The sequence below is a fragment of the Chiloscyllium punctatum genome, chromosome 18 (assembly GCF_047496795.1).
Source record: "Chiloscyllium punctatum isolate Juve2018m chromosome 18, sChiPun1.3, whole genome shotgun sequence".
Classification (NCBI taxonomy): domain Eukaryota; kingdom Metazoa; phylum Chordata; class Chondrichthyes; order Orectolobiformes; family Hemiscylliidae; genus Chiloscyllium; species Chiloscyllium punctatum.
Window position 1 is genome coordinate 95562479 of NC_092756.1, and position 70286 is coordinate 95632764.

General features: G+C 43.3%; 6 protein-coding genes and 1 pseudogene across 6 annotated transcripts in view; 2 read left to right on the top strand and 5 right to left on the bottom strand.

Moving 5' to 3' along the window:
* Positions 1-5058, bottom strand: part of LOC140489108 (ferritin heavy chain A-like) — an 8992-nt gene extending 3934 nt beyond the window's left edge. Inside the window, exons 1-3 of the mRNA XM_072588345.1 lie at positions 4957-5058; positions 2248-2394; positions 1970-2095 (exon numbers count right to left, since the gene is read on the bottom strand). Coding sequence (XP_072444446.1) covers positions 1970-2095; positions 2248-2394; positions 4957-5058 — 375 coding nt within the window. The remainder of the gene's footprint in view (positions 1-1969; positions 2096-2247; positions 2395-4956) is intronic.
* An 8560-nt stretch (positions 5059-13618) lies between these two features.
* Positions 13619-21515, bottom strand: LOC140489109 (ferritin heavy chain A-like). The gene is made up of 6 exons (XM_072588346.1): positions 21414-21515; positions 20354-20500; positions 20061-20186; positions 14365-14511; positions 14052-14177; positions 13619-13780 (listed from the first exon to the last, which is right to left on the bottom strand). The coding sequence occupies exons 1-6, from the start codon at positions 21513-21515 to the stop codon at positions 13625-13627; spliced, it is 804 nt and encodes a 267-aa protein (XP_072444447.1). The 3' UTR covers positions 13619-13624.
* A 6435-nt stretch (positions 21516-27950) lies between these two features.
* Positions 27951-29708, bottom strand: LOC140489001 (ferritin, higher subunit-like). Its single transcript, XM_072588230.1, has 4 exons — positions 29604-29708; positions 28727-28873; positions 28418-28543; positions 27951-28106 (listed from the first exon to the last, which is right to left on the bottom strand). Exons 1-4 carry the CDS (start codon positions 29706-29708, stop codon positions 27951-27953), a joined length of 534 nt encoding a protein of 177 aa, XP_072444331.1.
* Positions 29709-33377: 3669 nt separating this feature from the next.
* Positions 33378-36248, bottom strand: LOC140489002 (ferritin heavy chain A-like). The gene is made up of 4 exons (XM_072588231.1): positions 36147-36248; positions 34122-34268; positions 33847-33972; positions 33378-33533 (listed from the first exon to the last, which is right to left on the bottom strand). The coding sequence occupies exons 1-4, from the start codon at positions 36246-36248 to the stop codon at positions 33378-33380; spliced, it is 531 nt and encodes a 176-aa protein (XP_072444332.1).
* Positions 36249-40068: 3820 nt separating this feature from the next.
* On the bottom strand, positions 40069-50075 carry LOC140489110 (ferritin heavy chain A-like; annotated as a pseudogene).
* A 3891-nt stretch (positions 50076-53966) lies between these two features.
* On the top strand, positions 53967-55922 carry LOC140489112 (ferritin heavy chain, oocyte isoform-like). Its single transcript, XM_072588347.1, has 4 exons — positions 53967-54068; positions 54713-54859; positions 54997-55122; positions 55770-55922. Exons 1-4 carry the CDS (start codon positions 53967-53969, stop codon positions 55920-55922), a joined length of 528 nt encoding a protein of 175 aa, XP_072444448.1.
* Positions 55923-63698: 7776 nt separating this feature from the next.
* Positions 63699-65988, top strand: LOC140489113 (ferritin, higher subunit-like). Its single transcript, XM_072588348.1, has 4 exons — positions 63699-63817; positions 64479-64623; positions 65403-65528; positions 65788-65988. The coding sequence occupies exons 1-4, from the start codon at positions 63699-63701 to the stop codon at positions 65986-65988; spliced, it is 591 nt and encodes a 196-aa protein (XP_072444449.1).
* The last annotated feature ends 4298 nt before the right edge of the window (positions 65989-70286 follow it).

Genomic DNA, 70286 nt, shown 5'->3' on the forward strand with positions numbered 1-70286 from the left:
GTTGGAGAATATTTTGGGGGCAGGAAGGGAATATTCAGCTGTGATCTGGATTATTTCCAGAAATATACAAGGAACCATTTTGGAATTCTTGGAGCAGAATTCCTCTTCCTAATATCTTTACTAGACAAGAACTGAAAGATGTTATTTGTTGAGCACTGTGGTCCTATATTAATTGGCCCCTTTACAAAAGACAAATTATAATCTGATTTGATTGAGTGGAGCATGTTTTGGTGCTTTGAATCCCGAGACATTACACTGAGCGACCAATGAATTCTCAGTAAGTATATTCCAGTCAAGTGAGTTCACACCCAGGTGAAAACAATGACTGCAGATGCTGAAAATCAAATACTGGATTTGTGGTGCTGGAAGAGCACAGCAGTTCAGGCAGCATCCAAGATTTCGCTGCTCGTTGGATGCTGCCTGAACTGCTGTGCTCTTCCAGCACCACTAATCCAGTATTAGTGTTTACACCCAGCCCAGTCTGGAACTGTAGTAGAGTAGAGGGTCCCTTTCCTACAAGTCCCTGATGAGTCAGCAATTGTTACTCGTACAAAGCAGCATTATCTGCTATAAAGACAGCCTCCTACTGAAGTGGCAGATCAGTGACATTATGACTATGTTGATGTACCTCAACAGGTATAGCATCTCAATTAATCTACTCCCATTTGGGATATATGTCACCATACTTATCCTAGCCATGTAGTTTAGAGTGTTTAAAATGTCAGTTATATTCCCCTCCACTACTATCTCTCAGCAGTTCATTCCGGAGACTGCACCCGCAGGCCTCTACATCTCTCCCTCTAACCTTATGCCCTGTCATTTTAGCCTCCCCTACTGAGGGGGCAAAAACTCCCTCCATTTCACTCCTACAGAACACTGGAGGGGTTGCTGGTGTTCTGCCAAATGCAGAAACTGCTAACAGGGTCAACACTGGAAAAGCAATAAACACATTTGAACTTTGCACATCAGTGCTCCAAAAGACAGACTGGACATAAAGCAAGCAGTTCTATGGAGGGCATGCCCAGTGAAATGGGAGCAGCAGTGGGATGGGTTGAAATGAGGACTTGCTGGGAAGCCAGTGTTGCCAAGCTCCCTCAAAAAGCCTACATGGAATAAATCTGATCACTTGTGCCATGACTAAGTTAAAGGTTAGTCCTCCTGTTTGGAGAGAAGATTTATAAACCAAGTGTTAGTGCTTTTCAATGTCTCATTGAATCGCTAATATGACACCCTCTCAAGAGAATTAACCCAAACTGGATTGAAGCCATCTGAATAGCAAGCTCTCAGGATAAACTGATCCTATTTATTGTGGTAATGGGTTTTCCACAACAGGTTACATCTCATCATACCTCTTCACAACTGAGACATTCATCCAAACAAGTCAACAAAAGAGTACAATATTGAGCAGTTTATTTACACTTGGCATATTTCACAATAGAGGACAGGTCACTTAAGATAAGTAACCTTACTCTGCACACATCTCCCATTAATACCAAAAGCTCCACAGCTTGTTCCCTGCAGTCAGTTCAGACACTCTCCCCCAGGGTGAGCCTGTCAAACAGGTACTCTCCCAGGCCATTCTCAGGGGCTCCCAGTCTCTTCAGGTTGGTGATGTGATCTCCCAGCTTCTTGATCATCTTCACTTGCTCATCCAAGTAGTGCCTCTCCAGGAAGTCACACAGCTGGAAGGGAAAGAGGGGAACTGAATAGGTCAAGATCACATGCACCTTCCCACCCCCCACCAAGAAAAATATTCCCATTAATACAGTAGTGTGGACAGTTACATGATGTCCCAAACTGCTGAAGAGCCTCTAAAGAGTTCAGATCTTGGCAACATCAGAAGCTTGGTCCACTCCCATACAACACCCTCCACGAGAAGGAGAGAGAGTGAGAGCAGAGTGGGATTGATTTTTGATTTGTCATTCCATTTATTCAGCTAGAAGCAAAAACGTTAATACCAAGAACTCACATGAGGGTCAGTGTGGCCAGAGGAGAGTTTGTGCAGATCCAGCAGACTCTGGTTCACATCCTTCTCCATCTGCAGAGCTCTCTGCATTGCCTCCAGACCATTGCCCCACTCATCCTGCTCTGGCTTCTGGAGAGGGAGAGAAATGTAGGGGCTTCACATTTCTACACTAAATTTAGAGAACTGTGGTATCAGAGTTACCATAAAAACCATTGATGCTGATATGGAGCATTTTTAATGTCAGAATTACTGTCCATCTGCAATAAACACCAAACCCTAACCTTGACATCCTGCAGGAGGACTCGGCCTCCACGTTTATTCTGGAATGCCATCAGTTTCTCAGCGTGTTCCCGTTCCTCATGGGACTGCTCCTTGAAGAACTCAGCAAAGTGACGCAGGGCAACATCATCCCGGTCAAAGTTAGAGGACTGGGGGAAAAGGAGAGAAAAAAAAAATCAAGTGTCATCAAGCTCTAAAAGCAATTCAAGATTTTCAAAAGAGTCAGTTTGTAACAGCCCTCTAGTTCTGGACTCCATGACCCCAGGGAAAAGACTTGGCCTGTTTACGTTATACATGCCCCTCAATCTTGTAAACCTCTGAGATCACCCCTCAGCCTCAGACACTCCAGGGAGGACAGCCCCAGCCTGTTCAGACTCTCCCTACAGCTCAAATCCGTCAACCCTGGCAATATCCTTGTAAATCTTTTCTGAACCCTTTCAAGTTTCACAACATCTTTCCGATAGGAAGGAGACCAGAATTGCACGCAATATTCCGAAAGCGGCCTAACCAATGTCCTGTACAGCTGATCCCATTGTACTTCACAGGATTGTAATCAGATAAGATTTAACACCAAGCAATCTGGGGAAATATTAGCAGAGCTGACCAAACACTTGGTGAAGAGTTAAAGTTGTAATCTGTCTTATAGGAGAAAATAGAGGGCCAGAAAGTATTAGGGAGGGAATTCCACAGCATAATGCCTCAGCAAATGGGGCAAAGGAGAGCAACTGTCCATGTTGCCAGTGCTTTAGGGAAAGCTTGAACTTTATTTGGCATCGTCCTATGAAGGCATTAGAGATTGGAAACTTGGCAATCTAGGGATGCTAGAGGGGTGATGCTACAAAACATTTTGTCACTATGTCACTGGATGTCACCTTTAATTGTGCTGATCCTTATCTTTTTAGGCCTCCTTCGGTTTGTTCTAGCAAATAATGATCCTATCATTTAGTTAAATTAAAATGGAATGTACTTTCCACTTTGCCAAAAAAATGTGTAACTTGAGTTATCCCACTCAGAAGATCCAATCGCCTTCTGAAAGTGTTGAAACATAATGGGCTAGATTTTGTAACGGAAATGTTGGAGAGTCTAAATTGGGCAGCAACTTCCAGCAGCTGTGCCCTATTAAACATAGAAATCAAAAGGTTGCTGTCTAATATAGATTGATTAACAGCTTTAAATTGAGGGGTGTTAGATATAGGACAATGTCAGAGGTGGTTTCTTTACTCAGAGTACTAGACTCACCAACTTTAAGGACATTTAAATGGTCATTGGATAAACATATGGATCCAAATGGAATAGTGTAGGTTAGATGGCCTTTAGATTGGTTTTAAAGGTCTGTTCTCTGGAGACCAGAATTGCACACGATATTCCAACAGTGGCCTAACCCATGTCCTGTACAGCCACAACGTGACCTTCCAACTCCTGTACTCTAACCAATAAATGAAAGGAGACCAAATGCCTTGTTCACTATCCTAGTTACTTGCAACTCCACTTTCAAGGAGCTATGAACCTGCACTCCAAGGTCTCTGTTCAGCAACACTCCACAGGACCTTACCATTAAAGTGTACAAGTCCTGCTAAGATTTGCTTTCCCAAAATGCAGCACCACATTGATCTGAATTAAACTCCATCTGCCACTTCTCAGCCCATTTGGTCCAGATCCTGTTGTAATCGGAGGTAACCCTTTTGAAGTCATCTGCAAACTTACTAACCATACCTCTTATGCTCTCATCCAAATCATTTATACAAGTGAAAAATAGTGGACCCAGCACCAATCCTTGTGGCACTCCACTGGTCACAGGCCTCCAGTTTGAAAAAACAACCCTCCACCACCCTCTGTCTTCTACCTGTGAGCCAGTTCTGTATCCAAATGGCTACTTGTCCCTGTACTCCACGAGATCTAAACTAGATTCAGCTCATTTTTCAGCTGAACTTCATTGAAGCCAAGCATTAGGTTTCATGCCAAGAATTTAGGTTTAGCTTGTGTCTGAGTATGTAGTACAGCATGCTTTCAATGGATTAAACCAAAGTGCCCTACTCTCCTTAGGAAAGGAGACTTTCCATAACAGGGTAGATCTCTCCAGTATCTGGCCTATCATTCAGAGAGACTGTCTGACGTGATAGGGTTTACTGCCAGATACTGGTAGTGTTTGAAAGAGTGACTGTTGCATCAGGGAAAGAAACAAAGGTACTCCAATTGATTCCAGAACAAGCAGTTGAGATACTGTCAAATACCATTGAGCAAGTTATTATACACATTTTCCATTCCACTAATGAAAACAGTGATCATTGCTGTGAATGAAGTCTCAACATCAGAAGGTTGAGAGCTTAACATTCCAAAGGGAGGGAACAATACTAAGGAGGATCTGCCAGACTACAGCAGTGACACTAGAGAGTGACCTTCTGGCAATAAGTAGGTCTATGGTTCAATAGAAAAAAACAAAGTATAATTCAGCAACATTCAGATACACTTCTGGAGTAGGTAGTACTAGAAACTAGGCCTCTTGGTTCAGAGGCAGGGACACTGCCACTGTACAACAAGATGCCCACACTACACCTTAAATAACCATAGAGAGCAGCTGCTGTAGGAGTCATTCACTCAAAGGTTATTCTATGTTTAAAAATACCAGAAACTTGCACAATCTATTTTACCAATACATTAAATCAACAGAAGTCCAACTCTTCAGGTTGAAGTGTCAAGACCACAAGCCTCACCATGGAGAGGTAAACATAGGAGGAATAGAGCTCCAGGTTGATCTGCTTGTTAACAGCATCCTCACAGTCCTTGTGGTAGTTCTGACACACTTGAGAAGCCATCTTCACTATTCCCTCTCCCTAACACTAAAACTAAATTTGTTTCCCCCCTAGTTGTTGTATTTATCCTCCGGGGACACCCTGCACTCAATCAGGGCGTGGCAGCTCCAATGAAGATTGACAATCCCTGACAGCCGCTCAGGAATTTCCAATCAATCCAGGCACCAATGAACACAACAGGGAGGACTGTGAGGGAGGAGCAGAGACCCAGAACCAATCAGAGATCTGGAAGATAGACAAGTTTTATAGATGAAACTTAATGATATCATTGCTCTTGGAGTCATAGATTCTGTGCAAACTCCAAATGAGCTGGATGTAATTGAATGACAAATGAAGTCTCTAGGCGTTGGAAACACGATATTAACCTTCTCTCCACCTTTACTAAACATTTGAATGTGTCCCAGAATTTTACCTGACAAATTAAATGCTACGGTTTCATTTTTGCTGGCTTCAAAATGGACCAGATTTCAAATGTTCATTCATTAAAGGGACATGGGCATTGCGAGCTTGTCCAACATTTATTACCTGTCCCTGGTTGCCCTTCTGAAGGTGATGGTGAACTGCCTTCTTGAACGGAAGCAGTCAATTGACTTAGCTACACCCACAGGACTGTGAGGGAGGGGGATCCAGGATTTTGACCCAGTGACACTGAAGAAACGCCAATGTATTTCCAAGTCAGGATGGTGAGTGACTTGGAGGGAACTTCCTTGTCCTTATATATGGTATCGGTCGTGTGTTTGGAAGGTGCAGACTCAGGTCCGGGAGAGAATTACTCTCGTACATCTCGTGGATAGTACACACAGCTGCCACTGAGTGTCAGTGGAAGGGGGAGTGAATATTTGTGGATGTGGTGCCAATCAAGTGGGCTGCTTTGTCCTGGATGGTGTTGAGCTTCTTGTATGTTGCTGGAGGTGTACTCATTCAACTAAGTAGGGAGTATACCATCTCACTCCTGAGTTGTGTTTTGAAGGTGGGAGACAGTCTATTGGAATCACGAGATTAGTTACTTGCTGCAGGATCCCTAGCCTCACTGAATTTATCTGAACAGTCCCGTTCATATTCTGGTCAATGGTAATCCCACGATATTGAAAGTGGGAGATTGAGTCACAGTAATGTTATTGAATGTCATGGGGTAATGGTTAGATTCTCCTTCGATGGAGGTGACCGTTGCCTGGTACTTGTGTGGCTCAAATATAAATTGTCAATTGTCAGCCTGAACCTGGATATTGTCCAAGCCTTGCTGTATATGGACATGGACCACTTCACTTTATGAGCAATTATAAGCTACTATGTAAAAGCAGTTGAGAAATAAAACCAGAACATGCTGGAGAGTCTACATGGGTCTGGCAGAATCTGTGGAAAGAAGGATAGAGTTAATGTTGAGTCCAATGATTGAGTCAAAATGTGGTTCAAATTATTAATTCTGTTTCTCTCTCCAAAGAGGCTGGCAGCTCTGCTGAGATTCTTCAGCATTTTCTGCTGTGATTCCAGATTTCCATTTTCTGCAGGATTTTGCTTTTTGTTTCATCGAAGTGGTTGAAGTCCAAGGTGAGGTGGAGATATGTTCCCTTTGATTAACCTCAGTGTTAGATAGGCCTGACAGAGTGGCTTTGATTCACATCTGGAGCCACCAATAACATCTCACTGAGAAGCCTCTTGTGAAAGATGCCTGTGGGGACAGTTGATGAGTCTGACCAGAAACTGTATTCATGTTTTTACGCTCGTTCTGGTCAAAAACGATCCAAAACATATTGATATCCAGCGGTCACAAAGACCTTATCCAAATGGATGGACATCACATGGTCACTCAATGATCACCAGAGACTTTGAAAAATGCCTTTGGGTACTGGCTCTGGGGGTAACTATTGACTGATCCTTTATCTAAGATTACATTGAATTTAGTATCCCTAATTTATTCGGGAGCAGGGTTGGGGATAGATTCAAAACAAAATCAAGGTGGTGAAAAACAAACTCCTCCAGATGATTTTCTTCACAATGACAGAGATGAAATAGGACTGTAAATATCTTTGTGAGTTACAAGGACATTAATATCGCGTTTCATTGCTGTTCCCATCAAATTCCTAACATACCGTTCTATGGGATGTGGATAATGACCAGGCCAGCATTTACCCCATCCCTAGAGCCAATCATATTGCTGTAGGTGAGTCTGGAGTCCCGTGTAGGCCAGCTCAGGTAAGGACAGTAGATTTCTTTCCCTGAAGAGCATTTGTGTACCAGGTTGGGCTTCTCCCTGACAATCGACAACAGCTTCATGGTCACAGAAGGTGGTGCTGGAAAAGCACAGCAGGTCAGGCAGCATCCGAGGAGCAGGGGAATTGATGTTTGGGGTATGAGCCCTCCATCAGGATGAAAGGCTGATACCCGAAACGTCGAATCCAGGGCTGATGGGCCGATACTGCACTGTAATGTTCTCCTGCCCCTTAGATGCTGCCTGACCTGCTGTGCTTTTCCAGCACCACACTTTTTGACTCTGATCCCCAGCATCTACATTCCTCACTTTCTCCTAACAGCTTCATGGTCTTCTTCAGTCGGGATTCTGGATTTTTACTGAATACAAATTGCACCAGCTGCAATGGCTGGAAATGAACACAGCCCCCGCCCGGGTCTCATGCTGATGTCACTAGGTCATCACCTTCACTGCCTTAGACAGCGACTAACTGCCATCAGCATCTCCATCGACGTATACAGGATGGTGAAAGAAATGGGGATAAGTGTAAGGTGGAAGGTACATCTGGTGATGAAGTACTGCAAAGCACCTCAATACAAAGGTAACATCATGGGAAACACCTACTATTGGTTTGCCAAACTGACTGAAGAGAAAACTATTTGGATATGGAGGAGGGTGAAGGTGAAGCATTTACTTCAGTCCACGTTGAATTCACAATGCCCCGTCTAAACTGATTAATGGAGCACAGTTCCACAGACTCCACTCCTACCAATATCTTAACCTGGCTGCTGTTGGGGAGTACCTGTCTAGGTTATAGAGAGGCTTAGAAAGAGCAGGGGTTTATTTCAAATAGTGAACATTCTGGCTGTGTTCAGCATTGTCCAAGCAGCCCCTCTTGCAGGTCCTCATTGTGTTGGGTTAATCTTCCCCAGTGAGTCTAATGCAGTAATTGTGGATTGGAGAGAGGGCTGAGGTCTATCACACGTTAAGACTACTGTGACATTCCACAGATTCACCAAGTTTTCAGATTACCTAAAGCGGGAAAGCTCACAAGGAGACAAAAACTTCCAGCATTGCAGCTTAGATCATAATATTAACAGGCCAATATCCTCAACACTTCAAGCACAGCTTCATGAGCTACAGAGATAAGCCTCAAGGCTTTGCTTCCAAGAAACCAGCAAGTTTAAGACAGTTGTGATTTTAGAGAGAACTTACTGTGAAACTTGCTCTAATTGAGGATAATTGAAATGGCGGTAGGTGGTTGTGGATTTGAAGAACCGAAACAGCTGAGGCTTTAATCTAACAATTTTGGTTGGATAGTGTTAGCAAATATATTACTGGTGGCACTGGTTCTTGTACTTGTCTACTCAGGAAGAAGTTTGTAAAACATCTCTTGATGATCAGAATCTGGTAGTATGAGTCTCCTACTGTCCTGGAGAAAACATGTACTCCATAAACTCAGCTCTGTACTTGGCCTTATACCCACACCACATATTTGGTGTCAGATGAAGTAATTTGGACTGGATTTAATTACTGATCTGGATCAAGAGATCCTCTGATCGCAAGTCACAGCTTAGACCTGTATACACAGTTTGACCGACTAGTCAGCAAAAACCAATCCAACAATGAGCAGTTTATTTACAGTTCGTACATTCCATAATCAAGCCCAGGACAGTGAACTACTTCTACAGCTTCAGATTCTATAGATGTCGTTCATAGGACAAAAAATGAAGACTTGCTCCCTGCAGTCAGTTCAGTCACTCTTGTCCAGGCAACAGAGGTTAGGCTAATTGGCCTATAATTTTCCATCTTTTGTCTTGATCCTTTCTTGAACAAGGGGGTTCCAACAGCGATCTTCCAATCATCCGGGACTCTCCCTGACTCCAGTGACTTTTGAAAGATCTCAACCAACGCCTCCGCTATTTCCTCAGCCACCTCCCTCAGAACTCTGGGATGCATCCCATCGGGGACAGGAGATTTGTCAATTTTAAGACCTTTTAGCTTTTCTAGTACTTTTGTGATGGCAACCATACTCAACTCAGCCCCCTGAGTCCCTCTAATTGTTGGGATATTACTCATGTCTTCCACTGTGAAGACTGTCGCAAAGTACTTGTTAAGTTCTCCTGCTATTTCCTTATCACTAGGCTTCCAGCATCAGTTTGAAGTGGCCCAATGTCTACTTTTGCCTGTCGTTTGTTTCTTATGTATTGAAAGAAACTTTTACTATCATTTCTAATATTACTGGCTCACCTACCTTCATATTTGATCCTCTCCTTCCTTATTTCTCTCTTTGTTATCCTCTGTTTGTTTTTGTAGCCTTCCCAATCTTCTGATTTCCCAGTGCTCTTGGCCACTTTATAGGATCTCTCTTTTACTTTAATACATTTCCTGACTTCCTTTGTCAGCCATGGCTGTCCAATCCCTCCCCGGATAGTCTTTCTTTTCTTGGGGATGAACCTCTGTACAGTGACCTCAATTATACCCACAAACCCCTGCCATTTTTGCTCTACTGTCTTCCCCGCTAGACTCTGCTTCCAGTCTATTTTCGTCAGCTCCTCTCTCATGCCCTCATTTATTTAACTGTAACACTATTGCATCCGATTTTGCCTTCTCTCTTTCAAACTGCAGACTGAACTCTACCATATTATGATCGCTGCTTCCTAAGTGTTCCCTTACTTTAAGATCTTTTATAAAGTCTGGTTCATTACATAGCACTAGCTCTTGCTTAAATTGCACAAGGCTTTCGTCAGACGACAGTAGCTGGAACAAGGAACATTCTTTTTGGAATTCCTGGAGCAGAATTCCTCTTCCTAATATCTGTACTGGACAAGAACTGAAGGAAGTTATTGGATGAGCACAGTTGCTCTATATTAATTGGCTCCCTCACAAAAGGAGACAGTCATTCTAGTCCGATTTGATTGAGTGGAGCATGTTTTGGTGCTTTGAATCCAGAAACGTAACACTGAGCTCTGAGCGACCAACAAGGTCACACAAGTTCTCAGGAAGTCTATTCCAGTCAAGTGAGTTCACACCCAGCCCAGTCTGGAACTGTAGTAGAGTAGAGGGTCCCTTTTCTGCAAGCCCTGACGAGTCAGCGATTGTTACTAGTACAAAACAGCATTGTCTGCTATGAAGACAGCCTCATACAGAAGTTGCAGATCAGTAACATTATGACTATGTTGATGTACCTCCAAAGGTATAGCATCTTGTCTATGCCACCCAGTTCTCAATTAATCTACTCCCATTTGGAATATATGTCACCATACTTATCCTATCCATGTAGTTATTGGAGTGTTCAAAATTATAGTTATATCCTCCTCCACTACTATCTCTCAGCAGTCCATTCCAGGGACTGCACCCGCTGGCCTCTATATCTCTCCCTCTAACCTTATGCCCTGTCATTTTCCCCTCCCCTAAGGGTGGGGGGGCGCAAAGAAAACTCCCTCCATTTCACTCCTACAGAACACTGTAGGGGTTGCTTGTGTTCTGCCAAATGCAGAAACTGCTAACAGGGTCAACACTGGAAAAGCAATGAACACATTGGAGCATTGATGTGCAAAGTTCAAAAACACATCTTGGACATAAAGCAAGCAGTTCTATGGAGGGCATGCCCAGTGAAATGGGAACAGCATGGGGACTGGTCTAAGTGAGAACATGCCAGGAAGCCAGTGTTGCCAAGCTCCTCCAAACCTACATGAAATAAATCTGATCACTTGTGCCATGACTAAATTTATGGTTAGTCCTCCTGTTTGGAGAGGAGGAGATTTATAAACCCAGTGTCAGTACTTCTCAACATGTCTCAGCCAGTGGCTAATAGGACAACCTCCCAAGAGGATTAACTCAAACTGGATGGAAGCCATCTGAAGAGCAAGCCCTCAGGATAAACTGATCCTATTTATTGTGGTAATGGGTTTTCCACAACAGGTTACATCTCATCATACCTCTTCACAACTGACAGACATTCATCCAAACAAGTCAACAAAAGAATACAATATTGAGCAGTTTATTTACACTTGGCATATTTCACAATAGAGGGCTGGTCTATAATTTTCCATCTTTTGTCTTGATCCTTTCTTGAACAAGGGGGTTCCAACAGCGATCTTCCAATCATCCGGGACTTTCCCTGACTCCAGTGACTTTTGAAAGATCTCAACCAACGCATCCGCTATTTCCTCAGCCACCTCCCTCAGAACTCTAGGATGCATCCCATCAGGGCCAGGAGATTTATCAATTTTAAGACCTTTTAGCTTTTCTAGCACTTTCTCTTTTGTGATGGCAACCATACTCAACTCAGCCCCCTGACTCCCTTTAATTGTTGCGATATTACTCATGTCTTCTACTGTGAAGACTGTCGCAAAGTACTTGTTAAGTTCTCCTGCTATTTCCTTATCTCCCATCACTAGGCTTCCAGCATCAGTTTGAAGTGGCCCAATGTCTACTCTTGCCTGTCGTTTGTTTCTTATGTATTGAAAGAAACTTTTACTATCATTTCTAATATTACTGGCTAGCCTACATTCATATTTGATCCTCTCCTTCCTTATTTCTCTCTTTATTATCCTCTGTTTGTTTTTGTAGCCTTCCCAATCTTCTGATTTCCCAGTGTTCTTGGCCATTTTATAGGATCTCTCTTTTACTTTAATACATTTCCTGACTTCCTTTGTCAGCCATGGCTGTCTAATCCCTCCCCGGATAGTCTTTCTTTTCTTGGGGATGAACCTCTGTACAGTGTCTTCAATTATACCCACAAACCCCTGCCATTTTTGCTCTACTGTTCTCCCCGCTAGACTCTGCTTCCAGTCTATTTTCGTCAGCTCCTCTCTCATGCCCTCATAATTACCTTTATTTAACTGTAACACCATTGCATCCGATTTTGCCTTCTCTCTTTCAAACTGCAGACTGAACTCTACTATATTATGATCACTGCTTCCTAAGTGTTCCCTTGCTTTAAGATCTTTTATAAAGTCTGGTTCATTACATAGCACTAGCTCTTGCTATAGTTGCACAAGGATCTAGTCAGACCACAGTAGCTGGTACAAGGAACCTTCTTTGTTGAATTCCTGGAGCAGAATTCCTCTTCCTAATATCTTTACTGGACAAGAACTGAAGGATGTTATTTGATGAGCACTGTGGTCCTATATTAATTGGCTCCCTCACAAAAGGAGACAGTAATCATAGTGAGATTTGATTGCGTGGAGCATGTTTTGGTGCTTTGAATCCAGAGACCTTACACGGAGCTGAGTGACCAATGAGGTCACAAGTTCTCAGGAAGTCTATTCCAGTCAAGTGAGTTCACACCCAGCCCAGTCTGGAACTGGAGTAGAGAAGAGGGTCCCTTTCCTCTAAGCCCCGACGAGTCAGCGATCATTACTAGTACAAAGCAGCATTGTCTGCTATGAAGACAGCCTCATACAGAAGTTGCAGATCAGTAACATTATGACTATGTTGATGCACCTCCAAAGGTATAGCATCTTGTCTATGGCACCCAGTTCTCAATTAATCTACTCCCATTTGGGATAGATGTCACCATACTTATCCTATCCATGTAGTTAATGGAGTGTTTAAAATGGCAGTTATATTCCCCTCCACTACTATCTCTAAGCAGTCCATTCCAGAGACTGCACCCTCTGGCCTCTACATCTCTCCCTCTAACCTTATGCCCTGTCATTTTAGCCTCCCCTACTGAGGGGGAAGAACAATCCCTCCATTTCACTCCTACAGAACACTGGAGGGGTTTCTTGCATTCTGCCAGATGCAGAAACTGCTAATAGGGTCAACACTGAAAAAGCAATGAACACATTTGAACTTTGCACATCAGTGCTCCAAAAGACAGACTGGACATAAAGCAAGCAGTTCTATGGAGGGCATGCCCAGTGAAATGGGAACAGCAGTGGGACTGGTCGAAGTGAGGACTTGCCAGGAAGCCAGTGTTGCCAAGCTCCCTCAAAAAACCCTACATGGAATAAATCTGATCACTTGTGCCATGACTAAGTAGAGGGCCAGTCCTCTTGTTTGGAGAGGAGAAGATGTATAAACCCAGTGTCAGTGCTTCTCAACATGTCTCAGCCAATGGCTAATATTACACCCTCCCAAGAAAAACAATTCAAACTAGATTGAAGCCATCTGAATAGCAAGCTCAGGATAAACTGATCCTATTTATTGTGGTAATGGGTTTTCCACAACAGGTTACATCTCATCATACCTCTTCACAACTGACAGACATTCATCCAAACAAGTCAACAAAAGAGTACAATATTGAGCAGTTTATTTACATTTGGCATATTTCACAATAGAGGGCAGGTCACTTCTTAAGACAAGTAACCTTACTCTGTACACATCTCCCATTAATACCAAAAGCTCCACAGCTTGTTCCCTGCAGTCAGTTCAGTCACTCTCCCCCAGGGTGAGCCTGTCAAACAGGTACTCTCCCAGGCCATTCTCAGGGGCTCCCAGTCTCTTCAGGTTGGTGATGTGATCTCCCAGCTTCTTGATCATCTTCACTTGCTCATCCAAGTAGTGCCTCTCCAGGAAGTCACACAGCTGGAAGGGAAAGAGGGGAACTGATTAGGTCACGATCAACTTGACTTTTCTCAAAGAAAAATATTCCCCTCAATATGGAGAGTGGACAGTTAAGTGATGTGACAGATTGCTGAAGAGCCTTGAGAAAGTGCTCAGATCTGGGCTACAACAGAAGCGTGGTCCACTCCCATAATGCACTCACCACCATTTACATACAAATCAGAGGCTAAAGGACCAAAGTGTCTTATCCATTTAAGACAAGAATCCTGACATAAATACATCAGGAACTCACATGAGGGTCCATGTGGCCAGAGGAGAGTTTGTGCAGATCCAGCAGACTCTGGTTCACATCCTTCTCCATCTGCAGAGCTCTCTGCATTGCCTCCAGACCATTGCCCCACTCATCCTGCTCTGGCTTCTGGAGCAAGCAAAAAACACAGTGGTCACTTTCTTACAAGTGGTGTCCAATCCAGTAAAAGGTGGTCACAAGAAGGAAGGAGGGCTTAACAAGGCACAAGTATAAACTAATTGGGTTAAGCCACTTCAAATCCATATTAAGTGAAGTTATTTCCAACCAAGTAGAATAGAAACTAAATTAATCCAACCTTGACATCCTGCAGGAGGACTCGGCCTCCACGTTTATTCTGGAATGCCATCAGTTTCTCAGCGTGTTCCCGTTCCTCATGGGACTGCTCCTTGAAGAACTCAGCAAAGTGACGCAGGGCAACATCATCCCGGTCAAAGTAAGAGGACTGGAGGAAAAAACAAAACAAGAGTGTAAAACAAGCCTAATCATGTTTAAAATCATAATATGCAATTCTGTTTCAGAAGTTAAAGAGCCAAAAAAAGGTTAAGATTGTTGTTATTTAAAAGCTTGATGGCCAGGTAGCTCTTAGACAAGCAAAATGTTAAAAGATTAAATTTAAAATTGAAATTGTTTGAATATACCACCCCTTGTCCTCAGGATAAGGGATTTCTTGCCACTCCATTTCTGAGGAGTGTGGAACTGACTCCAAGAGAACAGGCATCAAGGAGACAGTTTACTGTGAGAAACTGACCAATGTTTCTTTCTGTAGTGGACATTGGGTCTAATGTATTTTTTCTGGGATACTAGAATGTGTAGTCAGGACCATATTGCTATCTTCAGCTCAAGACAATAACCATTAGTGAGGACACATACAACATTGCACCAGCTATGGTCACCTAATAATAACCACTGTATAAAGTTACTGGCCAGTTAACCTTGTGTGGTTGTTTAGTTACATAGGAAGTAGCTGATCTAGTCCAGCATTAAACCCCCACAGAAGACAGCTGCTGCACAGAGCAGGCATTGCTCAATGTTAACTTCAACAAGAAATCCTTCACTACTCAAAATGGTATCCCTCCCAGTAATAGAGTATGGCATAAAGCAATTTCATTAAACTGCAGAAACTCCAACTTCTTCAAACACAGAGATAGGGAGAACCAGCCTCACCATGGAGAGGTAAACATAGGAGGAAGAGAGCTCCAAGTTGATCTGCTTGTTAACAGCATCCTCACAGTCCTTGTGGTAGTTCTGACACACTTGGGAGGCCATCTTCACTATTCCCACACACTATCCCCTGAACAACTGTAGAACTAAACCTCACTCCCACAAGCTCTTCTATTTATCCTTCTGGGACAGCCTGCACCCAACAGGAAGTGGCAGCACCAATGATCATCGATGTTCCCCAATAGCCTATCAGGAATCACCATGCATATAAGCATCAATGAACAAAGGAGGAGGGGTTTGGTGAGGGGCCATAACCCAGAGCCAAACAGAGATTTGGGAATCAATCTTGAGGTCATTGCTTATAGATTAATAGATCCTGAACAAGCTCCTAACTTTCTGTTTGTCTATGGATGGATAAGAATGAATTTGAACAATCTGACCTAAACTGGTTATTCAGCTTTATGGTACAGTTTCTCTGAGGTTTCACACAATGACATCTGGTTCCGTTACAGATGGGATCAGTTCTGGATGAAGTGATGAGATGTGCTCCCTTGGATTAACTTTTGTTTCAGGTGCACCAGACAGAGTGACTGATTCACATCTGGAACTGTTGGTTATGTGACAGGCTGGTGCCTCTGGGCAGAGATACCACCAACAGACACAATCGATGCACACGAACAGAAAATGTATCTGGGTGTTGACATCTGGTCTGGTCAAAAAGGATCTGAGATGCAATGAATATTCAGTGGGGGCTTTGTCCAACTGATGGACATCACATGGCCACTCAATGGACACCCAGGTAGCCACTGGAGACTCTGATGATAGGCTGCCTTCAAGTACAGCAAGTAAGAGGCAAGTCAGATGGACTGGTGGCAAGTATTTCAAAGGGAATGGAGTATAAAATGAGGAGCATCTTGCTATAACTGCACAAGGCTGTAGACAGACCACAGGAGAAAGTGAGGACTGCAGATACTGGAGATCAGAGTCGAGAGTGTGATGCTAGAAAAACGTAGCAGGCCAGGCAGCATCTGAGGAGCAGGTCAATAGATGTTTTGGGCAAAATCCCAAAAAGGCTTCTGAAGGGCTTAAGGAAGCCTGATTGAAGGGCTTATGCTCGAAACGTCAATTCTCCTTCTTCTCGGATGCTGCCTGAGCTGCTGTGCTTTTCCAGCACCACACTGTTGACTCGAGCCAGACCACAGTTGGAGTACTGGGAACAGGTTGGACCCCTGATCTCCAGAAGGGTTGGAGGCAGTCCAGAAAAGGTTCACTAGGCTGATCCTATGGTAAAAACAATGACTGCAGATGCTGAAAACCAAATACTGGATTAGTGGTGCTGGAAGAGCACAACAGTTCAGGCAGCATCCAACGAGCAGCGAAATTGATGTTTCGGGCAAAAGCCCTTCATCAGGAATAAAGGCAGTGAGCTTGAAGCGTGGAGAGATAAGCTAGAGGAGGGTGGGGGTGGGGAGAAAGTAGCATAGAGTACAATGGGTGAGTGGAGGAGGAGATGAAGGTGATAGGTCAAGGAGGAGAGGGTGGAGTGGATAGGCGGAAAAGAAGATAGGCAGGTCGGACAAGTCTGGACAAGTCAAGGAGACAGTTACTGAGCTGGAAGTTTGAAACTAGGATGAGGTGGGGGAAGGGGAAATGAGGAAGCTGTTGAAGTCTACATTGATGCCCTGGGGTTGAAGTGTTTCGAGGCGGAAGATGAGGTGTTCTTCCTCCAGGCGTCTGGTGGTGAGGGAGCGGCGGTGAAGGAGGCCCAGGACCTCCATGTCCTCGGCAGAGTGGGAGGGGGAGTTGAAATGTTGGGCCACGGGGTGGTTTGGTTGATTGGTGCTATGGAAGGACTCTCTCATGAAGAGCAGTTGAGTGGGTCAGAATAATGAGAAAAGACATTTCCTGTAACATGTGTTTCTTCGGGAGGTTGACAGGGTGGATGCAGAGAGGTTGGTTCCCCTTGTGAGAGTGACCAGCACCAGAGAGCGTCATCTCAGAGTAAGACATCACCCGTTGAAGACAGATAAGGAGAAATTTCTCCCAATCCCTTCTGAATCTATGGAATTCTTTCTTGCAGAGGGCTGTTAAGGATGGGTTGGGATAGGTTTTTAAGTTTGTAATGATCACAGTTTATGGAGACAACCAAGAATATGGAGATGAGGATTATCAGATCAGCGAGAATCTCATTGGGTGGCAGACAGACCCAATGGACTGAATAAGCTCCCTCTGCTCCTATCCACTGGGACTGACTGATGGGACGGAGTGATTGTGAAAAGTGAGAATGGGGATGGGTGTGAAAACAAATTGCCGCAACATTTTTGCATTTTTATTGTTTCACAAAGGCATTGAGCGGCACAGTGACTCATTGGTTACCACTGCTGCCTCACAGCACCAGGGGACCCTCAAGCAACAGTTTGTGTGGAGTTTACACATTCTCCCTGTGTCTGCATGTGTTTCCTCTGGGTGCTCCAGTTTCCTCCCACAGTCCAAGGATATGCAGGTTATGTTGCATTGTCGATGGGAAATTGTCCCTAGTGTCCAGGGATTTGCAGGTAGCTGGGTTAGCCATGGGAAATGAGGGATTACAGAGTTAAGGTAAGAAGGGGTGTATGGGTAAGAAGCTCTTCTAGGGGTCAGTGTGAATTCAATGGGCTGAATGGCTTACTTTCACAATGCAGGGATTCTAAGATGGATGAGTGAAAATTGAAATTTTATGAATCATGCGGCATTTTTCAAACACCTGATACCAACATAAACAATGGGTAATTACAACTTCAAGATCAACCAGGTTGGCACCCATTCAGAGGGGGAATGATACAACCAGATGGAGCAGAATGTATAAAGATTAAATCATTTGGCTACAATCAGTGAAGATTTACAAGTTGTTAGTTGTCAACTGATTGCTGCTAACAGAAATGGTTGGAGAATATTTTGGGGGCAAGAAGGGAATATTCAGCTCCATGATCTGGATTATTTCCTTAAATATACAAGGAACCTTCTTTTTGGAATTCCTGGAGCAGAATTCCTCTTCCTAGTATCTTTACTGGACAAGAACTGAAGGATGTTATTTGATGAGCACTGTGGCCCCATATTAAACTGGCTCCCTTACAAAAGGAGACAGTAATTATAGTGAGATTTGATTGAGTGGAGCATGTTTTGGTGCTTTGAATCCAGAGACCTTACACTGAGCTCTGAGTGACCAATGAGGTCATAAGTTCTCAGGAAGTCTATTCCAGTCAAGTGAGTTCACACCCAGCCCAGTCTCGAACTGTAGTAGAGTAGAGGGTCCCTTTCCTACAAGCCCTGACGAGTCTGCGATTGTTACTAGCGCAAAGCAGCATTGTCTGCTATGAAGACAGCCTCGTATAGAAGTTGCAGATCAGTAACATCATGACTATGTTGATGCACCTCCAAAGGTATAGCATCTTGTCTATACCACCCATTTCCTCAATTAATCTACTCCCATTTGGGATATATGTCACCATACTTATCCTATCCACGTAGTTAATGGAGTGTTCAAAATGACAGTTATATTCCCCTCCACTACTATCTCTAAGCAGTCCATTCCAGAGACTGCACCCTCAGGCCTCTACATCTCTCCCTCTAACCTTATGCCCTGTCATTTTCACCTCCCCTACTAAGAGGGAAAGAACACTCCCTCCATTTCACTCCTACAGAACACTGGAGGGGTTGCTTGTGTTCTGCCAAATGCAGAAACTGCTAACAGGGTCAACACTGGAAAAGCAATGAACACATTTGAACTTTGCACATTAATGCTCCAAAAGACAGATTGGACATAAAGCAAGCAGTTCTATGGAGGGCATGCCCAGTGAAATGGGAACAGCATTGGGACTGGTCTAAGTGAGGACTTGCCAGGAAGCCAGTGTTGCCAAGCTCCCTCAAAAAACCTACATGGAATGATCTGATCATTTGTGCCATGACTGAGTTTATGGTTAGTCCTCCTGTTTGGAGAGGAGGAGATTGAGAAACCCAGTGTCAGTGCTTCTCAACATGTCTCAGCCAATGGCTAACATTACACCCTCCCAAGAGAACTAACCCAAACTGGATTGAAGCCATCTGAAGAGCAAGCTCTCAGGATAAACTGATCCTATTTATTGTGATAATGGGTTTTCCACAACAGGTTACATCCCATCATACTTCTTCACAACTGACAGACATTCATCCAAACAAGTCAACAAAAGAGTACAATATTGAGCAGTTTATTTACACTTGGCATATTTCACAATAGAGGGCAGGTCACTTCTTAAGAAAAGTAACCTTACTCTGCACACATCTCCCATTAATACCAAAAGTTATACAGCTTGCTCCCTGCAGTCAGTTCAGTCACTCTCCCCCAGGGTGAGCCTGTCAAACAGGTACTCTCCCAGGCCATTCTCAGGGGCTCCCAGTCTCTTCAGGTTGGTGATGTGATCTCCCAGCTTCTTGATCATCTTCACTTGCTCATCCAAGTAGTGCCTCTCCAGGAAGTCACACAGCTGGAAGGGAAAGAGGGGAACTGATTAGGTCAAGATCACATGCACCTTCCAACCCCGCCCCCCCCCCCCCCCCAACCAAAAAATTAAGAGGAAAATTAATCCCATTAATATGGGAGCGTGGACAGTTAAGTGATGTCACAAACTGCTGAAGAGCGTCTAAAATGGGTTCAGATCTTGGCAACACCAGAAGCTTCAACAAAGGGGAGCTTGGTCCACTCCCATACAACACCCTCCACAAGAAGGAGGGGGAAAGCGGGAAAGGGATTGATTTTTCATTTGTCATTCCATTTATTAAGCTAGAAGCAAAATGTTAAAAATGCCAAGAACTCACATGAGGGTCAGTGTGGCCAGAGGAGAGTTTGTGCAGATCCAACAGACTCTGGTTCACATCCTTCTCCATCTGCAGAGCTCTCTGCATTGCCTCCAGACTGTTGCCCCACTCATCCTGCTCTGGCTTCTGGAAGGGAGAGAGAAAGGATAGTGGCTTCACATTCCACAGTTGCATTTGAGACACTAAGTTTAGAGAACTGGTATCAGAGTTACTGTAACAAACCACAGATGCTGATAAGCAGCAATTTAATTCTCAGAATTACTGTCGATCTGCAATAAACACCAAACCCTAACCTTGACATCCTGCAGGAGGACTCTGCCTCCACGTTTATTCTGGAATGCCATCAGTTTCTCAGCGTGTTCCCGTTCCTCATGGGACTGCTCCTTGAAGAACTCAGCAAAGTGACGCAGGGCAACATCATCCCGGTCAAAATAACAGAACTGGAGGAGGAGAGAAATCAAGTGTCGTTTAAAGCTCCTAAAGCAATTAGACATCTTCAGTTAATAGACAATTTATTACAGCATACAACTTCATTCCCTGCTAAAGCAGTTAGCTAGATTTAGCTCTTGATATTCAGCTGAATTTCATTGAAGCTAAACATCCCATACCAAGCTAAACCTGAATTCTTGTCAGGTTATGTAGTACATCCGTCTTTCAATGAATTGAACCAAAGTGCCCTCCTCACAGTGGAGGAGATTTTTCAGAACAGGGTCGATCTCTCCAGTATCTGGCCCATCATGGAGAGAGACTGTCTGACATGGTAGGGTTTACTGCCAGATACTCTTTCAAACATTACCACTGACTAGACTGCATCAGGGAAAGGAACAAAGGTCCTCTAATTGATTCCAGAACAAGCAGTTGAGATACTGTCAAATACCATTGAGCAAGTTATATACACATTTTCCATTCCACTAATGAAAACAGTGATCATTGCTGTGAATGAAGTCTCAACATCAGAAGGTTGAGAGCTTAACATTGAAAAGGGAGGGACCAATACTAAGGAGGATCTGCCAGACTACAGCAGTGACACTAGAGGGTGAAATTCTGGCAATAAGTAGGTCCATGGTTTGATACAAAAACCCAAGTATAATTCAGCAACATTCAGATACACTTCTGGAGTAGGTAGTACTAGAACCTAGGCTTCTTGGTTCAGAGGTCAGGACACTACCACTGTACCACAAGCCCACACGACACCTTAAATAACCATTGAGAGCAGCTGCTGTAGGAGTTGTTCAGTCAAAGATTATTCCATGTTTAAAATCACCAAAACATTGCACAATCCATTTTACCAATACATTACAATCAACAAAAGTCCAACTCTTCAGGTTTCACTCTCAAGTCCACAAGCCTCACCATGGAGAGGTAAATATAGGAGGAATAGAGCTCCAGGTTGATCTGCTTGTTAACAGCATCCTCACAGTCCTTGTGGTAGTTCTGACACAATTGGGAGGCCATCTTCACTATCCCTACTCACTATCACTAAAACTAAATTTGTTTCCCCCCTAGTTGTTGTATTTATCCTCCTGGGACACCCTGCACTCAATGAGGGCGTGGCAGCACCAATGAAGATTGACAATCCCTGACAGCCGTTCAGGAATTTCCAATCAATCCAGGCACCAATGAACACAACAGGGAGGACTGTGAGGGAGGAGCAGAGAATCAGAGCCAATCAGAGATCTGGAAGATAGATTGGTTTGAGAGATGAAATTTCATGACATCATTGCTCTTGGAGTAATAGATCCTGTGCAAACCCCAAATGAGCTGGAAGTAACTGAATGAAAAATGAAGTCTCTTGTCGTTGGAAACACGATATTAACCTTCTCTTCACCTTTACTAAACATTTGAATGTGTCCCAGAATTTTACCTGACAAATTAAATGCTACGGTTTCATTTTTGCTGGCTTCAAAATGGACCAGATTTCAAATGTTCATTCATTAAAGGGACACGGGCATCGCGAGCTTGTCCAACATTTATTGCCTGTCCCTGGTTGCCCTTCTGAAGGTGATGGTGAACTGCCTTCTTGAACGGAAGCAGTCAATTGACTTAGCTACACCCACAGGACTGTGAGGGAGGGGGATCCAGGATTTTGACCCAGTGACACTGAAGAAACGCCAATGTATTTCCAAGTCAGGATGGTGAGTGACTTGGAGGGAACTTCCTTGTCCTTATATATGGTATCGGTCGTGTGTTTGGAAAGGGTAGACTCATAGACCCTGAGAGAATTACTCTAGTGCATCTTGTGGATAATACACACAGCTGCCACTGAGTGTCAGTGGAAGGGGGAGTGAATATTTGTGGATATGGTGCCAATCAAGGGGCTGCTTTGTCCTGGTTGGTGTTGAGCTTCTTGTATGTTGTTGGAGGTGTATTCATTCAGGTAAGTAGGGAGTATTCCATCTCACTCCTGAGTTGTGTTTTGAAGGTGGGAGACAGTCTATTGGGAGTCACGAGATTGGTTACTTGCTGCAGGATCCCGAGCCTCACTGAATTTATCTGAACAGTCCCGTTCATATTCTGGGCAATGGTAATCCCAGGATATTGAAAGTGGGGGATTGAGTCACAGTAATGTTATTGAATGTCATGGTGTAATGGTTAGATTCTCCTTTGGTGGAGGTGACCATTGCCTGGTACTTGTGTGGCTCAAATATAAATTGTCAATTGTCAGCCTGAACCTGGATATTGTCCAAGCCTTGCTGTATATGGACATGGACCACTTCACTTTATGAGAAATTATAAGCTACGATGTAAAAGCAGTTGAGAAATAAAACCAGAACATGCTGGAGAGTCTACATGGGTCTGGCAGAATCTGTGGGAGGAAGCATAGAGTTAATGTTGAGTCCAATGACTGACTCAAAATGTGGTTCAAATTATTAATTCTGTTTCTCTCTCCAAAGAGGCTGGCAGCTCTGCTCAGATTCTTCAGCATTTTCTGCTGTGGTTCCAGATTTCCATTTTCTGCAGGATTTTGCTTTTTGTTTCATCGAAGTGGTTGAAGTCCAAGGTGAGGTGGAGATGTGTTCCCTTTGATTAACCTCAGTGTTAGATAGGCCTGACAGAGTGGCTTTGATTCACATCTGGAGCCACCAATAACATCACACTGAGAAGCCTCTTGTGTAAGATGCGTGTGGGGACAGTTGATGAGTCTGACCAGAAACTGTATTCATGTATTTACACTCGTTCTGGTCAAAAAGGATCCAAAACGTATTGATATCCAGCGGTCACAAAGACCTTATCCAAATGGATGGACATCACATGGTCACTCAATGATCACCAGAGACTTTGAAAAATGCCTTTGTGTACTGGCTCTGGGGGTAACTATTAACTGATCCTTTATCTAAGATTACATTGAATTTAGTATCCCTAATTTATTCGGGAGCAGGGTTGGGGATAGATTCAAAACAAAATCAAGGTGGTGAAAAACAAACTCCTACAGATGATTTTCTTCACAATGACAGAGATGAAATAGGACTGTAAATATCTTTGTGATTTACAAGGACATTAATATCGCATTTCATTGCCGTTCCCATCAAATTCCTAACATACCGTTCTATGGGATGTGGGTAATGACCAGGCCAGCATTTACCCCATCCCTAGAGCCAATCATATTGCTGTAGGTGAGAATGGAGTCCCGTGTAGGCCAGCTCAGGTAAGGACAGCAGATTTCTTTCCCTGAAGAGCATTTGTGTACCAGGTTGGGCTTCTCCCTGACAATGGACAACAGCTTCATGGTCACAGAAGGTGGTGCTGGAAAAGCACAGCAGGTCAGGCAGCCTCCGAGGAGCAGGGGAATTGATGTTTGGGGTATGAGCCCTCCATCAGGATGAAAGGCTGATACCCGAAACGTCGACTCCAGGGCTGATGGGCCGATACTGCACTGTAATGTTCTCCTGCTCCTTAGATGCTGCCTGACCTGCTGTGCTTTTCCAGCACCACACTTTTTGACTCTGATCCCCAGCATCTACATTCCTCACTTTCTCCTAACAGCTTCATGGTCTTCTTCAGACGGGATTCCAGATTTTTACTGAATACAAATTGCACCAACTGCAATGTCTGGAAATGAACACAGCCCCCGCCCGGGTCTCATGCTGATGTCACTCGGTCATCACCTTCACTGCCTTAGACAGCGGCGAACTGCCGTCAGCATCTCCATCCACGTATACAGGATGGTGAAAGAAATGGGGATAAGTGTAAGGTGGAAGGTACATCTGGTGATGAAGTACTGCAAAGGACCTCAATACAAAGGTAACATCATGGGAAACACCTACTATTGGTTTGCCAAACGGACTGAAGAGAAAAATATTTGGATATGGAGAAGGGTGAAGGTGAAGCATTTACTTCAGTCCACGTTGAATTCACAATGCCCCATCTAAACTGATTAATGGAGCACAGTTCCACAGACTCCACTCCTGCCAATAACTTAACCTGACTGCTGTTGGGGAGTACCTGTCTAGGTTATAGAGAGGCTTAGAAAGAGCAGGAGTTTATTTCAAATAGTGAACAGTCTGGCTGTGTTCAGCATTGTCCAAGCAGCCACTCTTGCAGGTCCTCACTGTTTAGGGTTAAACTTCCCCAGTGAGTCTAATGCAGTAATTGTAGATTGGAGAGAGGGCTGAGGTCTATCACACGTTAAGACTACTGTGACATTCCGCAGATTCACCAACTTTTCAGATTACCTAAAGTGGGAAAGCTCGAAAGTTGACAAAAACTTCCAACCTTGCAGCTTAGATCATAATATTAACAGGCCAATATCCTCAACACTTCAAGCACAGCTTAATGAGCTATAGAGATAAGCCTCCAGGCTTTGCTTCCAAGAAACCAGCAAGTTTAAGACAGTTGTGATTTCAGAGAGAACTTACTGTGAAACTTGCTCTCATTGAGGATGTGAGGAGTGGGGGTAGGTGGTTGTGGATTTGAAAAACCGAAACAGCTGAGGTTGTAATCTATCTAGTCATGGTTAGATAGTGTTAGCAAATATATTACTGGTGGCACTGGTCCTTGTCCTAGTCTACTCAGGAAGTAGTTTGTAAAACATCTCTTGATGATCAGAATCTGGTAGTACGAGTCTCCCACTGTACTGGAGAAAACATGTACTCCATAAACTCAGCTCTGTACTTGGTCTTGTACCCACACCACATATTTGGTGTCAGATGAAATAATTTGGACTGGATTTAATTACTGATCTGGATCAAGAGATCCTGTGATGGCAAGTCACAGCTTAGACCTGTATACACAGTTTGACCTACTAGTCAGCAAAAACCAATCCAACAATGAGCAGTTTATTTACAGTTGGTACATTCCATAATCAAGCCCAGGACAGTGAGCTATTTCTACAGCTCCAGATTCTATAGATCTCATTCATAGAATAAAAATGAAGACTTGCTCCCTGCAGTCAGTTCAGTCACTCTTGCCCTGGCAACAGAGGTTAGGCTAATTGGCCTATAATTTTCCATCTTTTGTCTTGATCCTTTCTTGAACAAGGGGGTTCCAACAGCGATCTTCCAATCATCCGGGACTTTCCCTGACTCCAGTGACTTTTGAAAGATCTCAACCAACGCCTCCGCTATTTCCTCAGCCACCCCCCTCAGAACTCTGGGATGCATCCCATCGGGGACAGGAGATTTGTCAATTTTAAGACCTTTTAGCTTTTCTAGTACTTTTGTGATGGCAACCATACTCAACTCAGCCCCTGACTCCCTTTAATTGTTGGGATATTACTCATGTCTTCCATTGTGAAGACTGTCGCAAAGTACTTGTTAAGTTCTCCTGCTATTTCCTTATCTCCCATCACTAGGCTTCCAGCATCAGTTTGAAGTGGCCCAATATCTACTTTTGCCTGTCGTTTGTTTCTTATGTATTGAAAGAAACTTTTACTATCATTTCTAATATTACTGGCTCACCTACCTTCATATTTGATCCTCTCCTTCCTTATTTCTCTCTTTGTTATCCTCTGTTTGTTTTTGTAGCGTTCCCAATCTTCTGATTTCCCAGTGCTCTTGGCCACTCTATATGATCTCTCTTTTTCTTTAATACATTTCCTGAATTCCTTTGTCAGCCATGGCTGTCCAATCCCTCCCCGGATAGTCTTTCTTTTCTTGGGGATGAACCTCTGTACAGTGACCTCAATTATACCCACAAACCCCTGCCATTTTTGCTCTACTGTCCTCCCCGCTAGGCTCTGCTTCCAGTCTATTTTCGTCAGCTCCTCTCTCATGCCCGCATTTATTTAACTGTAACACCATTGCATCTGATTTTGCCTTCTGTCTTTCAAACTGCAGACTGAACTCTACCATATTATGATCACTGCTTCCTAAGTGTTCCCTTACTTTCAGATCTTTTATAAAGTCTGGTTCATTACATAGCAGTAGCTCTTGCTATAATTGCACAAGGCTTTAGTCAGACGACAATAGCTGGAACAAGGAACCTTCGTTTTGGAATTCCTGGAGCAGAATTCCTCTTCCTAATATCTTTACTGGACAAGAACTGAAGGATGTTATTTGATGAGCACAGTTGCCCTATATTAACTGGCTCCCTCATAAAAGGAGACTGTAATTATAGTCTGATTTGATTGAGTGGAGCATGTTTTGGTGCTTTGAATCCAGAGACCTTACACTGAGCTCTGAGTGACCAATGAGGTCACAAGTTCTCAGGAAGTCTATTCCAGTCAAGTGAGTTCACACCCAGCCCAGTCTGGAACTGTAGTAGAGTAGAGGGTTCCTTTCCTCCAAGCCCTGATGAGTCAGTGATTGTTACTAGTACAAAGCAGCATTATCTGGTATGAAGACAGCCTCATACAGACGTTGCAGATCAGTAACATTATGACCATGTTGATGCACCTCCAAAAGGTATAGCATCTTGTCTATACCACCCAATTCTCAATTAATCTACTCCCATTTGGGATATATGTTACCATACTTATCCTATCCATGTAGTTATTGGCGTGTTCAAAATGTCAGTTAGTTATATTCCCCTCCACTACTATCTCTCAGCAGTCCATTCCAGGGACTGCACCCTCTGGCCTCTACATCTCTCCCTCTAACCTTATGCCCTGTCACTTTAGCCTCCCCTAAAGATTGGGTGGGGGGGAAAAAGGGAGAGAAAGTAGGAAGGAAAAAGAAGGAAAAATAAAAGAGAGAAAATGAGGGAGGGAGGGAGGGAGGGAGGGAGGAGAAGAAAAAGAGGGGTGGGTGGGAAAAAAAAAAAAAAAAGAGAATACTCCCTCAATTACACTCCTGCTGAACACTGGAGGGATTGCTGGTGTTCTGCCAAATGCACAAACTGCTAACAGGGTCAACACTGGAAAAGCAATGAACACATTTGAACTTTGCACATCAGTGCTCCAAAAGACAGACTGGACATAAAGCAAGCAGTTCTATGGAGGGTATGCCCAGTGAAACGGGAACAGCAGTGGGACTGGTCTAAGTGAGGACATGCCAGGAAGCCAGTGTTGCCAAGCTCCCACAAACCTACATGGAATAAATCTGATCACTTGTGCCATGACTAAGTTCATGGTTGATCCTCCTGTCTGGAGAGGAGATTTATAAACCCAGTGTCAGTGCTTCACAACTGTCTCAGCCAATGGCTAATATGACACCCTCCCAAGAGAATTAACCCAAACTAGATTGAAGCCATCTGAATAGCAAGCTCTCAGGATAAACTGATCCTATTTATTGTGGTAATGGGTTTTCCACAACAGGTTACATCCCATCATACCTCTTCACAACTGACAGACATTCATCCAAACAAGTCAACAAGAGTACAATATTGAGCAGTTTATTTACACTTGGCATATTTCACAATAGAGGGCAGGTCACTTCTTAAGACAAGTAACCTTACTCTGCACACATCTCCCATTAATACCAAATGTTACACAGCTTGCTCCCTGCAATCAGTTCAGTCACTCTCCCCCAGGGTGAGCCTGTCAAACAGGTACTCTCCCAGGCCATTCTCAGGGGCTCCCAGTCTCTTCAGGTTGGTGATGTGATCTCCCAGCTTCTTGATCATCTTCACTTGCTCATCCAAGTAGTGCCTCTCCAGGAAGTCACACAGCTTCAAGGGAAAGAGGGGAACTGATTAGGTCAAGATCAAATGCACCTTCCCACCCCACCCCCAAGAAGAAAACTATTCCCATTAATACAGGAGAGTGGACAGTTAAGTGATGTCCCAAACTGCTGAAGAGCCTCTAAAGAGTTCAGATCTTAGCAACACTAGAAGCTTCAACAAAGGGGAGCTTGGTCCACTCCCATAAACACCCTCCACGAGAAGGAGAGAGAGGGTGAAAGCAGGAGTGGGATTGATTTTTGATTTGTCATTCCATTTATTAAGCTAGAAGCAAAAGTTTAAAAATATCAAGAACTCACATGAGGGTCAGTGTAGCCAGAGGAGAGTTTGTGCAGATCTAGCAGACTCTGGTTCACATCCTTCTCCATCTGCAGAGCTCTCTGCATTGCCTCCAGACCATTGCCACACTCATCCTGCTCTGGCTTCTGGAGCAAGCAAAAAACACAGTGGTCACTTTCTTACAAGTGGTGTCCAATCCAGTAAAAAGGGGGTCACAAGAAAGAAGAGGCCTTAACAAGGCACAAGTATAAACCAATTGGGTTAAGCCACTTCAAATCCATATTAAGCAAAGTTGTTTCTAACAGAATAGAAAAGCTAATAAACCCAACCTTGACATCCTGCAGGAGGACTCTGCCTCCACGTTTATTTTGGAATTCCATCAGTTTCTCAGCATGTTCCCGTTCCTCATGGGACTGCTCCTTGAAGAACTCAGCAAAGTGACGCAGGGCAATATCATCCCGGTCAAAGTAACAGAACTGGGGGGGAAGAAAAGGAAAAAAAAGCATAAAACAAGCTATAATCACATTTAAAACCATAATATGCAATTCTGTTTCAGAAGTTTATAAGCCAAAAGATTAAGATTGTTGTTCTTTAAAGTTTGATGGGCAGGTAGCTCTGAGACAAGCACAATGTTGTAGATTAAATTTTAGTTTTAAAATTGTTCGAATATACCACCCCTTGTCCTCAGGATAAGGGATTTTTTGCCACTCCATTTCTGTGGAATGTGGAACTGACTCCAAGAGAACAGGCATCAAGGAGACAGTTTACTGTCAGAAACTGACCAATGTTTCTTTCTGTAGTGGACATTGGTCCTGACTACACATTCTAGTATCAGAGAGAAAAAAAATTACATTAGACCCACATTGCTATCTTCAGCTCAAGACAATAACCATTCATGAGGACACCTACAACATTGCACCAGCTATGGTCACCTAATAATAACCACTGTATAAAGTTACTGGCCAGTTAACCTTGTTGTGTGGTTGTTTAGTTACATAGGAAGTAGCTGATCTCGTCCAGCATTAAACCCCCACAGAAGAGAACTGCTGCACAGAGCAGGCATTGCTCAATGTTAACTTCAACAAGAAATCCTTCACTACTCAAAATGATATCCCTCCCAGTAATAGAGTATGGCATAAAGCAATTTCATTAAACTGGAGAAACTCCAACTTCTTCAAACACAGAGACAGGGAGAACCAGCCTCACCATGGAGAGGTAAACATAGGAGGAATAGAGCTCCAAGTTGATCTGCTTGTTAACAGCATCCTCACAGTCCTTGTGGTAGTTCTGACACACTTGGGAGACCATCATCACTAATACCACACACTATCACCAAGACAAGTGTAGAACTAAACCTCACTCCCACAAGCTCTTCTATTTATCCTTCTGGGACAGCCTGCACCCAACAGGAAGTGGCAGCACCAATGATGATTGATGATCCCCAATAGCCTATCAGGAATCACCATGCATGTAAGCATCAATGAACAAAAGAGGAGGGGTTTGGTGAGGGGCCATAACCCAGAGCCAATCAGAGATTTGGGAATCAATCGTGAGGTCATTGCTTATAGATTAATAGATCCTGAACAAGCTCCTAACTTTCTATTGGTCTATGGATTGATAAGAATGAATTTGAACAATCTGACCTAAACTGGTTCTTCTGCTTTCAGGTACAGTTTCTCAGAGGTTTCACACAATGACATCTGGTTCCGTTACAGATGGGATCAGTTCTGGATGAAGTGATGAGATGAGCTCCCTTGCATTAACTTTTGTTTCAGGTGCACCAGACAGAGTGACTGATTCACATCTGGAACTGTTGGTTATGTGACAGGCTGGTGCCTCTGGGTAGAGATACCACCAACAGACACAATTGATGCACACGAACAGAAAATGTATCTGGGTGTTGACACCTGTTCTGGTCAAAACGGATCTGAGATGCAATGAATATTCAGTGGGGGCTTTGTCCAACTGATGGACATCACATGGCCACTCAATGGACACCCAGGTAGCCACTGGAGACTCTGATGATAGGCTGCCTTCAAGTACAGCAGGTAAGAGGCAAGTCAGATGGACTGGTGGCAAGTATTTCAAAGGGAATGGAGTATAAAATGAGGAGCATCTTGCTATAAGTGCACAAGTCTGTAGACAGACCACAGGAGAAAGTGAGGACTGCAGATGCTGGAGATCAGAGTCGAGAGTGTGGTGCTAGAAAAACACAGCAGGCTAGGCAGCATCTGAGGAGCAGATGAATAGATGTTTTGGTCAAAATCCCCAAAAGGCTTCTGAAGGGCTTGGTGAAGCCTGATTGAAGGGCTTATGCTCGAAACATCGATTCTCCTCCTCTGATGCTGCCTGACCTGCTGTGCTTTTCCAGCACCACACTGTTGACTCGAGACAAACCACAGTTGGAGTACTGGGAACAGGTTTGACCCCTGATCTAAAGAAGGGTTGGAGGCAGTCCAGAGAAGGTTCACTAGGCTGATCCTATGGAAGGACTCTCTCATGAAGAGCAGTTGAGTGGGTCAGAATAATGAGAAAAGACATGACCTGTAACATGTGTTTTTTCGGGAGGTTGACAGGGTGGATCCAGAGAGGTTGGTTCCCCTTGTGAGAGTGACCAGGACCAGAGAGCGTCATCTCAGAGTAAAACATCACCCGTTGAAGACAGATAAGGAGAAATTTCTCCCAATCCCTTCTGAATCTATGGAATTCTTTCTTGCAGAGGGCTGTTAAGGATGGGTTGGGATAGGTTTTTAAGTTTGTAATGATCACAGTTTATGGAGACAACCAAGGATATAGAGATGAGGAATATCAGATCAGCGAGAATCTCATTGGGTGACAGACAGACCCAATGGACTGAATAAGCTCCCTCTGCTCCTATCCACTGGGACTCACTGATGGGACGTAGTGATTGTGAAAAGTGAGAATGGTGATGGGTGTGAAAACAAAGATGCTGCAACGTATTTGCATTTTTATTGTTCCACAAAGGCATTGAGCAGCACAGTGACTCATTGGTTACCACTGCTGCCTCACAGCACCAGGGACCCAAGGTTCCACCCTCAAGCAACTGTCTGTGTGGAGTTTACACATTCTCCCTGTGTCTGCATGGGCTTCCTCTGGGTGCTCCAGTTTCCTCCCACAGTCCAAGGATATGCAGGTTATGTTGCATTGTCGATGGGAAATTGTCCCTAGCGTCCAGGGATGTGCAGGTAGCTGGGTTAGCCATGGGAAATGAGGGATTACAGAGATAAGGTAAGGTGTATGGGTAAGAAGCTCTTCTCGGGGTCAGTGTGAATTCAATGGGCTGAATGGCTTACTTTCACACTGTAGGGATTCTAAGATGGATGACTGAAGATTGACATTTTATGAATCATGTGGCATTTTTCAAACACCTGAGACCAACATAAACAATGGGTAATTACAACTTCAATATCAACCAGGTTGGCACCCATTCAGAGGGGTAATGATACAACCAGATGGAGCAGAATGTATAAAGATTAAATCATTTGGCGACAATCAGTGAAGATTTACAAGTTGTTAGTTGTCAACTGATTGCTGCCAACAGAAATGGTTGGAGAATATTTTGGGGGCAAGAAGGGCATATTCAACTTCATGATCAGGATTATTTCCCAAAACATAAAAGGAACCTTCGTTTTCGAATTGCTGGAGCAGAAATCCTCTACCAAGTATATTTACTGAACAAGGACTGAAGGATGTTATTTGATGAGCACCGTGGTCCTATATTTATTGGCTCCCTTACAAAAGGAGACAGTAATTATAGTCCAATTTGATTGAGCGGTGCATGTTTTGGTGCTTTGAATCCAGAGACCTTACACTGAGCTCTGAGTGACCAATGATGTCACAAGTTCTCAGGAAGTCTATTCCAGTCAAGTGAGTTCACACACAGCCCGGTCTGGAACTGTAGTAGAGTAGAGGGTCCCTTTCCTACAAGCCCTGACGCGTCAGTGATTGTTACTAGTACAAAGCAGTATTGTCTGCTATGAAGACAGCCTCATACAGAAGTTGCAGATCAGTAACATCATGACTATGTTGATGCACCTCCAAAGGTATAGCATCTTGTCTATACCACCCAATTCTCAATCTATTACCATTTGGGATATATGTCACCATACTTATCCTATCCATGTAGTTATTGGAGTGTTTAAAATGACAGTTATATTCTCCTCCACTACTATCTCTCAGCTGTCCATTCTAGAGACTGCACCCTCTGGCCTCTACATCTCTCCCTCTAACCTTATGCCCTGTCATTTTAGCCTCCGCTGAGGGGGAAGAACACTCCCTCAACTTGACTATTACTGAACACTGGAGGGGTTGCTAGTGTTCTGCCAAATGCAGAAACTGCTAACAGGGTCAACACTGAAAAAGCAATGAGCTCATTTGAACTTTGCACATCAGTGCTCCAAAAGACAGACTGGACATAAAGCAAGCAGTTCTATGAAGGGCATGCCCAGTGAAATGGGAACAGCAGTGGGACTGGTCTAAGTGAGGACTTGCCAGGAAGCCAGTGTTGCCAAGCTCCCTCAAAAAACCTACATGGAATGAATCTGAACATTTTTGCCATGACTAAGTTTATGGTTAATCCTCCTGTTTGGAGAGGAGGTGATTTATAAACATAGTGTCAGTGCTTCACAACATGTCTCAGCCAATGGCTAACATTACACCCTCCCAAGAGAATTAACCCAAACTGGATTGAAGCCATCTGAAGAGCAAGCTCTCAGGATAAACTGATCCTATTTATTGTGGTAATGGGTTTTCCACAACAGGTTACATCTAATCATACCTCTCCACAACTGACAGACATTCATCCAAATGAGTCAACAAAAGAGTACAATATTGAGCAGTTTATTTACACTTGGCATATTTCACAATAGAGGGCAGGTCACTTCTTAAGACAAGTAACCTTACTCTGCACACATCTCCCATTAATACCAAACGTTACACAGCTTGCTCCCTGCAGTCAGTTCAGTCACTCTCCCCCAGGTTGAGCCTGTCAAACAGGTACTCTCCCAGGCCATTCTCAGGGGCTCCCAGTCTCTTCAGGTTGGTGATGTGATCTCCCAGCTTCTTGATCATCTTCACTTGCTCATCCAAGTAGTGCCTCTCCAGGAAGTCACACAGCTTCAAGGGAAAGAAGGGAACTGATTATGTCAAGATAAACTGCACCTTCCCACCCCACCCCCAAGAAGAAAAATATTCCCATTAATACAGGAGAGTGGACAGTTAAGTGATGTCCCAAACTGCTGAAGAGCCTCTAAAGAGTTCAGATCTTGGCAACACCAGATTCTTCAACAGAGGGGTGCTTGGTCCACTCCCATACAACACCCTCCACGAGAAGAAGGAGAGAGAGTGAGAGCAGGAGTGGGATTGATTTTTGATTTGTCATTCCATTTATTAAGCTAGAAGCAAAAGTTTTAAAATATCAAGAACTCACATGGGGGTCAGTGTGGCCAGAGGAGAGTTTGTGCAGATCCAGCAGACTCTGGTTCACATCCTTCTCCATCTGCAGAGCTCTCTGCATTGCCTCCAGACCATTGCCACACTCATCCTGCTCTGGCTTCTGGAGGAGAGAGAAATGTAAGGGCTTCACATTCTACACTAAATTTCGAGAACTGTGGTATCTGAGTTACCATAAAAACCATAGATGCTGATATGGAGCTTTTTAAATGTCAGAATTACTGTCCATCTACAATAAACACCAAACCCAACCTTGACATCCTGCAGGAGGACTCGGCCTCCACGTTTATTCTGGAATGCCATCAGTTTCTCAGCATGTTCCCGTTCCTCATGGGACTGCTCCTTGAAGAACTCAGCAAAGTGACGCAGGGCAACATCATCCCGGTCAAAGTAAGAGGACTGGGGGGAAGGAGAGAGAAACCAAGTGTCATCTCAAGCTCCAAAAACAATTCAAGATTTTCAATTGAAAGAGTTTTCAAATAGTCAGTCAATTTGTAACAGCCCTCTAGTTCTGGACTTCCCGACCCCAGGGAAAAGACTTGGCCTGTTTACCTTATCCATGCCCCTCAATTTTGTAAACCTCTATAAGGTCACCCCTCAGCCTCCGATGCTCCAGGGAAAACAGCCCCAGCCTGCTCAGCCTCTCCCGATAGCACAAATCCTCCTACCCTGGCAACATCCTTGTAAATCTTTTCTGAACCCTTTCAAGTTTCACAACATCTTTCCTGATAGGAAGGAGACCAGAATTGCACACAATATTCCAATAGTGGCCTCACCCATGTCCTGTACAGCCACAGGATGACCTTCCAACTCCTGTACTCTGACCAATACATGAAAGCATACCAAATCCTTCTTCACTATCCCAGCTACCTACAACTCCACTTTCAAGGAGCTATGAACCTGCACTCCAAGGTCTCTGTTCAGCAACACTCCCCAGGACCTTACCATTGAAAGTGTATAATCCAGCTAACATTTGCTTCCCAAAATGCAGCACCACATTGATCTGAATTAAACTCCATGTGCCACTTAGCAGGCCATTTCATCCAGATCCTGTTGTAATCTGAGGTAACCCTCTTCACTGTCTACTACACCTCCAATTTTGGTGTCATCTGTAAACTTACTAACCATACCTCTTATGCTCTCATCCAAATAGTTTGTACAAATGAAAAATAGTGGACCCAGCAGCAGACGTTGTGGCACACCACTGGTCACAGGCCTCCAGTTTGAAAAACAACCCTCCACCACCCTCTGTCTTCTACCTGTGAGCCAGTTCTGTATCCAAATGGCTACTTTTCTCTGTACCCCATGAGAAATAAACTAGATTCAGCTCATTTTTCAGCTGAACTTCATTGAAGCTAAACATTAGGTTTCATGCCAAGAATTTAGGTTTAGCTTGTGTCTGAGTATGTCGTACATCCTGCTTTCAATGGATTAAACTAGCTTAACAGCATATAACTTCGTTCCCTGCTAAAGCAGTTAGCTAGATTCAGCTGAATTTCATTGAAGACAGACATTACATTTCATACCCAGCTAAACCTGAAATCTTATGTCAGGTTATGTAGTACATCCAGCTTTCAATGGATTAAACCAAAGTGCCCTATGCTCCTTAGAAGAGAAGATTTTCCATAACAGGGTAGATCTCTCCAGTATCTGGCCCCTCATGGAGAGAGACTGTCTGACATGGTGGGGTTTACTACCAGATACTCTTTCAAACATTACCACTGACTGTACTGCATCAGGGAAAGAAACAAAGGTCCTCCAACTGATTCCAGAACAAGCAGTTGAGATACTGTCAAATACCATTGACCAAGTTATTATACACATTTTCCATTCCACTAATGAAAACAGTGATCATTGCTGTGAATGAAGTCTCAACATCAGAAGGTTGAGAGCTTAACATTCCAAAGGGAGGGAACAATACTAAGGAGGATCTGCCAGACTACAGCAGTGACACTAGAGGGTGACCTTCTGGCAATAAGTAGGTCCATGGTTTGATACAAAAACCCAAGTATAATTCAGCAACATTCAAATACACTTCTGGAGTAGGTAGTACAAGAACCTAGGCCTCTTGGTTCAGAGGCAGGGACAGAACCACTGCACAAAAAGCCAACACTACACCTTAAATAACCATAGAGAGCAGCTGCTGTAGGAGTTGTTCACTCAAAAGGTTATTCAATGTTCAAAATCACCAGAACATTGCACAATCCATTTTACCAATACATTAAATCAACAAAAGTCCAACTCTTCAGGTTTCAGTCTCAAGTCCACAAGCCTCACCATGGAGAGGTAAACATAGGAGGAATAGAGCTCCAGGTTGATCTGCTTGTTAACAGCATCCTCACAGTCCTTGTGGTAGTTCTGACACACTTGGGAGGCCATCTTCACTATCACTAAAACTAAATTTGTTTCTCCCACTAGTAGTTGTATTTATCTTCCTGGGACATCCTGCACTCAATCAGGGCGTGGCAGCACGAATGAAGATTGACAATCCCTGACAGCCGCTCAGGAATTTCCAATCAATCCAGGCACCAATGAACACAACAGGGAAGACTGTGAGGGAGGAGCTGAGACCCAGAACCAATCAGAGATCTGGAAGATAGACTGGTTTGAGAGATGAAACTTAATGATATCACTGCTCTTGGTGTAATCGATTCTGTGCACACTCCAAACTAACTGGATGCTTACAGTTGGATGTGACTGAATGACAAATGAAGTTTCTTGTGATTGGAAACACGATATTAACTTTCACTCCACCGTTTCTAAACATTTGAATGTGTTCCTGCAAATTAAATGCTAAGAATTTATTTTTGTTGGCTTCAAAACGGACCAAATTTCAAATGTTCATTCGTTAAAGGGACACGGGCATCGCAAGCTTGTCCAACATTTATTGCCTGTCCCTGGTTGCCCTTCTGAAGGTGATGGTGAACTGGTTTCTTGAACCGAAGCAGTCAATTGACTTAGCTACACCCACAGGACTGTTAGGGAGGGGGATCCAGGATTTTGACCCAGTGACACTGAAGAAACGCCAATGTATTTCCAAGTCAGGATGGTGAGTGACTTGGAGGGAACTTCCTTGTCCTTATATATGGTATCGGTCGTGTGTTTGGAAGGTGCAGACCCAGGTCCGGGAGAGAATTACTCTCGTAAATCTCATGGATAGTACACACAGCTGCCACTGAGTGTCAGTGGAAGGGGGAGTGATTATTTGTGGATGTGGTGCCAATCAAGTGGGCTGCTTTGTCCTGGATGGTGTTGAGCTTCTTGTATGTTGTTGGAGGTGTATTCATTCAGGTAAGTAGGGAGTATTCCATCTCACTCCTGAGTTGTGTTTTGAAGGTGGAAGACAGGCTATTGGGAGTCAGAGATTAGTTACTTGCTGCAGGATCCCTAGCCTCACCGAATTTATTTGACCAGTCCCGTTCATATTCTGGTCAATGGTAATCCCAGGATATTGATAGTGGGGGATTCAGTCATGGTAATGTTATTGAATGTCATGGGGTAATGGTTAGATTCTCCTTTGGTGGAGGTGACCGTTGCCTGGTACTTGTGTGCTCAAATATAAATTGTCAATTGTCAGCCTGAACCTGGATATTGTCCAAGCCTTGCTGTATATGGACATGGACCACTTCACTTTATGAGAAAATGTAAGCTACTATGTAAAAGCAGTTGAGAAATAAAACCAGAACATGCTGGAGAGTCTACATGGGTCTGGCAGAATCTGTGGAAGGAAGGATAGAGTTAATGTTGACCCCAAAGACTGAGTCAAAACGTGATTTAAATTATTAACTCTGTTTCTCCCGCCAAAGAGGCTGGCAGGTCTGCTGAGTTGGAGATTAACCTCAGTGTTAGATAGGCCTGACAGAGTGGCTCTGATTCACATCTGGAGACACCAATAACATCTCACTGAGAAGCCTCTTGTGAAAGATGCCTGTGGGCACAGTTGATGTGTGTGACCAGAAACTGTATTCATGTATTTACACTCGTTCTGGTCAAAAAGGATCCAAAACGTATTGATATCCAGTGGTTACAAAGACCTTATCCAAATGGATAGACATCACATGGTCACTCAATGATCACCAGAGACTTTGAAAAATGCCTTTGGGTACTGGCTCTGGGGGTAACTATTGACTGATCCTTTATCTAAGATTACATTGAATTTAGTATCCCTAATTTAGTCAGGAGCAGGGATTGGGTTAGATTTAAGACAAAATCAAGGTGGTGAAAAACAAACTCCTACAGATGATATTCTTCACAATGACAGAGATGAAATAGGACTGTAAATATCTTTGTGAGTTACAAGGACATTGATATCTCGTTTCATTGCCATTCCCACCAAAATCCTAATATTCTATTCTATGGTATGTGGGTAATGGGCAGGCCAGCATTTGCCCCAACCCTGGAGCCAATCATATTGCTGTAGGTGAGTCTGGAGTCACGTGTAGGCCAGCTCAGGTAAGGACAGCAGATTTCTTTCCCTGAAGAGCATTTGTGTACCAGGTCGGGCTTCTCCCTGACAATGGTCAACAGCTTCATGGTCACAGAACGTGGTGCTGGAAAAGCACAGCAGATCAGGCAGCATCCGAGGAGCAGGGGAATTGATGTTTGGGGTATAAGCCCTCCATCAGGATGAAAGGCTGATACCCGAAACGTCGCCTCCAGGGCTGATGGGCCTATACTGCGCTGTAATGTTCTCCTGCCCCTCAGATGCTGCCTGACCTGCTGTGCTTTTCCAGCACCACACATTTTGACTCTGATCCCCAGCATCTGCATTCCTCACTTTTTCCTAACAGCTTCATGGTCTTCTTCAGACAGGATTCTGGATTTTTACTGAATACAAATTGCACCAGCTGCAATGGCTGGAAATGAACACAGCCCCCGCCCGGGTCTCATGCTGATGTCACTAGGTCATCACCTTCACTGCCTTAGACAGCGGCGAACTGCCGTCAGCATCTCCATCCACGTATACAGGATGGTGAAAGAAATGGGGATAAGTGTAAGGTGGAAGGTACATCTGGTGATGAAGTACTGCAAAGCACCTAAATACAAAGGTAACATCATGGGAAACACCTACTATTGGTTTGCCGAACTGACTGAAGAGAAAAATATTTGGATATGGAGGAGGGTGAAAGTGAAGCATTTACTTCAGTCCACGTTGAATTCACAATGCCCCGTCTAAACTGATTAATGGAGCACAGTTCCACAGACTCCACTCCTCCCAATATCTTAACCTGGCTGCTGTTGGGGAGTACCTGTCTAGGTTATAGAGAGGCTTAGAAAGAGCAGGAGTTTATTTCAAATAGTGAACATTCTGGCTGTGTTCAGCATTGTCCAAGCAGCCCCTCTTGCAGGTCCTCACTGTGTAGTGTTAAACTTCCCCATTGAGTCTAATGCAGTAAATGTGGATTGGAGAGAGGGCAGAGGTCTATCACACGTTAAGACGACTGTGACATTCCACAGATTCACCAAGTGTACAGATTACCTAAAGCGGGAAAGCTGTAAAGTAGACAAAGAATTCCAACCATGCAGGGTAGTCCATAATATTGACAGGCCAATATCCTCAACACTTCAAGCGCAGCTTAATGAGCTACAGAGATAAGCTTCCAGGCTTTGCTTCCAAAGAAAACGAGCAAGTTTAGTACAGTTGTGATTTCAGAGAGAACTTCCTGCAAAACTTGCTCTAATTTAGGATGCAAGGAGTTGAGAAGTTGGTTGTGGATTTGAAAAATCAAAACAACTGAGATTCTAATCTAATTGGTGATTGTCAGCTAGTAGTAGTAAAGTTATTGCCGGTGGCACTAGTCCTTGTACACGTAGGAAGGAATTTATAAAACTCCTCTTGAAGATCAGAATCTGGTAGTGCCAGTCTACCCCTGTAATGGAGAAAACATTTACTCCATAAACTCAGCTCTGTACTTGGCCTTATACCTACACCACATATTTGGTGTCAGATGAAGTAATTGGGACTGGATTTAATTACTGATCTGGATCAAGAGATCCTATGATAGCAAGTCACAGCTTAGACCTGTATACACAGTTTGACCTACTAGTCAGCAAAAACCAATCCAACAATGAGCAGTTTATTTACAGTTGGTACATTCCATAATCAAGCCCAGGACAGTGAGCTACTTCTACAGCTTCAGATTCTATAGATCTCATACACAGAGAAAAGAACAACAAAGTCTTGGTCCCTGCGATCAGTTCAGTCACTCTCCCCCAGGGTGAGCCTGTCAAACAGGTACTCTCCCAGGCCATTCTCAGGGGCTCCCAGTCTCTTCAGGTTGGTGATGTGATCTCCCAGCTTCTTGATCATCTTCACTTGCTCATCCAAGTCGTGCCTCTCCAGGAAGTCACACAGCTGGGAAGCAAAGAGAAAATCTGATTATGTCAAGATCAACTTGACTTTTCTCCAAGAATGATATTCCCCTCAATATGGAGAATGGACAGTTAAGGGATGTGACAGATTGCTGAAGAGCCTGGAGAAAGTGCTCAGATCTGGGCTACACCAGAAGCGTGGTCTACTCCCATACTGCACTCACCATTTACATAGAAATCAGAGGCTAAAGGACCAAAATGTCCCAGTCTCTTCAGGTTGGTGATGTGATCTCCCAGCTTCTTGATCATCTTCACTTGCTCATCCAAGTAGTGCCTCTCCAGGAAGTCACACAGCAAGGAAGCAAAGAGGAAAACTGATTATGTCAAGATCAAATATACTTTTCACCAAGAATGGTATTCCCATTAATATGGGGAATGGACAGTTAAGTGACAGATTGCTAGAGAGTCTCGAGAAAGTGCTCAGATGTTGGCAACACCAGAAGCTTTGTCCACTCCCATACTGCGCTCACTACAATTTAGATAGAAATCAGAGGCTAAAGGGCCAAGTGTCTTATCCATTTAACCCAAGAGCCCAGACATAAATACATCAGGAACTCACATGAGGGTCAGTGTGGCCAGAGGAGAGTTTGTGCAGATCCAGCAGACTCTGGTTCACATCCTTCTCCATCTGCAGAGCTCTCTGCATTGCCTCCAGACCATTGCCTCACTCATCCTTCTCTGGCTCCTGAAATTAAAAAAGTGATCAAGTGTGATACTTGGATGTCGAGTGCCCAAATGTTTGGATTTTGGGCTTTGTGTGGGGTTATTCTGGAGGTATAGGGACAATTGGCATGTTAAAGTCACCAAGGAATGACAGTGGATGAGTGAATGGTCAGTCCATCTTAAACCATGGAAGATATGTTAGTTTAAGAGCAGACATCACTCAGTGTTCCTCAAATGTGAGGACCAGTGTAATGCGACTGACATTGAAGGTTACTGGACACCAAACCTTTGTTCCACTTTTAAGACTGCATACTCAGGAGAGTACCTGTTTGACAGGCTCACCCTGGGGGAGAGTGACTGAACTGACTGCAGGGAGAGTTTGTGGTTTTTGTTGTTGTACAGCTATGGAACATGTAACTAGTGAAGCCAAGCTTGTCAAACTGTTACTGATGATCAATAAACTGCTCATGGAGTGGATTCTCGTGGTTTTGTAAATATATTAACTCTGAAATCCTGCATCTCTCACTACAGCAGCCAAGATTTGTTGGGATTATCACAGACTCAAATGCCATGCTTGGCATGACCCCACAACAAACTCAATCTTTGTGTAACCTTGTGTGCATTGGACTGTCAAGTTAGTAGGGATACTGTAAAAACTTGTTACTATAGTACCTCTTGCCCAGTTGACAGTGGGGCTGGGGCCTAGCTGGTGGCTTCTGAGGAAAATCTAAAGAATAAAACTCCAATGAAATTTATGAATCAATCTGCTCGAAAGTGCCCTCTTTCTGGAGCAGGTTCCTCAGGGCTTAGAGGCAGGGACATTATCACAGCACCACAGGAGCCTTTGTAGATGCAAATGGTTACAGCCCTGACCTGAAGGACCCCATGTCAAAGGAGTTGACTCATGATTTAATGCAATAACGACAAATCCTGCTTTCTCCTACCAGGCATCTCCAGCATTTTCAGATGCTTCTTATTGAAGAATCAAGCTCTGATTATTGGCCTTGTTCTCAAACAGAGGACTGGTCAAAATAGTAGCACCTGGGAGTTTGATTTTCAAATGTGCACAAACACCGTTCCTGACCAAAACTATCAGTTCCAATTAAAACACTGCACAAGCTTTTCAAAACATATCAGTGCTTTTAAAAATTCCTCATGGCGTGTGGTGAAGTGGCTTGGCTCTCTTAAACCCTTACTGCTCCTTTTAGAATTCCAGTCATGTTTGAACCACGTTGTAAATGACAAGCAGTCCCGTTTTCTGTGAGCTCCATGTTTTACAGCATAAGCTCTCCCTGCAGTCCCTTGCATACTTGGGAAGGACAATATGGAGCTTGCTTTCATTTTGAGGTTGGAGATGCAGAAAAGCTGGTTCTGCAAGTCTGAGTAAGTTGTTAAACCTGCTCTAATTCCAGTCCTGGAAAAAGTGAATGTAACTAATGAAATGCAATCAGCCTAGTGTCAATCAAATTACATAGTTCACTCGACATCAGTTTATAAAACTCAATAGCAGCCGCTCCATCACATTTGTTTGGCATTAAATGCCAAGGAAGCATCTATCTTACTGGATCACTAATGTCCTTCACTTCAATGATTTAACCTCTTGTTGCTATGACTGAAGTTCTTGATGTTCAGCAGTTAATTTTGGGAACTTAGTTGAGATCTGGCCATCACAGGCAAGAAATTAATCTTCAGTCGCTTGAATCACAAACTTTGCATCTCATGATCCTGAATAGAAAGAATGACTAGCTTTTTCAAACCCAAAACCCTCCCTGCTCCCTACAGGCAGGTACTGAATTCAAGGAGTCCCTGTGAAAAGGACTTTTCAGTAGTTACACCCAGAAGCTGTAATCACAGGCTGTTATCAAAGTCTTTGGTGTCCACCTGGGTGGTTATTGAGTGATCATGTGATGTCCATCCATTTGGACAAAGCCCTATATGACCACAGGACATTCCCTGCATCCCAGTCTTTTCAACAAAGACAAGTGGCTGTGCCCAGAAACTCTTTCTATTCAGTTGGGTTAACTGTGCCCATTTAGTAGCATCTGTCTGTGAAAGTTGCATCCATAGTGTTAATGGTGATTCCAGATGTGAATCTTAGTCTCATTTTCCCATCTAGACCAGAGTTTACTCCAAGTAAAGACACATTCTCTTAATCCAGGGATGAACCATTTCTTTAATAAACCCAGACTTCGACACTTGGATCTTAGAGAAGGTCAGAATCCCAACTGTGCAGAAAGAGGCCATTTGGCCCATCAAGTCTGCACTGACCATCCGAAGAGAATCCCATTATAGACCCACTCCCCCTACTCTATCCCTGTAACCCTGTATTTCCCAAGGCCAACCCACCTAACCTGCACATCTTTGGACTGTGGGAGGAAACCTATGCAGAGACAGGGAGAAGCACAGACTGAAGGTACGAAAGTCGGAGGAATGATACGAAAGTCGGAGGAGTTGTAGACAGTGAGGAAGGATGTGGCAGGTTACAGCGGGATATAGATAAGCTGCAGAGCTGGGCAGAAAGGTGGCAAATGGAGTTCAATGTAGCTAAGTGTGAGGTGATTCACTTTGGTAAGAGTAACAAAAAGATGGGGTACTGGGCTAATGGTCGGATACTTGGTAGTGTGGAAGAGCAGAGGGATCTTGGTGTCCATGTACACAGATCTCTGAAAGTTGCCACCCAGGTAAATAGTGCAGTGAAGAAGGCATATGGCGTACTGGCTTTTATTGGTAGAGGAATTGAGTTCCGGAGTCCTGAGGTCATGCTGCAGTTGTATAAGACTCTGGTGCGGCCACATCTGGAATATTGTGTGCAGTTTTGGTCGCCATACTATAGGAAGGATGTGGAGGCACTGGAACGGGTGCAGAGGAAGTTTACCAGGATGTTGCCTGGTATGGTAGGAAGATCCTATGAGGAAAGGCTGAGGCACTTGGGGTTGTTTTCATTGGAGAAAAGAAGGTTTAGGGGTGACTTGATAGAGGTGTACAAGATGATTAGGGGGTTAGATAGGGTTGACAGTGAGAACCTTTTTCCACGTATGGAGTCAGCTATTACAAGGGGGCATAGCTTTAAATTAAGGGGGGGTAGATATAGGACTGATGTTAGGGGTAGGTTCTTCACTCAGCGAGTCGTAAGTTCATGGAATGCCCTGCCAGTAGCAGTAGTGGACTCTCCCTCTTTATGGGTATTTAAGCGGGCATTGGATAGGTATATGGAGGATATTGGGTTAGTGTAGGTTAGGTGTGCTTTGATCGGCGCAACATCGAGGGCCGAAGGGCCTGTACTGCGCTGTAATGTTCTATGTTCTATGTTCTAAGGTGGAATCGAACCCAGGTCCGTGGTGCTGTGAGGGAGCAGAGTCAACCACTGAGCCACCATGTCATGACACCAACACCCAAGGCCAGAAGGAGAGATTAAAACCATTTTTAAGTAGTGAGATATTACAATTGGGAATGCACTGATCAAGACAGGATAATGGAAGCAGATGCCTTAATAATCTTAAAGAGAGATCTGGAGACATTGAATGACAGGGAAATAAATGGCAGGATTATTGGGAAACACACAGGAGTGGGACTAATTGAAAAGCTCAAGCCTGTACAAACAGAATGGGCTAACTGGTCCCCTATTGTGTCTAAATCAAAGAGTTGGAGAACATCTCAGTCTCAACATTTCAAACAGATTTAAATATTCTCATCCAGATTTAAATTCGACCAGAAAAGGACTCATCAAATAAACAACACAGATGGGCAGGAAAAGACCAGCCGTTGCATCGAGCCTGTCCCCAACCCCACTGCAGCCAATGGGGGACGAGTCTTTGGGTGACACTGGGTACAGTCATGTTCACTCCCTCTCAGTCTCATATTTCCATTTCTCTGTCCAATATCTGGTATCTTGAATTCAAATTGAATTTGCATAACTTCATTTTTTTGAGTATTTTATCAGCTTCTCAACTCCTCACAAGTAACAAACTTGACCAGGTTCTGAAAAGCTGTTCAGAAGAAGGTAAGAAATATTTTGAGAGGATTAAACTTCTAGAGATTTTTAGATTTGAAGAATGTCAATGGGGTCAAAACCAGTGACATTATCAAGACTATTCCACGCTCACAGACCTCTGTCCTCTGTTCATTGGTGCTTGGAGAGATGGAGATTCCTGATTGGCTATCAGGGATTGTCAATCATCATTGGTGATGCCACTGTCTGGTTGGGTAGAGGATGTCCCAGGAGGATAAATATAAGAGCTTGTGAGAAGAGAGGCTTAATTCTAGAGTTGTTTAGGTGATAGTGAGCTGGAATAGTGAAGATGGTCTCCCAAGTGTGTCAGAACTACCACAAGGACTGTGAGGATGCTGTTAAAGCAGATCAACCTGGAGTTTTATTCCTGCTATGTTTATCTCTCCATGGTGAGGCTTGTATTCCTGTGACTGTGTTCCTAATAGGTTTGATTTTTCTCCCATTTGAAGTTCCTTTGAGCGGTTTCTTATCATTCTGGGAGGTGGGGAGTTCAAATTTGATCAAATAAGGCAGTTCAGACTGCAGATTAAATATATTTTGCCTTGTTCTCTGTAGTGACTGTGTTATGAGAGGAGAAATATAAGGGAAGGTGCTTGTGGCACAATGATAATGTCTGTAAGTCTAAGCCATGAGACCTGTTTAAAGTCCTGCCTACTGCAGAAGCGTGTAATCTCCCTGAACAATTTGATTGGAAAACACTTTGTGGGTCTCTTGTGTAATGGCAGTGTCCCTATGTCTGGGCCTGCTGGTCTCCATTCAAATCTACCTGTTCCAGAGGTGATGTCATGTGTCTAGTTTGGTTACTTCAAATAGTCCATCTTTTAGCATTAGAGGGAAAGCAAAGATCAGTCTCTGGTGCAATTGGTCAGCATGTTTGGCTATTAACCAGCAAGTGTCTGGTTTGAGACTGCCTTGTTGGACTCCTATTGTCCACTGGTAGTGCCCCTACCTCTGATCCAGGAGGCCTGGCTTCAATTAGCACCTACCCTGGGGATGGTGTCATAACATTGTTGGATAGGTTGTTAGGAAACATCTACATCAATGTCTGTAGACCATAGTGAGACGCGTCAAGCGATAATGTTTAGGGTTCTTGGTTCACTGGCGATATTCCTACCCCTCAGCCAGGATGTCTGTGCTGAAATCCCAATTGCTTCAGGCATGTGTCATAACGTCTCTACTGTTTAGATCGGAAGACACCTGCACTGGATTTCCATGGGTTGGTAATGGAGCACATAGGTTTTCCCCTTCCCCGCCCCCGCAGTCCCATGAGGAATGGGAACACGCCGAGAAACCGATGGAATTCCAGAATAAACGTGGAGGCAGAGTCCCCCTGCAGGATGTCAAGGTTAGGGTTTTGCTTTATAATTGAAATTTTTACAAAGGTTTATTGCTTATCCTGTGAAGACAAAATTCCCCATCCATGGGGATTAATAGCTAAAGTTGAGCCTTGGTGTAAAGGGAGGACAAGTGTGTAGGATTTAGTTATAATGGTGATCTTTTGTCCACTGCCTTGGCTCAGATGATCTGATCAAGAACATGGATGCACTAGTTTTTTTTGGACTGAAACCAACTGTGATATCAAAGATAAGGCTGTGCTAGTGTTTAACTGAGTCAAAGGTACTCTTCTTGATCATCTTCACTTGCTCATCCAAGTAGTGTCTCTCCAGGAAGTCACAACTGGGAAGAAAAATTCGGCAATGACAAATGGTTAAGGGAGCTCAACCAGTCACTGAACACCCATTCTCTCCATCATTAATAGCAATTAGGTACAGGAATCCTGAGGCACAAAGTCATTGCCATTAGCAGCATGAAGAACTCACATGAGGGTCTGAGGAGAGTTTGTGCCGATCCAGCAGACTCTGGTTCACATCCTTCTCCATCTGCAGAGCTCTCTGCATTGCCTCCAGACCATTGCCACACTCATCCTGCTCTGGCTTCTGGAGGGAGGGAGGGAGGGGGGAAAGTGTTCAGGTACAACTGAGAAAGCATCAGGAGGACCATTGTCAAAACAATGATCTCAGTGAAAGGTAGGAGGAAACATAGTGAGGATAACACCAACACTACAAGTCAATTGTACCAATCTCCCAAAATCAAGGTTGAATGTCACCAAAGACAGGACTCCAATCATGAAATGGACAGTGGATTCTCAAAGAATTTTTGTGAAATTGCTCTGCTCTCAAACACAATCCCATTCCTTTTTGGCCTTCAGCCATCATTAATAGAAGTTCATTCCTTAGAAGGGAATAAAAAAATACCTTGACATCCTGCAGGAGGACTCGGCCTCCACGTTTATTCTGGAATGCCATCAGTTTCTCAGCGTGTTCCCGTTCCTCATGGGATTGCTCCTTGAAGAACTCAGCAAAGTGACGCAGGGCAACATCATCCCGGTCAAAGAAAGAGGACTGGGGAGAGAAGTTAAGTAATCAAGACTTAATTTCCTTCTTGCTATGCTTGATCTGAAAGAGTGAATGCAAAATACATGAAAAAAAAAGTGTACAACTATCCCTTCCCCATTATGTGGGGTTTGAAACCACAATCTGACATTTCACATCTGAATCTCCATCAGTCAGGATGAAGACACTAAGTCCATCTGTAGGCAGAGGGGGAACCATTTCAAGAAGAGGCTCCACTATTCTAGATATTTACTCCATTAAATCCCAAAACCAACCAAACAGATTATTCTGTCCAACAATCCTTGCTGTGCAGACATTGGAGCTCATACTATATCTCACAATAATATCCCTACAGCGTGGAAACTGGCCCTTCGGGCTAACAAGTCCACACCGACCCTCCGAAGAGCAACCCACCCAGGCCCCTATTACTCTACATTTACCCCTGACTAATGCAGCTAACCGACACAACCCTGAATACCATGGGCAATTTAGCATAGCCAATTCAACCTAACCTACAAACCTTTGGATTGCAAGAGGAAACCAGTCCACACAGAGGAAAACCCACAGAGACACAGGGAGAATGTGCAGACTCCCCACAGACAGTTGCCCAAGGCTGGAATTGAACCCAGCTCCCTGGCACTGGGAGGCAACAGCACTTACCACTGAGCCACCATACCAGCCCAATATGGAAAATGACTGCACAAGACAGCAATTCATGGGTGGAGAGAATCACTGACTAGACCAGCCTTAATTGCCCATCCTTGATGACCCAGAGGGCAGTTAGGAGTCAAGCACATTGCTGTGGTTCTGGAATCATAGGTAGGCCAGACAAGAAGAGGATGGCAGTTTCCTTCCTTAGGAGGGACATTAGGGAACAGACAGGAGTTTTCCAACAACTGATTCATGATCAGACTCTTGAATTGGAATTCAATCGTTTAACCTAGTAAGATTTGAACTCAAGCCCCCAAAACATCACCTGGGTATCTGGAATAACACTTCAGCAATAACACCATTAGGCCATCATCTCAACTCAGATGGATTAGGATATCTTGAGGGACATAAGTGTACCTGAACTGTGCTAACCAAAAATGGGTTTAAGCAATTTAGCCTTAAACCAATTAAACAGGAATAAGAGATCTTGAGTCAGCAGGATTTTTGGGATTGTATAAGAATTTACTAAAACCTTACACTGCTCAGTTAGACCAAGTAAACTTGCCACAAGGATGTGACCAGCTTCATACACTGGATCTGCAAACTCAGGCAGTCGAGTTAAAGCTCATTTTAGATTTTTTAAAAATTAACTTCTTCAGAAAGAAAAGGTTATTACATAACTGAGCCAGAAGCCCCACTTACTCTAGCAGAGTATTCTAGAACTACACCAGATATCATTGAGTAACTTCCATATTCAATATGGAAAGACTGTTGTTATAACAAAGTCTATTCACTTAGCACATACTCTTAAATACTGACTATTTAAAGATTCAGTCAAACACATAACCTCTTAACAAAAAGACAGTTTACTGAACTCAAACTTTTAGGAACACCAGGGAGAGGTAAACATAGGAGGAATAGAGCTCCAGGTTGATCTGCTTGTTAACAGCATCCTCACAGTCCTTGTGGTAGTTCTGACACACTTGGGAGGCTATCTTCACTATTCCTACTCACTATCACCCAGACAACTCTAGAACTGAGCCTCTCTTCTACAAGCCCCTGCATTTATCCTCCTGGGACATCCTGCACCCAACCAGGGAATGATGTCACCAGTGATTGACAATTATGACAGCCAATCAGGAATCACTCATACATCCAGGCACCACTGAATAAGGATATGAGCTCAAGCCAATCAGAGTTTTGGAATAGAAACAGATTGAGGGGCTTTTTCTCAATGATGTCACTGCTCTTGGGTTCTTGTTTCAAATCAAAGGTGTCTCATTGTTTAACATTCTTGTTTGAACTTAATGATAACGACTAAAATGAAATAAGGAACTGCAGCTGCTTGAAATCTGAAACAAAAACAGATTGCTGGAGAAATTCAGAAGGTCTGGCAGCATTTGTGAAGAGAGAAACACAGTTAATCTTTCAAGTCCGCTGACCCTTCATCAGAGCAGATTATCTGAAGAAGGAGCACTGGACTTGAAACGTTAATTTTGTCTCTCTCTCCACAGATGCTGTCAGACCTGCTGAGTTTCTCCAGCAATCTCTGTTCTTGTTATTAATGATAACTTGTAACTTTTGCTGAAATAGTGTTTGAGAACCTGGTCATGTTTGTTGCGTGTGAGGAGCTGTGAAGCTGATACAGTACAAATTAAGTCATTCTGTGGGACTTTACCAACCGGCCACTGGATAGAGAAATGGAAATGTGTGAATGAGAGGCAGTGAATGTGACCAAATCCAGTGTCACCCACATACTCAGCTGCTGTCTCACATTTGTAACAGAGAGTTTCAATGTCCCACTATCAGAAATCAGGAGAATCGACGTTTTGGGCATGAGCCCTTCTTCAGAAATGAGGAAAGACACTTTCCTTGTTCGTGAAGAAGGGCTCATGCCCGAATCGTTGTTTCTCCTGCTCCTTGGATGCTGCCTGACCTGCTGCGCTTTTCCAGCAACACATTTTCAGCTCTGATCTCCAGCATCTGCAGTCCTCACTTTCTCCACTATCAGAGATCCCCAATTATCTATTGACACAGATAGTGGGGCAACATCTCACCCTTCTCTTTTTGGGGTTTTGGTCGATTGTCCTTGCTGAGGTGATACCTGAGAAGTGACATCCCCAGCAACATTTGACAGGCTCAGTGGGATCTATACATTTGTAAGATTTTGGATTTGGGGATTACAGATACCTAAGGTCAGCTGTTGAGGATTTGTAAGTAGTTTTAAGATAGTTTATTCAGTTTCTAGTAACAGTTTAGACTTGTGAGATAATGGAGAGTTTTATTGATCCCAGAGAATGGATAAATGGATGCAACCAATCTCTACAGCATTAGATAGTAGGTCTGACAGTCTTTCAGCATTTACTGATGTTAAGGCTCCTTTTCTTTATTGTTTTATTCCCAAGTCAGCTGAGACACCAGGAAGGTTTTGTTCCTCTCCTTGGCAAATTCTTAACTCCCCTCACCCCTCCTCCACAGACCACAGACCATAAAACCATTAGGTCTCTGGGTTGGAGTAGACCATTCAGTCCCTTGAACCTGTTCCACTGTTTTATAGGATCACAGCAGATCCAATGTTCCTCCCATCTACTTTCTGCCTGTCTTTAAATGAACACAGATCAAGATATGGTTATGACATAACAAAATCCTAGTTTAATTGCATTGCAGTAGGTTACACTTAATCCAATTGCAATTCACCAACTTGAATTTGTGTAGTGCCTTTCTCCCAGAGGGCATGGGACAGATTCCAGTCTTAGTTGGTAGTGGGTTTAGGAAGCATTAGCTGCTTGAGTACAAACTGCTGAACCTTCTCCTCAGGTCAATGAGAAATTGGCCGAGTGAAGCCAGGAGTGTTAACATTCTATTGAAAGAATAGTGCTAAAGTGAAATACCCTCACAGTACAAACAGACATAGCTCTAAAAGCTGGGCTAACAGCATCTAGAGAGAAATCGGCTAACGTTTCAGGTTGTGACCCTTCACAGAATGGTGGATCCCTCTAATTATAATATCATAATATTCATGATCTGCTGTGCAGAGTGGTTTATAGAATCACCTGGGGCTTGGAGTTCTGAACAGGTGTAGGCCCATGCAGTTATTTGAGCCTAGTCTACCACTTCAAGCTGATCTATGGCCTAGCTCCATATCTCTTATATGTTTCTTTTTTTAACAAGAAATCCAAAATTAACAAAACACTTTCTTTGTGGAAGATTTTACAAAATCTCCAGCTTCACTTGATGTCGAAGTGTTTCCTAACCACTCTACTGAACAGTGCTACTAATTCTCAGACTATATCCCTTGTTCTAGATATAACACTTGTTCTAGAATCACCAACCCAGGGATTACAAATTGAAATAATTTGTTTTGTCTCTTTCCTGTGATCTCGGACTTCAGATTACCACCCACCCCATGTAAATACAAGGGAAAGCAAGGAGAGATTGTATGATCTCCCTTCCATAAATCCACCTGAAATTCAGCTGCCATTCTTGTAAGCCTACACTATTCTCCACAAGGATCTGTTTTGGGACCATTGCTGTTTGTCATTTTTATAAATGACCTGGAGGAGGGGCTTGAAGGCTGGGTGAGCAAGTTTGCGGATGACAAGAAAGTCGGTGGAGTTGTGGACAGCTAAGAAGGATGTGGCAGGTTACAGCGGGATATAAATAAGTTGCAGAGCTGGGCAGTGAGGTGGCAAATGGAATTCAATGTAGCTAAGTGTGAAGTCATTCACTTTGGTCGGAGTAACAAGAAGATGGATTACTGGGCTAATGGTAGACTACTTGGTAGTGTGGATGAGCAGAAGGATCTTGGTGTCCATGTACACAGATCTTTGAAAGTTGCCACCCAGGTAAATAGTGCTGTGAAGAAGGCATATGATGTACTGGGCTTTATTGGTAGAGGAATTGAATTCCGGAGTCCTGAGGTCATGTTGCAGTTGTATAAGACTCTGGTGCGGCCTCATCTGGAGTATTGTGTGCAGTTTTGGTCGCCATACTGTAGGAAGGATGTGGAGGCACTGGAACGGGTGCAGAGGAGGTTTACCAGGATGTTGCCTGGCATGGTAGGAAGATCGTATGAGGAGAGGCTGAGGCACTTGGGACTGTTCTCATTGGAGAAAAGAAGGTTTAGGGGAGATTTGATAGAGGTGTACAAGATGATTAGGGGTTTAGATAGGGTTGACAGTGAGAACCTTTTTCCGCTAATGAAGTCAGCTGTTACTAGGGGACACAGCTTTAAATTAAGGGGAGGTTGGTATAGGACAGATGTTAGGGGTAGATTTTTTACTCAGCGGGTTGTGAGTTCATGGAATGCCCTGCCAGTAGCAGTGGTGGACTCTCCCTCTTTATGGTCGTTCAAGCGGGCATTGGATAGGCATATGGAGGTTATTGGGCTAGTGTAGGTTAGGTAGGCTTCGGTCGGCGCAACATTGAGGGCCGAAGGGCCTGTACTGCGCTGTATTTTTCTATGTTCTATGTTCTATGTTCTCCTCCAATGTCAACCTATTCAAGTTATGATACCCAGATGTGCTCACTGCTCCAAGGGGACGGGTATAATCAGGGTTTTGTATAACAACCTTTTATCAAGAAGATTAGAGGCCAGTGTTCTATTAAGCTTCCTTGACTGGGACATTTTATTCTTGAGAGGCAAATGGAAATTTGTATTGAAAGTTGATTGTAAAGTTGCTTCTTTAAAACTCCTAATTAAATCTCAAGCAGTAGCTTTGAAGGGGAATTAAAAGCTATCAAACTCAAGTTAATTCACTTTACAGAGTCGTTCTCTCAATTAACAAAACCCCAGCATAGCAACCTGTAATGTTTACATGGAGTCTCATCACACATTACATGCCCAATAGAATTAATTTGTCCTCAACTCTACAGGATCACCATTTTCCTTCATGCTATCAATGCGTTCATCTTTTTTGCAACTGGAACTATCCAATGTTTAACTATTCACTTCAGGAACTTGCTTAAGAAATGCTGTGAAGGCCAAGGAAATTAGTATTAATTTTGCATCTTACAAGGAGGTTACTATCAAAATCCTCCAACACAAAATGGCAATTCTCATCACTATCCCTAAAGGTAAATACTGAATTCTGAATTCTTGTGGATAAGACCAATTATTTTCCCCCAGTCACAGTAAATACAGGTCTCAATCAACATTTCTCTTGGAAACTGAGTGATTACGTGATGCCTATCAGTTTGCACATGATCCTTTGTGACCACAAAGAAGCTTTTGTCGTACAGTGGTAGTGTCCTGACATTAGAGATAGGAGGCACAGGCTCAAGGCTCATCTGCTCCAAAGGTATACAATAAAATCTCTGAACAGGTCAGTTAGAAAACATTCCTCAGCCACATTGAAAGTCAATGGAAAAGGACTCATTGAACAAACAACACAAATGGGCAGGAAAAGACCAGCTGCTCCATTGAGCCTGTCCCTAACCCCACTGCAGCCAATGGGGGACGAGTCTGTGGGTGACACTGGGTACAGTCACGTTCATTCCCTCTCAGTCTCACATTTCCATTTCTCTGTCCAATACCTGGTTTGCAAATTCAACTTGAATTCAAGATAGCTTCATTACTTTGAGTATTGTGTCATCTTCTCAACTCCTCACAAGTAACAAACATGACCAGGTTATGAAAAGCTGCCCCAGCAAAAGTAATATGTTTTCATTAAATTGAAAGTTGGAGTTCTAGGGTATTAAACAGAGAGATATTTGCAGATTATGAAAACATCAATGACATCATCAGGCCTAATTTCCCAAACTTCTCTGCAATCCAAATCTCTGATTGGATCTGGGTTTCAGCCCCAACCACACAATCCCCTCTCCTTTGTTCATTGGTGCATGGATTGATGAGCAATTCCTAGTGATGATCCCTGATAGCCAATCAATGTTGATGATATATCTCTCTGGTTGAGTGCAAGATGTCACAGGAGGAGAAATATAAGAGCCTGTGGGAAGAGAGGCTTCGTTCCAGAGTTGTCTGGGTGATAGTGAGTAGGAATAGTGAAGATGGCCTCCCAAGTATGTCAGAACTACCACAAGGACTGTGAGGATGCAGTTAACAAGCAGATCAACCTGGAGCTCTATTCCTCCTATGTTTACCTCTCCATGGTGAGGCTTGGCTACTGATAGAATAAAGTCAGCCTTAAACTCAATTGAGTAGTTAGAATGCCTCTCAATATGAGTCAGCTCATTTAATGCATTTCAGTAGCTTTCCCTAAATGTGGTATGGTGAATATTTTAAAAATAAGTTTATTGTTACTTGAAAATAGCTGCCCCCTTTCCTGACTTTCAAATCTTAAAAATAATGCTCATCCTATGGAGCTTTCTAATTAAGGCAAATGTGATGTTGTAAATAGTCATGAGTATTGTTAACACTTGGCTTTATCCAATCAAATCCTTTGGATTGGAAGATCCAATATCTTTCAATTGAATGTAACTTTTATCTGAAATGCTGCCAGACCAATTAATTTTAATATTGGTTTCTAGTATCCCTAGTTTGTAATTTAACTGGGTGACTTGTTAAACTCTAGCAGCTAGTGGAAAACCTTTCACTGTCTTAATCTTAAACATAATTGTTACCCTGAAGTCTGACAATAATCCTAATTTTGTTTTTGAAATGTTAAGTGGCTTTTTTCTATATATTTATTTCTCCTCATGCTTTCAATGGACCAGCATTTGAGCAGGCTTGGGAAAAGAATGGATCATGGAAATTTCTGTTCTGACTCTCTCCTTGTCTATTCTCCTACTTGCAGTTCTGTTACTTTGACCGGGATGATGTTGCCCTGCGTCACTTTGCTGAGTTCTTCAAGGAGCAGTCCCATGAGGAACAGGAACACGCTGAGAAACTGATGGAATTCCAGAATAAACGTGGAGGCCGAGTCCTCCTGCAGGATGTCAAGGTTGGATTTAATTTCACATCTAACTAGCTTCAATGAGACTTGTGGCACTAAATGTTTGAAACAAATGATCGTTAGCTCAATGTTGTAACTACTATGACATGCTAGTTCATTGAAGCATCTGTTTTCCCTTCCTCCAGAAGCCAGAGCAGGATGAGTGGGGCAATGGTCTGGAGGCAATGCAGAGAGCTCTGCAGATGGAGAAGGATGTGAACCAGAGTCTGCTGGATCTGCACAAACTCTCCTCTGGCCACACTGACCCTCATGTGAGTTCCTTATGCTATGATTGTTGACTTGTTTTTTTTGTTTATTTGCTATTGTAAAAGATCTCCGGTAGAGTCTGCACAGATCCCTTCCTAACTCCTGATATGGTTGGCTCTGACAGGCCAATGCAACAGATTCTATGACCAATGTGGACAAATGTGGTGTTTTGTCATGCTCTGAAGCATTGACAAAAGAGCATTTGTTCCTTACAGGTAGTGCTGGTGTCTTTTCTACATGTTAACTAGCCATTCAAAACTAAAGCAAAACCCTCAGAATTGGTCTTTAAGACCCCTTTTCAAAAACAGTTAGAAGTTGCATGTGCAGTCCAATCAAATTGCAAGATTTCAAATTTCAACTCAAATTATTCTAAACTTCCTGACCTTGTTCAATTGAACATTTGTTTGGGCAGGTGCTATTCCAATGCTTAGCAGTGACTTGCTGTATTACTGGGCAAATTGCAAGACCCCACCCCCAGTAGTGACATTGAATATAAATGCTGTCTTTGGATACTGTGAAGCCTACTGCTAATTGATATTTCAGGGCTATGTTAGGGGACTGACCTCTCTAGTTCTGTGGCGTCACTTGATGATCTACCAAAGAATGGGATTCCTACTGTTGAGGAAGGTTTTGTTTTGCTTTTTTTTCCCAGCTGTGTGACTTCCTGGAGAGGCACTACTTGGATGAGCAAGTGAAGATGATCAAGAAGCTGGGAGATCACATCACCAACCTGAAGAGACTGGGAGCCCCTGAGAATGGCCTGGGAGAGTACCTGTTTGACAGGCTCACCCTAGGGAGTGACTGAACTGTTTAGTACTTGGCTTGTGTAGTTGAAATTGTCCTGTAATGACAGATTTGGCTTGATGTTAATGACAGCTCAACAGTAAATAAACTGATCAATAGACAAGATGGTGTTAAATGGGTGCCTTTCTTAAACACAAGACAAGTACACTGGGCTACTTCAGTTTTATCATGAGTTTGCTGCAAAATATTAATACCCAACTACCTCTTTGGCATTTTTCTATGTTGCAATTGTAGAATGTTATGTCACCCATATAAATTGTTCAGTGCATTTTTTTTGTTTGGACTAAAATTTCCACCTGAATGGTGAGCAGCTAGATCACTCCCTGCTCCAACCCCCAAAAATCTCCACAACTATCTGATGAAGGAGCAGCACTCAGAAAGCTAGTGCTTTCAAATCAACCTATTGGGCTGTTAACTAGTATCATGATTTTGAATAAAAATCCCCAAAAAACATTTGGGCTAATGCTGACTGGATTGGATCTGAGATCAAAACTTGGACTGTTGCCCTTGACCCTGAATATTTTTCCTGCATTAATATCAATTCCCCAAATATTCATGGTTAAGAATTGCTGAAGGAACAGTGCCTTGAATCTTTCAGCATCTCCTGCCCACAGATACAATAATTCTATCTTTTTTTGGGTACAATCTCTAAGATTGTTGCAGATGGAATTAGGAGTGGAATGCCTCTAGACAGGTCATTAATCCAAATATTCTACTGCCTTCTGGGCAAGTGAAATTCTGGAAATCTGATCTTGATGCAAATGAAATGCAACAGGTTTGTAGCACTGGGGGGGGGGGGGGGGGAGAGAGAGGAAGAGGAGCTCTGAAGAGCTGCAGCATCTTGGACATAATGTACACTAACTTCTTTCCCCCACAGATACTCCTAGAGCCAATAAATTCTCCTCCTGAATTATTTACTTTTCTCTTTACTTTCCTCATAGTTGGGGGGAAAAAGTGAAGAGCCACAGTTTCCAGATCATGTACTTATTAGCTGCTGTAATGATGATTAGTGATTGGGATAGCACCCAAATTATCACTGTCTTTTGGTTTAAGCACTTGATCAGGTTTACCTGAATCATTGGTGTATTCACACATGCACAACTGTGATGTGCCCCCACCCAAGGGGTCATGCTCTCAAAAGTTTTAAAAGTTGAAACTTTCAGTTACAAACAACAAAGGTTAAGCTTTAAGTAAACCATTCAGTATTTACTGATAAAACAAAAGCTACGTGCTTTCTTCTAGAAGAAAGAAAAGCAGCATTCAAGCTTAAATAGCATGAGAGAAAGTTTCCACAAGACTAAGTATTTCAAATGTTATGTTTACATCAAACTGCACTAATATCAATATCTTGGTTTTTATCAAAACCTTTTGAGTAGGGATTGCTTTCCCCCAACACAACTAACAGGCTATAAGTAACATTTTAAAGTGATAGCATCAAAAACGTTATCCTAAACTACTAAGTGTGAATTGGAGGGTCACAGACATCCTATCTGAATTTATATATTCTAAATAAAATAGAGCTCCACCTTTTACAGCTGGCTGTCATAGAGCCAGCTCACCAAGCAGTGAAAATTAAGACAACTGGGGACAAGGAGTTGCACAGATTCAACATCTCAATAGTCTTTTGAAGATCAGTGTGATCCCACTAAACTGTGGGACATGTGAAAAAAAATAACTCAATGGAGAAGTAAACTTTAAAATTCACAATCTGGATATCTTAACAGGCAACTGTCACACAAAACTGTCACAGAAGATTTGAATGGAACTGTTTTTGTAAGGTGTGTTCAGGAGGGTTTCCTAACTCAGTAGTTGACAGGCCGACGAGGGGAGAGGCCATTCTAGACTTGGTGCTTGGCAATGAGCCGGGGCAGGTATCAGATCTTGTGGTGGGAGAGCATTTTGGTGATAGTGACCACAACTGCCTCGCATTCTACATAGCTATGGAGAAGGAGAGGATTAGGCAAAATGGGAGGATATTTAATTGGGGAAGAGGAAACTATGATGCAATTAGACATGAGTTAGGAAGCATGGATTGGGAGCAATTGTTCCATGGTAAAGGCACTATAGACATGTGGAGACTGTTTAAGGAACAGTTGTTGCAAGTGATGAATAAATATGTCCCTCTGAGACAGGCAAGAAATGGTAAGATAAAGGAACCTTGGATGACGAGAGTGGTGGAGCTTCTCGTCAAAAGGAAAAAGGTAACTTACGTAAGGTAGAGGAAGGTAGGGTCAAGCTCAGCTCTACAGGATTAAAGGCAGGCAAGGAAGGAGCTTAAAAATGGTCTGAGGAGAGCCAGGAGGGGGCACGAGAAAGGCTTGGCAGAACGGATTAGGGAGAACACAAAGGCATTTTACACTTACGTGAGGAATAAGAGAATGGTCAAAGAAAGAGTAGGGCCGATCAGGGATAGCAGAGGGAATTTGTGTGTGGAGTCTGAGGAGGTAAGGGAAGTCCTAAATGAGTTTTTTGCTTCTGTCTTTACGAAAGAAATGAACTTTGTAGTGAATGAAACCTTTGAAGAGCAGGTGTGCATGCTGAAATGGATAGAGATAGAGGAAGCTGATGTGCTGAAAATTTTGTCAAGCATTAAGATTGACAAGTCGCCAGGCCCGGACCAGATTTTTCCTCAGCTGCTTTGGGAAACGAGAAATACAATTGCCTTGCCACTTGCGAAGATCTTTTCATCCTCGCTCTCCATCGGAGTCGTACCTGAGGACTAGAGAGAGGCAAATGTAATTCCTCTCTTCAAGAAAGGAAATAGGGAAATCCCCAGCAATTACAGACCAGTAAGTCTCACGTCTGTCGTCTGCAAGGTATTAGAAAGGATTCTGAGGGATAGGATTTATGACCATCTGGAAGAGCATGGCTTGATTAAATGCAGTCAACATGGCTTTGTGAGGGGCAGGTCATGCCTCACAAACCTTAGCGAGTTCTTTGAGGATGTGACTAGAAAAGTTGATGAGGGTTGAGCTGTGGATGTGGTGAATATGGACTTTAGCGAGGCATTTGATAAGGTTCCCCATGGTAGGCTCATTCAGAAGGTCAGGAGGAATGGGATACAGGGGAACATAGCTGTCTGGATACAGAATTGGCTGGCCAACAGAAGACAGGGAGTGGTAGTAGAAGGAAAATATTCTGCCTGGAAGTCTGTGGTAAGTGGTGTTCCACAGGGCACTGTCCTTGGGCCTCTATTGTTTGTAATTTTTATTAATGACTTGGATGAGGGGATTGAAGGATGGGTCAGCAAGTTTGCAGATGACACAAAGGTTGGAGGTGTCGTTGACAGTATAGAGGGCTGTTGTAGGCTGCAGCGGGACATTGACAGGATGCAGAGATGGGCTGAGAAGTGGCAGATGGAGTTCAACCTGGATAAATGCGAGGTGATGCATTTTGGAAGGTCGAATTTGAAAGCTGAGTACAGGATTAAGGATAGGATTCTTGGTAGTGTGGAGGAACAGAGGGATTTTGGGGTGCAGGTATATAGCTCCCTTAAAATGGCCACCCAAGTGGACAGGGTTGTTAAGAAAGCATATGGTGTTTTGGCTTTCATTAACAGGGGGATTGAGTTTAAGAGTCATGAGATCTTGTTGCAGCTCTATAAAACTTTGGTTAGACCGCACTTGGAATACTACGTCCAGTTCTGGTCGCCCTATCTTAGGAAAGATGTGGATGCTTTGAAGCGGGTTCAGAGAAGGTTTACCAGGATGCTGCCTGGACTGGAGGGCTTATCTTATAAGGAGAGGTTGACTGAGCTCGGACTTTTTTCACTGGAGAAAAGGAGGAGGAGAGGGGACCGAATTGAGGTATACAAGATAATGAGAGGCAAAGATGGAGTCAATAGCCAGAGACTATTTCCCAGGGCAGAAATGACTAACACGAGGGGTCATAGTTTTAAGCTGGTTGGAGGAAAGTATAGAGGGGATGTCAGAGGCGGGTTCTTTACACAGAGAGTTGTGAGAGCATGGAATGCGTTGCCAGCAGCAGTTGTGGAGGCAGGGTCATTGGGGACATTTAAGAGACTGCTGGACATGCATATGGTCACAGAAATTTGAGGGTGCATACATGAGGATCAATGGTCGGCACAACATCGTGGGCTGAAGGGCCTGTTCTGTGCTGTACTGCTCTATGTTCTATGTTCTATGTTCTAAAATCAATTGTTCAGTTTGTGGGACTGTCTGAGACGAGGGAAAGGATGGTTTTTATGGTGGGTAGGCTTTCTGAATGAATAATGGAGCTATTCATAACTTTGAACCATTCTTAAAAAGACTTCACAAAATTAGAAAGGTCATGACATCAATACTCTGCTTAAAGATGGCAGGAAGTATGAAGCCATTGTAGCTGATCAATGACTAGATGTGGTTAACAATACTTCCAAGCTGGATGCTGATGAAGCAAGCTGTGTGTAACCGTGGTTTGTCTGTAAGTGCTGCAAAGCTGCCCTGAGATCCATGATCTTTGCAAGTCTCATTGTATAAAGGGACATCAGGCAAGAAATTTTATTCCAGAGAAGCAAGCAAAGGCTAGAATAAGACACAAATGAATTAAGGAATATGCAGTGCAAGAGGCAGTTTGTCAGAGAGCTGCATAAGCACAACCTCATATGTGAGGTTAGCAGTAAGACTGACCAGGCTGATGTTTGAGTGCGAGAGCCTTGTTTTCATATTGTGAATGTGACTCACTGTGTGGACAAAGTCAAACAGTTATAGAGTCATAGAGTCAAACAGCAAGGAAACAGACCCTTCGGTCCTACTATTCCACACTGATCATGTTCCCAAACTAAACTATTCCTACTTGAATAAAATTAAAATAATCATAAAAAGATAGTTTTTTTAGATCTACTTTTTTTACATGATCCTTTCAGCACCTGAGATGAATGTTTGTAAAAAGATTTACTGTGTACTGGTGATAAATGGATATACATACTAAATTTGCGGATGACACTAAGGTCGGTGGCGTTGTGGACAGTGCAGAAGGATGTTGTAGGTTACAGAGGGACATAGATAAGCTGCAGAGCTGGGTTGAGAGATGGCAAATGGAGTTTAATGTGGAAAAGTGTGAGGTGATTCACTTTGGAAGGAGTAACAGGAATGCAGAGTATTAGGCTAATGGTAAGGTTCTTGGTAGTGTAGATGAGCAGAGAGATCTTAGTGTCCATGTACATAGATCCCTGAAAGTTGCCACCAGGTTGATAGGATTGTGTGTGTTAGCTTTTATTGGTAGAAGGGTTGAATTTTGGAGCCAATAGGTCATGCTGCAGCTGTACAAAACTCTGGTGTGGCTGCACTTAGAGTATTGCATACAGTTCTGGTCACCGCATTATGGGAAGTATGTGGAAGCTTTGGAAAGGGTTCAGAGGAGATTTGCTAGGATGTTGCCTAGTATGGAGGGAAGGTCTTATGAGGAAAGGCTGAGGGATCTCAGGCTGTTTTCATTAGAGATAGAAGGTTGAGAGGTGACTTAATTGAGGGGTCATAGTTTTAAGCTAGTTGGAGGAAAGTATAGAGGGGATGTCAGAGGCGGGTTCTTTACAGAGTTGTGAGAGCATGGAATGTGTTGCCAGCAGCAGTTGTGGAAGCAAGGTCATGGGACATTTAAGAGACTGCTGGACATGCATATGGTCACAGAAATTTGAGGGTGCATACATGAGGATCAATGGTCGGCACAACATCGTGTGCTGAAGGGCCTGTTTTGTGCTGTACTGTTCTATGTTCTATATAAAATAATCAGAGTTAGATATAGGGTGGACAGTGAGAGTTTTTTCCCTCAGATGGTGATGACTAGCACGAGGGGACATAGCTTTAAATTGAGGGGCGATAGATATGGGACAGATGTCAGAGGTAGTTTCTTTACTCAGAGTAGTTGGGACATGGAATGCACTGCCTGCAACAGTAGTAGACTTACCAACTTTAAGGGCATTTAAATAGTCATTCAATAAACATATGGATGAAAATGGAAGAGTGGTAGGATAGATGGGCTTCAAATTGGTTCCACAGGTTGGCGCAACATCGAGGGCTGAAGGGTCTGTACAGCGCTGTAATGTTCGAAGTTCCCACGGGAAGTTCAGGTAGTAAATCAAAAACTCTTAGAGGGATGTGTTCCGGAGGGCAATAGATTCCATTATATGGACTAGAAGCTTATAAAATTGGATATCCAAAGAAAATTGACAAATACACGCTGAACACCAAAGTCAACACAGAAACTAATGCAAATATCACAGGCATCCCATCTAAGTTGGAGCTAATCCCTTGGAACACCTGATCGTGGACTGAAACACTTCTGTTTAAAAATCAGCTATCAACACGTGATCTCAGAGAAACAGTAATGTGAAACAAAGGAAGCAGAGGTAGAGATGAAGAGAATTCATCTTAAACATTATAATCGGAAATGCAGAGCCTAGAAGGATGTTGGAAGTATATTCAATAAGAACTCTCCAGAGGGAATTAGATCGTAGACATTTAATGAAATATGAGGAAGATAAGGGAACTGGGATTCATTGGAAAGATCCGAAAGGGTAGCAACTGTCACAATGAGCTACATTGCCACACTTTATGCCCACAAATCAATGATAAGCCAAAGAATTCGAGAACAATTGTGTCTTAATATTTAAATCTGGTTCAAATATTCCTCAGCCACATTGAAAGTCGACCAGAAAAGGACTCATCGATCAAACAACATTGTCGGGCAGGAAAAGGCCAGCTGCTCCATAAGAAGACCATAAGACATAGGAGTGGAAGTAAGGCCATTCAGCCCATCGATTCCACTCCGCCATTCAATCATGGCTGATGGGCATTTCAATGCCACTTACCCATACTCTCCCCGTATCCCTTAATTCCTTGCGAGATTAAGAATTTATCAATCTCTGCCTTGAAGACATTTAACATCCCAGCCTCCACTGCACTCCATGGCAATGAATTCCACAGGCCCACCACTCTCTGGCTGAAGAAATGTCTCCTCATTTCCATTTTAAATTGACCCCCTTTAATCTTAAGGTTGTGCCCATGAGTCCTAGTATCCCCGCCGGACGGAAACAATTTCCCAGCGTCCACCCATTCTAAGCCATTCATTATCTTGTAAGTTCTATTAGATCTCCCGTCAACCTTCTAAACTCTAATGAATACAATCCCAGGATCCTCAGCTGTTCATCGTATGTTAGGCCTACCATTGCAGGGACCATCCTTGTGAATGCTCCGTCGAGCCTGTCCCCAAACTCACTGCAGCCAATGGGGGATTGAGTCTGTGGGTGACATAACATTAAGTAACATTCACTCCCTCTCGTTCTCACATTTCTATTTCTCTGTCTAGTGGCTGGTTTGCAAATCCCCTTAAGGCAACTTGATTTGCTAAGGTTGTTGCATTAGCTTCATAGCTCCTCACAAGTAAAAACAACTTGACCAGCAAAGCATCTTCAGTAAAAATAGTAACTTGTTACTAAGATTAAACTAGAGTGTTGAACAATGAGACATTTCAATATTGGAAGAAGGTCATGGAACCCAAATGCAGTGACTTCAATGAGATGAATTTCCCAAACCTCTCTGTATTTTAAGTCTCTGATTGGCTCTAGGTCTCAGCTCCTCCTCCACATCCTCCTCTCCTTTGTTCATTGGTGTCTGGATTGATAGGGGATATCTGGTTGGCTGTCAGGGGTTGTCAGTCATTGTTGGTGATGTCATTCCCTGGTTGGACGCAGGATGTCCTGGAGGATGAATTCAAGAGCTTATGGGAGTAAGGCTCAGGTCTGGAGTTGTCTGGGTGATAGTAAGCAGGAATAGTGAAGATGGCCTCCCAAGTGTGTCAGAACTACCACAAGGACTGTGAGGATGCTGTTAACAAGCAGATCAACCTGAAGCTCTATTCCTCCTATGTTTACCTCTCCATGATGAGCCTTGTATTTGTGTGACTATGTTCTTAAAAGTGTGATTTTTCTGCAGTTGAATGCAATATCTTATGTTTCTTTACTTTTTGGGGTCTGTGGGAAATACTTAAGCAATGAACCCCTCTCTGGTGTGTGAGGGGTGATTTGTGGAGTGAATGAATGGCTCCTTTGTTTCAATTCCTCTAACTAGTGGCTGAGACAGCACAGTCGCTCCTCATGAAGGCTGTATTGGTGGCAGTGTCCCACCACTGGGTCTCAGCTAAGATTCAAGTGTTCTCTGCTTCAGAGGTATTAGTAATATCTCTGTATAGATTCATTACAGGAAACTGAGCAGTTTCATGCTGATTAACAAGTACTCCTACCTATTTATGTAAGGGAAATAAACTCTCAATGGGATGACTACAACTAATTTTTTGTTTGGTTGGGTGAAGTTCTAGGTTCCTTAACTTTGTTTGTTTGCTTGTTTTGATCATTCAGAATGTTGACAGTCTGACCTTCTCTACCTGCAGTAGAAGGCACTTGTCCAGCAGCTTAATTAGACATTATTTAATGTGGAACTGTTTAAAGACTGAGGAAAATAGTCAATAATGTTAAGACTGCCTAAATTAATTTTTCAGTTAATTTTGGAGAGAAATGAGTTCAAAATAGCTATTAAACCTAGTTGACTATTCTTTCTTGCAGTTCTTACTTTGACCGGGATAATGTTGCCCTGCATCACTTTGCTGAGTTCTTCAAGGAGCAGTCCCATGAGGAATGGGAACACGCTGAGAAACTGATGGAATTCCAGAATAAACGTGGAGGCAGAGTCCTCCTGCAGGATGTCAAGGTTGGGTTTAATTATGTCTCTAACCAGCTTCACTGGAACTTGATGTAGACAGGGGGCTGGAAGAACATAGCAAGCCAGGCAGCATCAGGAGGTGGAGAAGTTGATGTTTTGGGTGTCCCTCTTCAGGTCTGGGGGTGGGTGTAGGGAAGCTACAGATAAATGGGGTGGTGATAGGTGAAGACAGGTAGAGGGAATGACCTGGTTGGTCAATGGGAGGAATTAATCTGCTTGAAGGAAGTTATTTGAAACTAGAGAATGGGGGTAGTATGGTGGCTCAGTGGCTAGCACTGCTGCCTCACAGCACCAGGGCCCCAGGTTTGATTCCAGCCTCTGACCACTGTCTGGGGAATTTGCACATTCTCCCATGTCTGTGTGGGTTTCCTTCCATAGTGCAAAGGTGTGCAGGTCAGACGAAATGGCCATGCTAAATTGCCCATAGTATTAGGTGCATTAGTCAGAGGGGAAATGGGTCTGGGTGGATTACTCTTTGGAGGGTCAGTGTGGACTGGTTGGGCTGAAGGGCCTGTTTCCACACTAAGGAATCTAATCTAATCAATGAGTCCTCTGGGCTGTAGGCTGCCCAGGTGGAATGAGGTGCTATTCCTCCAATTTACAGTTTTGATTATAGCAATGGAGGAGGCCAAGAATCATCTTGTGAGAAGGGGAGTTGTTTCTAACTAACTTGTGGCACTGTTTGAAACTATTGAGCCAATTGGTTCAATGCTGTAACTACTATGACATGTTAGTTCATGAAGCATCTGCCTCTTCCCTTACTCCAGAAGCCAGAGCAGGATGAGTGGGGCAATGGTCTGGAGGCAATGCAGAGAGCTCTGCAGATGGAGAAGGATGTGAACCAGAGTCTGCTAGATCTGCACAAACTCTCCTCTGACCACACAGACCCTCATGTGAGTTCCTCCTGCTAATGTTAATGTAGGCTTTTGGACAAGACTTGTTCATCTGCCTCAAGGTCTCTTAGCTTACTGCTATATGTTGGGACATTGTGGTTTTGGGGGTGAAGGAAAAGGTCTTGTAATGGAACTCATCCATTGTTTCTCAAACTGACTACATTCTTTTTGGCAAAAGGGGAAATTCAAACTCTTAAAGTTGACTTCTGGTTTTCTTGTTCTGTATCTAACTAGTTTCCTCCTTGCCTTTCCCTTCCAGCTGTGTGACTTCCTGGAGAGACACTACTTGGATGAGCAAGTGAAGATGATCAAGAAGCTGGGAGATCACATCACCAACCTGAAGAGACTGGGAGCCCCTGAGAATGGCCTGGGAGAGTACCTGTTTGACAGGCTCACCCCAGGGGAAGAGGGACTGAGCTGTTTGTGTAAAATGGAGACAAGATCTTTTTGGAGTATCTGAGACCTGGGCACTACTGTGACTATGCATAAACTGTAAATAAACTGATCCATATAGGACTAAGTATGGTCTCGTTTTGGATTCCTTCCCCATAACACAAGGATTGAAATGGTACAGCAACTTTGAGGCATAGTTTAGTGCACTGGGAGTTCTCTCCTTGATCTTAACATTCAACGTCAACCTCATTCCTTGACGTGAACAGTTGTCACTAATGGGCATGTTATGAAATGCTGACCTTGGCTTTACAAACTGCTTTGTGTGGTTTTATAGGAGCACAGCAAAATAAACAGGGAATCTCATGGAAAAGACTGCCAAGCCTAGAGTAAACAGGATGGCTCAGTGGGGTCACAATCGTCAAAAACGTTGACTAATGCTTGCTCTGTGGGTGTGTTTGGTGAACCTCAGGCTTGTTCCCAGGTAGTTCAGTACAAGGTTCTCTTTCCTTCTCCAGCCACACTGGCAACTCTCTGCTAGAAAGACCTGCCCTGTTACGATTAAAATGCTGTTCTTTAATTTTAAGGTGAACTATTTTGTGGCTTGTTCTTGGTGTATCTGCCCTTTTTTATGGTACAAGTGGTCAGGTTCTGTTCTGTGAACCCAGGCCTCTGCCTCTAGAGGTCAGAGCATTACTGTGCCAGGAATGCCCTTAGAAAGCTAACTGCTGGGAATGAAATGTTTGTTGGCCCCTTCTGTGTTCAGAGCCCCAGCTGCTAAATGCAACCCCTTGGTTGACCAGGAATAAGTTTCTACTGGCCTCATGAAAGAAAATTTAACTCTGCTTAGAAATAGTCTTATCCAAGCAAAAGATGTTTGTCAAATCTTCTGATTTGAGCTCCATTCATATCTTGGAGTGATATGATTCCCTGTTGAGCTGTATTCTCTGGTCATGTCCCTACACAAAGTGGATTCTTCCTTTAAATATGAAGGAAATAATGATTTCACCTTACCTTGCCCTAAATGCATTCTGAAAGCAGTTTTTAAACAAGACTGTAGCTGCAACTGTCTCCCATTGGCACAGTTCAAGAGTGGATGATGAACAAAAATGAGAATCCATCTTTCCATGTTCTGTATCTCTCCCTGTCCCATTCCATCCTCTAGATGCAAAGCTTTGTGCTGCAGGTGTAACTATCCAGTACCTGAGATCATTTAGGACTTTGAGAAATGTGATGTGTTTAACATTCTGCCTTTAGTCAGCTTCAGAAATGCAGATATCTTGCTTTCATAATAGGCCAAAAGCCTATGGAGGGAGAAAAACGCTGCTTACTAGTTTAAGGTTTTTAAAATCCATCACCACGTCCATGCTGCAGAGTTTTTACTGAGGAATCTTAGTCAGACTTACTGTAGCCCAACAGAGATTGGACTTTGGGGAAAGCCTTTCAGATGAGGATTGGGGTATAATCCAGGAATACCACTATAGTGAGAAGACCAACTTATGATGGGAGATTGGCAGAATCTATTCACTTACAGTAGAAGAGACAGATGAGAAGTCAGATCAGAGAATAGGCTACATAGCATTGACTCTTTGTTTCTGCTATGAAACAAAGAAACCTTATTGACATAAATAGTGCCTACCTAATTTTTAAAAACACATCTGAAAAACAATAGCTTGTTTAAGAATGGGATATCTGCAAGAGACTTCTGCACCACTTGCCTACCTTTTCTGGAGTTAACATAGCTATCTGACTATTTGCTGCTTTTCTCTCTTCCTATACCTGCCATCTATCACCCCCCCAACTCTTGTAAATTTCTCATTACATAGATCGGTTGGAGTAGCAATTAGAGACAATCTGATAAGATTTGCAAACAAAGACACTTACTGTACAACCCATCAGTAGCAATGGAGACTCTTCCCCAAACTCCCACATTTGGCAGGAAGAGTACCCCACTTTACTAAAGGGCATCTTTGCACCTTCACAATCTACAGACCCAGAAAATAGCACTCTCTTAGTGTTCTTTAAAAACACCGCTCCAGGCTAACCTAATCCTTATGGAATATACTTTTCAAATTTAATCAAGGGGAAAATATCTCTTCAAGAAAGATCTGACATGACTCACTACTAGATATTTACAGCAAGGTTGTACTCCGACACTATGCACTTATCTGATCCTGTGCTGTGAGGTCTCCCACACAGGTTTGGCTAAAGTCAGCTGTTAATTTTGGTGGTGTTAACTTTTCCTAGACACACACTTTTTGTCCAGAGATATTTGAAATCAAACAGTGAAGGCAGTAACTCTGCAAGTTCACTGTAGTGTCAGACATCATGCCGAGGCTGGTGTGTGTATGGAATGAGCCAGAGGAAGTGGTGGAGGCTGATACAATTACAACACTTAAAAAGCATCTGGATGTGTATCTGAATAGGAAGGGTCGAGAGGGATATGGGCCAAGTGCTGGTAAACGAGACTAGATTAGGTTTGGATATCAGGTTGGCATGGACGAATTGTTTCTGTGCTGTACACCTCTATGACACTATACTAGCTATTTCCATAATTAGCACATCATCATTAGATACAGAGCAGCAAAGGGTCAAAAGTATTTCATGAGCTAAAGCAACTTGTAATTGAAGAATCATCCAGTTTATTCCCAGATAATCCAACCAATACATTTTGGTGAGTAACAATTCCTGTCCATGCACAAGCCAGCAAGTATTACTGTATTACAGTTAGAATTAAGGTCAGGATTATCAGATCATATACTATGGATGAAAAATACTATTTGTAATCCACAATAGTGCAACTACATGGTCCAGGAGTCTTACCATGTAAGGTCAAGGTTATAATACAAGCAACTCTGCAACACAAAGAAGAAAATGTAGACACGTTTCACAATTGAATATTCACTTGTGAATGAAGGTCTTAAACATAGAGTCATAGAGATGTACAGCATGGAAACAGACCCTTCGGTCCAACCTGGCCATGCCAACCAGGTATCCCAACCCAATCTAGTCCCACCTGCCAGCACCCGGCCCATATCCCTCCAAACTCTTCCTATTCATATACCCATCCAATGCCTCTTAAATGTTGCAATTGCACCAACCTCCCCACATCCTCTGGCAGCTCATTCCATACACGTACTACCCTCTGAGTGAAAAAGTTGCCCCTTAGGTCTCTTTTATATCTTTGCCCTCTCACCCTAAACCTATGCCCTCTAGTTCTGGACTCCTCGATCCCAGGGAAAGACTTTATCTATTTATCCTATCCATGCCCCTCAATTTTGTAAACCTCTATAAGGTCACCCCTCAGCCTCCAACGCTCCAGGGAAAACAGCCCCAGCCTGTTCAGCCTCTCTCTATAACTTTCAAGTTTGTGAGACACGATTTCCCACACACAAAGCTATGTTGACTATCCCAAATCAGTCCTTGCCTTTCCAAATACATGTATATCCTCTCCCTCAGCATTCTCTCCAACAACTTGCCCACCACTGAGGTCAGGCTCACCGGTCTATAGTTCCCTGGCTTGTCTTTACCGCCCTTCTTAGACAGTGGCACCACATTTGCCAACCTCCAGTCTTCTGGCACCTCATCTGTGACCATCGATGATACAAATATCTCAGCAAGAGGCCTAGCAATCACTTCTCTAGCTTCCCACTGAGTTTTCAGGTACACCTGATCAGGTCCTGGGGATTTATCCACCTTTAACCGTTTCAAGACCTCCAGCACTTCCTCCTTTGTAATCTGGACATTTTGCAAGGTGTCACCATCTATTTCCCTACAGTCTATAGCTTCCATATCCTTTTCCACAGTAAATACTGATGCAAAGTATTCATTTTGTATCTCCCCCATTTTCTGTGGCTCCACACAAAATGCCTTTGTAGAACATTATAGAACATAGAACAATACAGCACAGTACAGGCCTTTCAGCCCTCGATGTTGCACCATCTGAAGCCCGTCTAACCTACACGATTTCATTTTCATCCACATGGTCTATCCAATGACCATTCAAATGACCTTAAAGTTGGCAAGTCTATTACTGTTGCAGGCAGGGCATTCCACACCTCGACTACTCTCTCAGTAAAGAAACTGCCTTTAAAGCTATGTCCCCTCGTGCTAGTCATCACCATTTAAGGAAAAAGGCTCTCACTGTCCACCCTATCTAACACTCTGATGATCTTATATGTTTCAATTAAGTCACCTCTAACCCTCTTCTCTCTAACAAAAACAGCCTTTTCTCATAAGACCTTCCCTCCATACCAGACAAGCTTCTAGTAAATCTCCTCTGCACCCTTTTCAAAGCTTCCACATCCTTCCTATAATGCGGTGACCAGAACTGTATGCAATACTCTAAGTGCGGTCGCACCAGAGCTT

Bases quoted from the DNA above. Each gene is read 5' to 3' on its own strand.
- LOC140489109 (XM_072588346.1), bottom strand. From the start codon at position 21,515: ATGGCCTCCCAATTGTGTCAGAACTACCACAAGGACTGTGAGGATGCT. The intron at 20,501-21,413 runs GTGAGGCTTGTG...CTCCTCCTCCAG, and splicing joins CCTATATTTACCTCTCCATG to TTCTGTTATTTTGACCGGGA. The intron at 14,178-14,364 runs GTTGGATTAATT...TGCTTGCTCCAG, and splicing joins TCCTCCTGCAGGATGTCAAG to AAGCCAGAGCAGGATGAGTG.
- LOC140489001 (XM_072588230.1), bottom strand. From the start codon at position 29,708: ATGATGGTCTCCCAAGTGTGTCAGAACTACCACAAGGACTGTGAGGAT. The intron at 28,874-29,603 runs GTGAGGCTGGTT...CTTCCCCCCCAG, and splicing joins CCTATGTTTACCTCTCCATG to TTCTGTTACTTTGACCGGGA. The intron at 28,107-28,417 runs GTGAGTTCTTGA...TTTCCCTTGAAG, and splicing joins CTGGCTACACTGACCCTCAT to CTGTGTGACTTCCTGGAGAG.
- LOC140489112 (XM_072588347.1), top strand. From the start codon at position 53,967: ATGGCCTCCCAAGTATGTCAGAACTACCACAAGGACTGTGAGGATGCA. The intron at 54,860-54,996 runs GTTGGATTTAAT...CCCTTCCTCCAG, and splicing joins TCCTCCTGCAGGATGTCAAG to AAGCCAGAGCAGGATGAGTG. The intron at 55,123-55,769 runs GTGAGTTCCTTA...TTTTTTTCCCAG, and splicing joins CTGGCCACACTGACCCTCAT to CTGTGTGACTTCCTGGAGAG.
- LOC140489113 (XM_072588348.1), top strand. From the start codon at position 63,699: ATGGCCTCCCAAGTGTGTCAGAACTACCACAAGGACTGTGAGGATGCT. The intron at 63,818-64,478 runs GTGACTATGTTC...TCTTTCTTGCAG, and splicing joins ATGATGAGCCTTGTATTTGT to TTCTTACTTTGACCGGGATA. The intron at 64,624-65,402 runs GTTGGGTTTAAT...CCCTTACTCCAG, and splicing joins TCCTCCTGCAGGATGTCAAG to AAGCCAGAGCAGGATGAGTG.
- LOC140489002 (XM_072588231.1), bottom strand. From the start codon at position 36,248: ATGGCCTCCCAAGTGTGTCAGAACTACCACAAGGACTGTGAGGATGCT. The intron at 33,973-34,121 runs GTTGGGTTTGGT...TCTCTCCTCCAG, and splicing joins TCCTCCTGCAGGATGTCAAG to AAGCCAGAGCAGGATGAGTG. The intron at 33,534-33,846 runs GTGAGTTCTTGA...TTTCCCTTGAAG, and splicing joins CTGGCCACACTGACCCCCAT to CTGTGTGACTTCCTGGAGAG.